This window comes from Drosophila mojavensis, unplaced genomic scaffold (assembly GCF_018153725.1).
Source record: "Drosophila mojavensis isolate 15081-1352.22 unplaced genomic scaffold, ASM1815372v1 contig_74, whole genome shotgun sequence".
NCBI lineage: Eukaryota > Metazoa > Arthropoda > Insecta > Diptera > Drosophilidae > Drosophila > Drosophila mojavensis.
Window position 1 is genome coordinate 23,508,967 of NW_025318899.1, and position 52,725 is coordinate 23,561,691.

At 42.6% G+C, this 52,725-nt stretch overlaps 3 protein-coding genes across 8 annotated transcripts; 1 reads left to right on the forward strand and 2 right to left on the reverse strand.

Moving 5' to 3' along the window:
* Nucleotides 1-6,617: 6,617 nt before the first annotated feature.
* On the reverse strand, nt 6,618-8,398 carry LOC6583420. The gene has a single exon (XM_044009784.1). The coding sequence runs from the start codon at nt 7,085-7,087 to the stop codon at nt 6,758-6,760; it is 330 nt and encodes a 109-aa protein (XP_043865719.1). The 5' UTR covers nt 7,088-8,398; the 3' UTR covers nt 6,618-6,757.
* An 856-nt stretch (nt 8,399-9,254) lies between these two features.
* LOC6583422 (Down syndrome cell adhesion molecule-like protein Dscam2) lies at nt 9,255-40,690 on the reverse strand. 4 transcript variants are annotated; one of them, XM_044009520.1, is made up of 21 exons: nt 40,007-40,689; nt 35,472-35,804; nt 35,168-35,329; nt 31,814-31,960; nt 31,555-31,672; nt 30,008-30,456; nt 29,772-29,916; nt 24,567-24,718; nt 22,872-23,144; nt 21,099-21,383; nt 17,866-17,985; nt 17,474-17,647; nt 17,168-17,318; nt 16,823-17,103; nt 16,250-16,738; nt 14,874-16,190; nt 14,520-14,807; nt 14,337-14,459; nt 14,115-14,275; nt 13,505-13,631; nt 9,255-12,662 (listed from the first exon to the last, which is right to left on the reverse strand). In XM_044009520.1, exons 1-21 carry the CDS (start codon nt 40,053-40,055, stop codon nt 11,836-11,838), a joined length of 6,171 nt encoding a protein of 2,056 aa, XP_043865455.1. In that variant the 5' UTR covers nt 40,056-40,689; the 3' UTR covers nt 9,255-11,835. The 4 variants fall into 4 exon arrangements, with proteins under 4 accessions (XP_043865455.1, XP_043865454.1, XP_043865453.1 ...); XM_044009519.1 differs by having other exon boundaries at nt 14,016-14,275; XM_044009518.1 differs by lacking the exon at nt 21,099-21,383 and adding an exon at nt 21,957-22,244 and having other exon boundaries at nt 14,016-14,275.
* A 4,298-nt stretch (nt 40,691-44,988) lies between these two features.
* On the forward strand, nt 44,989-46,368 carry LOC6583424. 3 transcript variants are annotated; one of them, XM_044009837.1, is made up of 4 exons: nt 44,989-45,080; nt 45,132-45,211; nt 45,276-45,719; nt 45,805-46,368. In XM_044009837.1, exons 1-4 carry the CDS (start codon nt 45,065-45,067, stop codon nt 45,826-45,828), a joined length of 564 nt encoding a protein of 187 aa, XP_043865772.1. In that variant the 5' UTR covers nt 44,989-45,064; the 3' UTR covers nt 45,829-46,368. The 3 variants fall into 3 exon arrangements, with proteins under 3 accessions (XP_043865772.1, XP_043865773.1, XP_043865774.1); XM_044009838.1 differs by having other exon boundaries at nt 45,142-45,211; XM_044009839.1 differs by having other exon boundaries at nt 45,001-45,080; nt 45,204-45,211.
* Nucleotides 46,369-52,725: the final 6,357 nt, after the last annotated feature.

A 52,725-nucleotide genomic window follows, 5' to 3' on the forward strand; every position in this document is an offset into this window, starting at 1 on the left:
AATCGGAATGTAAAGCTGAATTTGAATCTTTGGCTGGTGTTGACTCTGCTTGTGCAGCTGCGGCTGTGGCTGTCGCAGGAGCAGGAGCTGGGGCTGGGACAAGGACTAAGGCAGTGGTCTGGCATTTGCATCAAAGTGAAAAGCAAGGTAAGCACGAAAATCATTCGAGTTGACATTTTTAATGGAGGCGGAACAGAGTGGAGCGGCGGCAGAGTCTGTGCCAGCCAGTTCACAAAAAGTCTGGACGGGGCCTGTCGAGCTGAGCGCATGCATTTTCATGACTTATGCAAGTTTTGACGACAGGTGCATGCCTGTCTGTCTATATATATGTATATATACATATATATAAAGTGCAAGTGTAAGCGTGTGTGTGTGTTCGTGTTAAATCAACTGTCACTTCCTGTCGACAAACTTCGTCCTGCAAGGCAGCAGGAGTCGGGTAGGGTGAGTCGGGTTACACAGGGAACGGCATTCGAGGGCCACTTCGAGTTATGATAGCTGCATGCATTTCAACAATTTACTTAACTGTTAACTGTTCTCAAAATTATGGAAGAATCCGAAAATCGACAACTTTCTAGATAACGAGCTGGAGACCTCCTATAAATACTAATATGAATTCAGCTAGAGCACCCTTTGAAATAGGCCAAAGCCAGGTTGGAGGATACGAAGAGTATTTTTGTTTTTTAAATGCTATTTATAAATGTTTTTGCTATCACAATTTGTTGCACTTTAAGCTGGTGTCTGATAATCTTTGTTGTTTTTTTTTTTTTTTTCAAATTTTTATTTTTTTTATTTTTATTTTTTATTTTTTGTGCAAGCGTCCAACTATAGTTAATTAATTTTTTGATTAACACAAAATTGAGCTGACGACTCTGCTGAGCGTCATTTATGGCATGAAATTAACGCCATTAAAAATCACTGCATACTAATTAACTGCAACTGCAACTGCAAGTGAAACTGAAACTGCAGTGGAAACTGTAATTGCAGCGTTTTTTCTTATTCTGCGTTTGTATCAATGAAAATCTGTATAATTAAGCTATAAAATGGCAAATTATAATCCCGACGACACGTGGAAATACACAAATTACAGGTGAGCATCAACACCAAAGAGCTCGTTATTTAAAAGTAAATTTCAAATTTTTATTTAAAGCCCGAGTATGTAATTACATATATATTATTAATAAAAAATACATGAAAGCTCAATAAAAACATTGATTTGTAAATTATTTAGATGAACTCAGTTGGAGATATAGACATCTATGCTCAAAGGTCTCTCTCCTCTCTCAGAGGGGCGGCTACGTGAATGTGTGAAAAAATCGATCTATCCTGTACACTGATAAATGGGCTAAGCGATCTAGGCTAAACGAATCGTTATTTCGAGCATCGTCGCCTTTTATTTAAAGTTCTTACCCCATAACTTACATATGTCTACAACTTGTAATTAGAGAAGGGAGCATCTCCCAATAATCGATTGTTTCGACGTTGGGAATTGTCGTTAATTCTCTGGGCAACATTTTAATGATAGATAGTCCTCTACATGCTCAAGCTTGAAAATTACATTCGATTATTTCTATTTATTTCATTAGCTATATTATTTTATCATATAATATCCTCACTGGCAGTACTTAAAATGTTTGAGTTTACAGAGAAACAGTAAATCATACTTCGACAAGTTGACTATGAATTTTCGCTGATTATAATTATATAAAATCCAAGTTCTGTAAGTTCCAGAGCAAAAGTTTAGTGTCCATATAAGCGGGGCTTATAATAAATGCATTCCACATGGACTTTGGATGAGAGCTTACGGCTTAAGCACGGCCATCTGTCCACGGAAAGATGCGTATGCTTCGCATCCGCTATGAGCCTCGGTTATGGCGCTGCATCCATTTTTTATGCGATTGCCGCATCCTCGCACGGAGAGAGGAGTAGTTCTTCATTGGTGTTGCTGGGATTTATGTGTATGGAGCGCTGTGCGGGAATCCCCCAGTGGCTGCTCAGTGCATTGCATTCCATGACGTAACTGATGTTGATTACAGAGAACATGGTGACTGCGCCACGCTCCTGTTCACTCCAGATTTGTTGCCTTTCGGTATGATGCACACTCGTAGCTGCCTCCGCACCTTCTTCAAAGTGCAGGACTTTGGTCTTCCCGCAGGCATAAGCGCCAGTTCTATGTAACGTAAACTGAATACTGAACATGTGGTATAATTAAATTTAACTAAATGCGTTGCATTGGATGGTCGATAAGTTGATCCCTAGAAAGAGGCATTTTTATTTAATGTATAAAATAAATATATATGTATATATATTTTTGTATAAGTCTATTCAATCAATGTGCGGAGTACCTGCTATGAGTCCTCAATTCATTTGATGTTGTGGAACGCAGTCAACGTCGAAATCCTAAATGTTGAATGCCAAGGAATATGTTTTTTGGCAATGTATTTATTCCTCTGGTTTTTGACACGCGAATGAAAATTAAACAAAGAAGAAGAAGAAATAAAATCGATTGACATCCGTCGAGCAAGTCAGTACAACAGGGGAGCAGTCTAAGTGTCCAGGGGTGTGGCCGGGGGGCGGCGATAATGTCTGCCGGTGCATTGACAACTGCAACTGTAACTGCAACTGCAACAGCTTCGTGGGTTCTCAGCGCTATTTGAATTAACTGACAGCGGAAACAGGTCGCGTCGAAGGTTCGTGTTGTTCTGTGTGCTCTACGCTGAACTGTGCTGTGCTGTGGTGTGCTGTGCTGTGCTGTGTGAGCCCCGTGCAACTCTCCGTGCCCTGCCTCGCCTCCTGCCGCCAAGCGCTTGTTTACAAAATAAGCGAAAGCTGTGCCAATAAGCCTCAACGTCGCCTGCACTTAATTTATTTGCAACAAAACGTGGAGAAACCAAAACTTTTACGCAAGTGCAACTTTGCTTTACGTGCTTTTCTCATTCCCATCCGCATTCGCGTTCGCCTTCGCATTCGCATTTGCTGCCACATCCGCATCCGCATCCGCATCCGCATTCACATTCGCATCACTTGGCTTGTTTTCAACACATCCAGCGGGAGCGCAGGCCACGCGCTTTTTGGCGACCGCAAACACGAAGGAGACGGCAGCAAGTCTATCGAATTACACGAAAATGGGAAAAGGGAAGCGGCAATGGGAAATGGATGTTCAAGGTGGGGGCGAGTATCGAAGACCGGGGAACGCAAGTAAAATTAAAGTATTTACATATTCCCCAACATCTCGGCAGCGGCACAGAGCAAACGGATCCCGAGCAGCATTGATTCCGAATTGAGCAAACAAATCCGTGCAAAAATATGAGTAGAGAATACTTGTGACATGTGAGGGTACGCCTCCTGCTCGGCGCTGCGGCTGCGACTTGCACCGCGAAAGCTTTCAGACATATTAAAAATAATTTTCAATTAGTATGCCGTAATAAAGTTGATGGAAGGAAAACGATTTGCAATATTCATTTAGCATTTTTAGCAGAAAGTGAAGTAGTTCTTGGCTTTTGTTTGCCTCGACATGTAGCCAAGTAAAATATAAAATATGTCACGCACACGCAAAGGTCGTTCATTTATAAATATTATTTGCTGGCAGGAAGCTGGGCGTAGATTCCTGCTCTAATTTTGCATATAAATTACAAGCAACAAATAATCAAATGCAAATATGTTCTTAAGATTCAATTTTTGTGCAATCAACACACTTAAACGCATCATCACCAAATGCCATCAAGAGCAAACGACAGCAGTTATAGAAAGAGAGAGAGAGAGATAGAGTGAGATAGCGGGAGAGAGAGAGAGTAAGTACGGGTGGGTGGTTGAGATAGATTGCAGACATAGGAATTGCGTTGAGTTGTAGCGGCAAAGCAGACATGGGGCATAGCTGCAAGAGTATGTCTGTATGTGTGCGTGTGAGTGTGTGTCTCTCGCCTGTCTGTGTGCGTGAATGTTTTCCTGTGTGCTCTTCAACTTTACGCGCTGTTTGGCAACGCCTCAGCGCGCCGTCAACGAGACGTTGTCCTTCACACTTGTCACAGGCGCCCCATTTTCCATTTTCTGCTGCACGCAATCAAAATTTAAATCCCGCCAACTGTCTGCCAGAAGCCCGGCCGGCTCGTATTAAAGCCTCGTTAGCCCATTGGAGGACTAATAGCTGTTGTGACTGCTGCGCGAATTCGCCATGGATCGAGTGAGAAATTGTGAGATATGTGAGACTGATTGAGCTGCAGCTTTAGCTTTTGCTTTCAGCTCGTGTCATTGGCATCTCTGTGCTGCCTGGCAAAATTAGCACTCGGAATGGACCCGAGTGAATTGAATAGCTGATTTATGATCGCACTAAATGTGTAAATATGTAAGCAGGAGTCTCCATCTCCATCTCCATCTCCGTCTCTATTGGTGCTATCCGAGCAGCTTGTTTGTTTATGCAGCGCACATTGGACAAAGGAGGCAAGATAGCCAAAGGCCAGAGGGGAAAGGGTCAGAGGAGGAGCTGCCCTCTCTTCTCCTCCGGCTGCTGAACTGAATTGACCAACATTTGCTTAAGCTGGCGTGTGAAAATTGACCATTAGCAATGCAATATATTCTCAATCTCTGTATGATATAGCTTGTTGGTGTGTGTGTGTGTGTGTGTGTGTGTGGTCCCAGTGTCTTTCTGAGTGCCTGTATGTGTGGGGCTCTGATAATTGGTGTAAGGATTGCAGGCATTGGCAAGGGACAAGCGCCGGAAATAGGCTCATTTATTGTATCTCGCTCGCACGCACACAAACACAAAACATACACACACACACACACACACACACACACATTTACGTTTAATATGCAGCTGCATAACTTATGGCAGTGGGAGCCATTAATTTGAGTCTGCACACATGCAAGACACATGCAGCAAAGGGCACAGAGGGCGACAGTAGCAGAGAAGCAGAGAAGCAGAGCAGAGAACAGCCAGCCAGAGAGGAGGCAGGCAACAAGCGTTGCATAGCCACAGGCGCACGTGCGTGACCAGAGAAGGCTGGCTGCTAGGTGCAGAACCTGAGACACACACACACACACACAGACACATACATGTGTATATAGATATGACTGGCACATATTTTATTTTAATTTGGTCGACAATGGCCAAAGCGAAAGCGAATGTTCGTTTGGTTTGTCGCTTGTCGCCGTCGCCGTCGCAGTCGCCGTCGCAGTCGCCGTCGCCGTCGACGCGTCGCTTTGGCATCTTCAGCGTCATTACGAGTGCTTCATTTGCCTTATTGAATCTGGCACACGTTTCACAATAGTTGCCGCTACACAGAGCTGAGGAAATCACAATGGAAGCACAAAACAATATGCAAACAATTTTTACCTCTACATGACTGAAATACACAAAATGCCAAAAGGAAGGCAGCAGCAAAGGCCACGCCAAAAGCAAGGACAAACCAAACGCATTTATGGTCACGTGCGTACTACATATATACATACATACATACATATAAATAAATTTACTCAATGGTTCACAATTGACCAGACACGAAACTGTTTGGGCCAACATAAAAAATGCCCACAACATGACAGACAAACAATTTCACAGCTCTCAGGCTGCCCGCCTCGATTTACAGATATCACAGATAAATCCTTCTGCCCTGCTACGTCATTCATTTCATGTGTTCTCTAACCATCAAATTGTTATTTAACGAAATTATTTTGGCGCTATGTTTAAAGTGTGCTTGAGTAAAAAAAGAGACGAATGAAAAATATGGCAACGCTGTCAGCCACAGACCTCACGCCTGTATTCGCAGCTCGTAGCTGCTTTGCATGTTAATTAGCTGGCCATTTATTTTAAAAGTTTGCATTCTGCTTTGCTTCACTCACCAATTTTTATTGGTCTTAACTTGATCGACGTTTTCCTTATTTTAACGCACACAAACTTGTCTGTCACGGCAGCAGAGTGTGCGTGCGTGTGTGTGTGGCTGGGTGTGTGAGCGAACGTGCGTGTAAATGTGAATGTGTGTGAGCCATGGTGATTGATGATATCCCACGAAAAGGTAGGGTAAAGGAGATAAGGCCAAGCCCGAGTTGACAATTATAATTTAATTTGGATATTTTATCAAGTCACAAACTCGAGAAGGGAATATCCTTGGGAATAGGTAAATTTTATACCTATTAGCTAATGTACAGCGAAATATAACAGTTGGAACAAGGTATGAAAATTTGCTTTGCAGCAGTTCTGTTATCCCGCCATTCGTTGTATTTGAATGCATGAGGAGCAGAATCGTCCAGTGTGGAGCAGTTCAAGTACGTTCGTCAAATAACCTCATGCTTCGTTAAGCTTAGAACATTGTTATAATGCACGATAAGAGTGTGGATTATAACAACGAAATTCTAGTATACTGTAATACAGTGATTTCGTTAAGTTCTTATGTGTATTTGGTTTGAGTCTAAGATAATAACGAATCTTAGACTCAAACCAAATACACTGTACATTGTCAGAGTGCTACCAGACAGTTAAATATGGAAAATAGCCGAGTCAAGCACCTTGTTATACTCGTAACAGTTTCTTAGCTTGGGTAACATTATCAATTTAAAATGTAATAATAAAAGCATTAACAGCACTGTTATTGGTGAAATCCCGTTTCTGAGTAAATCAAATTGAATATATTTATTTCAAATGTTCTGTTATAAAGTAATTGCCCGTTTCTGAGTAAGCCAAACGGAATATAATTATTTCAAATGTTCTGTTATAAAGTAATTCCCAATCAATTATATATTTCATTTTTTTTTTTTTTTTCATTTAGCATGGAACACTACTTGAATTAAAGAAACAAAAGTTGATACTCCTTCGATTAAATCGTCTTAAAGAATTAAATTTTTGTTTGCTTTCCGTGGGATGCCTGTGGCTCGGCTGCAGCTTTGTTAGCTGCTCCATAACATCCGTCAACATTTGCTGAGCAATGTTCGCCTTGCGCCTGAGCCTCTCCAGGCCCAGGTTGCCTATATCCTCCACATCCACGAGGCCAGACCCAGGCTGCAGCCCACTGCACCCCCTACAGGCCTTCGGCGGCTGCCTCGCCCCCGCCCTCGCCTTGACCTGCTCGCCTGGCCCGCTGTTAGCCGGTGACATGGTTGCTCTGGCTCTTGCTCCCGCTGCTGTTTTACACACGACACTGATAACAATTGAACTTACGTAGGCGCTGAGGCTGCGGCGGCTGCTGCTGTTGCCTCACTTGATACACAAATCATTCTGTTGGCAGCTCCAAAGCTTTAATAGCCAACGGGCAAACGTTTAGGCAGCACGTCGACTGCTTTTTGCCTGCTCCTCGCTCTGCCCCCTCGCCCCACATATTATTCCGTGTTGACTCGTTAAACATTGCCGACGTTACGCAGCCGCTGGCTCTGGCTACGTTTGCTAACGAAATAAACGTTGAGACTAAAGAATTCACAGCATATTGGTTAAAAATGGGTCTCGCAACTAGCAGATACCCTGGAAACTGTAATCTGAGTTATGGATCCATTTGCATTATGAATTACTCTGTGCTATGAGTGAAGGCACTTAACATTGCTTGATTGTTATTAACAGTTATAATTTGAAACCCATTGAATCTGGGGACACCAAATTATAATATATAGCATAATATATTTTAATGAATATATTAATGCATAAGATATATTATAATATATATTATTTAATAAATAGTCGCTCACCAAAATACTTATCTAAGTCTTATCTAATCTACGTACTATGCAGCATAAATGCAGTCGACGAATAAATTTTATTTAATATTAGGAAAGAAAAGATTGGCAGATTGCAAGACTACATTTATTGTAGAGCAAATATATAAATTTCCAAGTCTAGATTTTGTTGTTGAATGATTCACCCTGCGAATGAATCACGCTGTGAGTATCTATTTACGTTATACCCTGTGTACTCTGTAAATGGGAAGTCCGGGTGTAATTGTTTTGTCACAATGTATGTGACGGACCGAAAAGGCCACGGTAATAATTTATATGTATTCTGGGCGTGTGCGACGAGCGGTGTAAATTTAGCCATGTTTATCTGTCCGTCCGAAAGATCTTCAGTGTTAGATTCATTTAGTAGTGGAGACGTCTTATCCCGCTGTTTGTCGATGCTGAAACCTTCTTAGGGTCACTTACGAAATTCACTTTCCGACTCCCCTTGAAGCGTCCGTCCGTACGAAAAAATTATTTGAGTAAATCTATATGGTTATAGCGTCTTCCAGATATAACGACGATGCCTTGGGCGTCATTATAACCGGATTCTAATGTAGTCGTTTTAGCTAACGGGCAATCTTACTTACTTTTTCCGTTTTTTCGGACTTATCGCTTAGCTCCGGATATCTCGTACACTAATCGATCAGTCCCGACATTAACATTTTATAAAAAAAATAAAAAAAAATATTTAATTATTTAATTTTTACTCTTTAATGGTTTTCTTTTTGTTTTTACATTAATAGTTTTTATTTTGTAGTTTTTTTTTTTTTTTTTTTTGGTTTTGTTTTATTTTTTGTTTGCTTTTTTGTGCTAATTATATTGTTAAACATAAAAATGGTTGTTTGCTTATTTTACCCATACAGACATAAGTATATCGTTTGGTTGTTTTTGCCTTTTGATTGTATTTTCTGGTTGTTCGAGTAAAATGCGATCTTTTGATTCAATCTGATTCAATCTGATTCAATCTGATTCGATTTGATTCAATCCGATTCAATTTGATTTGATTTGCTTTGATTCGCAGACTTGCTGTGTGATGTGATTTTCATTTTGCAACTTTGTGTTAAATTCGTAAAATTCGATGTTAAATTTAATAAACCATTTATTACACATTATATAAATAAATGCATATAAAAACGGATTAAAAATACTGCAACTCCATTGCTGGATTATACACATACATATATACTATAATATACATATATATATATATATATATATATATATATTGATAAATAATAATTGAAAAAGTGCTGCATACGAATTCTATCAAGTGTCTAGTTTTTTTTTTTAATACTTTTTGTTTGCAAATGAAACTCGAATTCGCAGACTCTTTTGGCTGCCAAGAGTCCGCGGCCCTCTGGCTCTCTTCCGTCCGTCTGTCCGTCTGACAACCTATATATAGTTGTATATATATATATGTATCTCTGAAGTTGCTATATACTTATATAACGTATTTATTTATTTTGTTTTCTGTTTTTTTTTTTTTTTTTTTTTTTTTTTTTTTTTTTATTTCCATGGAGCTAATAAATCCATTCGGCTTTATTTATTGTATATTTTCTTAATACGATTTCTTGTTGACTTTGCTTTCAAACAAATTTTGGCACATGGTTTCCTAAACGGTTCTGAAAGTTCTCTGATCTCTGTCCTGCTAGACGTCATATAAGTTTTGTTGGCTAGTTTAAAATACATCTAATTAATACGTGGATTATTCATATTCTCTAATTGTAATTTGTAGTTGCTTTTCTGCTCTCCTCACTTGGCCTTTCCTCTTTGCCTTCCTTCTCTGCAGCTATTTGTCCGAGAGCTCTTGAATGTTTGTTTCTAATTTGATTACGATTTGCTTTTGATTTCTATACTTTGGTGTTAAAAACATCTATCTACACGCTGGCGAACGACCGATTATTGTATGGGAACACTAATTGCGTAGACGCTGCGACATCGTGTCATGTAACATATGTATATCAAATATCCTCGTCTCGTCTATCGCATATGAATACTGATTCAGCTGGCGACTCCTGCTCCTGCTCGTGCTCCTGCTCGTGCTCCTGCTCGTGCTCGTGCTCGTGCTCGTTCGTGTATACATTTAATATATCAAATACATTTAGTTAACATTCTTCATTCTATATATATATATATATATTTGTTATTATGAAGTTATTTCTGTTTCTGATCTTTTGTTTCAGTCAATTTCTTTTTACTTGTGCCTATTTACAAAATGTAGCGCTAACAACTAGAGATTTCTTGATTCCAGTGTAACTGTGTGTGTGTGTGTGTGTGTATGTACAGACTATTAGATTTTAGTATTTTAGACATAAATATAAATAGATTTGTACACAGCATATGTCTTGAATTAATTGTTAGTTTGAATTGCATGTTTTAAATTCCTCGTTTTACATGTGGAGAATGCGGATTCAATTCGAGAGAACTTACAAAAATATCTCAAGTGCCTAAACGTTACCTATATATGTATGTATAGACGGTATATAACTCAATCAAAAAAAAAAAAAAAAAAAAAAAAAAGAAGAAACAGTTTTTGCATTGATCAAACTACAAAATTCGTACAACCTCTCTACACACATACATTCATAGAAAAACAGTTCGATTATGGGTAGTACGAGTAATACGCGTTAGTATATGCATTAGTATTCGAGTTACACGCCGTTAGTAGTTCGAGTTACACAAGTCGTTAGTACTTAACACTAGATTAGATTAGCTTCGATTCGATTCGATTAGATTGGATCGGGTGTATAACGGATATACGCGTACAGATATACGAGTCTATGTACAACATTTGGAAGTTCGATAACTGACCTGGGTTGTGGGTGCATGCCGTAGTACAACATGCACAAATCGTAATTATTATTACCTATGTAGTTGTTATTAATACTTTGTAATATTTGTAAGTTTATACGGTTATATGAGCGCTATGTGAATACGGGGAAATGGAGAGAGTAACAAATGGGAAGTGTGTGCGTGTGGGTGCGCTGGGCGAGTTGCCCCGCCTCTCGATGGTTGTGCAAATAATTTTGATATTGATTGTCCGAAAGTTCTTGTGTTTTGTCTTTGTGTTGGTTGGGGTTGGGTTGTCAAGCTGGTTGGTTGGTTACTGGGTCAATGCGGGGCGGTGTGGACTTGGGGTAGAGCGGATGTAACGGGAGTTGTTGGCATTACATAAGTGTAGGTACGGCGCAGCTGCTGCTGTTGTTGCTGCATACCTAAAATTCACTCAAGGAGTCTCACGACTCACGAATGCCCAAATTTAGTTTCACTTTCATTCAATTGTTTGCCATCTGGTGGTCCATTGGCCGACCTCATCCTAGCTGCTGATCAGGCTTGGATCAGATCTTACCAATGTCTCACACAGATATCGAATAATCCGATTTCTCGCTAAGCAATTTCTGGCCTGGAGCGGGTGAATGCTGCTGTGGGCGTTGCTGTTGCAGGGGCTGCTGTTGCTGCGGCTGCGGAGACTTTGAATGTGCTCGCTTGTGTGGTGGTTGCTGTTGCTGACGTTGCTGCTGCTGCTGCTGCTGTTGTTGTTGTTGCTGTTGGTGCTGCTGCTGCTGTTGCTGCTGATGATCCGGCTGTAGCTGGGACGTGGTGGAGTTCGGGCGCGACCACAGCGAGGACCGCTGGCCCAGCTTCAACTTCTTAATCGTGTCTACATCGCACTCAACCTCGGCCAGCTCAATGTGATCGCCACCGTCGCGCTCGCCGTGGTGGAAGGCGCCGGCGCTGCACTCGGCCTGCAGCTGGAGCGGGTGCAGCGTGCGCAGGATGCCAGCTCTGCATGGTTTGGTAAGGGGAAGAAGAGTATCCAGAGTTGTTTGATACTATTTGAGTTCTCTAGCAACCACACTCAAGCATTCAGTATAACAGAGACAGAGAGAGAGAGAGACCTAGATGTGTTCAAGTGTTCCAAGTTGTGTACATGGTGGTTGGTGGTGGTGTGGTGTGCTTGCTGCCGAGAGCTGCTGGCTAATGGGCGCCCTCGGGCCCACACACCTCACCGTAGGCCAAGTCTCATGTGTGATCTATGGGATCCATGTAGGTGCACGATATCTCGCCGCCATTATAGCCGAAGCTGCTGCTATCAGCCCCGCCTCCGCCGCCGTACTCACTCCCCCCATTGGCCGTATCCTATTTGGGCAACGGCAGCGTCGGCGCCGTGAAGAACTTCGAGGACAGCAGAGCCGTCGAGGGATTCAGCAGGCCGCCCCCGCCCACGCCCCCGCCCCCTCCTTGGTGTAGCTGCTGATGGTGGTTTTGGTGTGAGTCATGCGCGGGCATTATGGACTTGTGTGGAATGGGGCGAAACTGTGAAGAGGGTGGCATGCAAGTAACGGGCACAACAGATGCTAGGGTACTAACGCCTCCGTCCAAGCCCAACAGCTCCTGGCCACCAGCATGCGTGGCCGTCTGCTCGAGCTGATGGAGCTTGGGCTGGATCAGCAGCGGTTGCTGTTGCTTCAAACTACTGCTACTACTGCACTGGGTCTGACTATGATTGGGGTTTTGGTTTTGGTTTTGGCTCTGGTTCTGGTTCTGGTTCTGGTTCTGGTTCTGGTTAGGGCCGGGCTTACTATTCGACTGTTGTTTGTGGAACTGTTTCTGGTGTTGCTGTTGTGTGCTTATCGATGGCGATTTGACCAACGTGGGTATGTGGCATTGTATGGAGTCTTGTGATTTGAATGTGCTCGATATGGATTTCAGATTGCCGCTGCCGTTGCGCGGTGACAGAATTTTGCTCGAGCTGTTCACTGATGTGGCTGTGTTCGTGTTTGTGGCCGTGTTTGTGATGTTGTTGTTGCTTTTGTTGCTATTGTGATGACGCGGTGTTGTATTGGTGGAAAACTGATATTGCTGATGATGATACCTGGAGCGACCGCGTCGTGGTAATGATTTTTGTTCGGACATTGGTGACAGATCGGAGGATGTGCTTGATTGTGCTCCATGGTAGATGATGCCTGCATCGCATAGAGCATTCACGTTTTGGAAAGAGAGAAAGAAAGAAAGAAAATACGGGCAAATAGAGAATCGGCATGTGGATGGGGTAACATAAACTTAAAGCTACATTAAGGCTAACCAGCGAGAATTACAATATTATGAATTCATAGTTTCTTAGTCTTTTCTTCGTACTGGCCAAGTGTTATAGGTAGGTAAGTTAGTGTAAATCTTAAGTGCATTGTGTGGCAAAAGTGGTGCAAAGCGCGTTGATCTACTATAGATATGTTATCGATATGTTGTGATTTGGAAACTGTTGTATTAGTCTAGAGTCTGAGTCTGCAAAGTAAAGTAACGCAAAAAGAGAGAGAGAGAGAGAAATAGCCAGTAGATTACTCCTTGTTACAGGTCCAGGTCCACTAAGAGCTAAAAACTATTGCGGGAAATTAATTTAAAGCACCTGGAAGCATCACGCTATGACGTCTTAACAACCTTACTTAAGAAGCTAACGTCTGGGAGGCATATTCATATTGATAAGTCTTTAGTCGACATGGCCTGACTAAGGGAGATTCTTTTCATGCTCTCAGCAGAAGTTCCAGCTCGATCAAATATTGAAATATATTAACATTTGCATGTGTATGATTGATCTATCCATTGCGGATAAAGAGGACAAAAGAGGAAAGAATTTGGGATAGTATATACACACTCATACAAACCAACAGACAGTAGAAGACTTATTTGACTTATTCCCTGTATCTGCCTATACTTTCCCTCAAATGTACATACATATATATTTATCTTATCGACCTTCATATGCGACACTTGCCAGGTGCTGTGACTAGGGCCAGAGGGTCAATGGACTTACTGTGCTTGATCTTGCCCTCGTGCTGATTGGAAGACTCGGTGCGGCTGGAAGTAAGCTGATCCTGGTCGGACTCGGACTCCTCGCTCTCTGGCTCCGTTTTGCGTGAGTGGCGCCGTCGATTCTTGGACTGCGCATAGAACAAAGCATAACATTAGCAGGGACTGAGTGAATGATCGCCAGGTTCGGCTAGCTACTACAAAAGCGTTTGGGGATGGTAAACGCTCTCGAACGAAACAAAGGATCAACTAAAACCCAACAAAAAACTGACTGTGAGACGAGGCAGAGCGCGTCGCTCAATGCCCACATGGTAGACGGCATTGCACTTAAGGGAACTTAGATAAACGTAAAACTCGAGCAGAGAAACAACATAAAAAGCACGTAGTATTCTATGGAAAAATACACACTAATTGTAGGTCTAGTGCCCCCCCCACAGACAGGAGAGGGGGCACAGATGAAGAGAGAGAGAGAGAGAAAGAGAGCTAAAATCAAAGAAATGAATAAACAAACGCACGATATTATGAAACGGTGAGGTTTGATAATAATTATGAATTGTCTTTTGTGGACGTTGGTTGTGGTGGTGGTGGTGATGGGTGGTGGTTGGTTTTAGTACCGCAGCTGGTGGTGGCGACGAGCAGCCCTCGGCCAGAGCCCTCTCGTGGTACATGAACGAGTGCAGCAGCGTATTGGCCGGACCGGCATGATGCGGCTGTGACATGTTGCCCGCTTCCGACAATTGGAAGGTGGCGTACGGCGAAATGTCCTCAGAGGTTTCTGTGGAAGAGCCGCGGGCTTAGAGCTTGGCCGTGTCAACTGATTGAGCGCTGACACTTACCCGGAATCTTGTCATTGTTCTGCATGGAAACCTTGTGGATGGTCGCATAGTAGCGCTCACGCTGCGCCGCCTCAGAGTTGGCGCGGTTCTCCAGCGACTCCTTTTGTATGTGGTTGCTTTGTTCTGGGCGAGCAAGGGCAGACACTCAGTGAGGTGCTTGGCGTAAGACGCGCTTCTACTTACTGTGGCGATAGCATATGATAACCAAGGCAATGGTGCAAATCATGCCAGAGACGGCGGCAATGCTCGGAATGAGCAGGTTCACGTTGCCGTAGAACACGCTCGGTCCCCGCTGGCCGCGCTGCACAATCTCCGGCGGGGGCGGGTCGCCGTCCTTGGTGAGCGTGACGAAGCTGAACTCGGCCTGGGACACGCCCGCCACATTGTGCGCCTCCATGCGCAGCTGATAGAGCGTGGATGGCTGCAGATTGGAGATGACGACGCGACGCTGGGGCTTCAGGGCATTGGAAACTAAGGGGAAATGAAATGTGGTCAATCATAGTCTTGTTAACTGCCACTTGAGTTGGCTGTCCCCACCTAAAATCCACTCCTTGTCGGGGTCGTCTGTGACCGGGCGATACTGCAGCACAAAGTACATCAAGGGGCAGCCGTTGTCGGGCCAGGAGTGCAGCCGGATCAGCACCGAGGTGGAGTTAGGAGCCAACAAGCTCGTGGTCGCCGGCATGCCGGGCGCCTGGCCTTGGGTGCGCACGTGCAGCATGACGCTCGCCGGAGAGCTGCCCACCTTGTTGTGGGCATTCAGATGAATCTGGTAGGTGCTGCCGCAGACCAGGCCCTTCAGCTCGTGGCTGGAGGCGTGCCGGGAGAGCTGCATCTCCTCGGTGTTGCCCGTGGCGCGCCGGTAGAAGAGGGTGTAGCCGGTGATGGGGGCGTTGCCTGTGAAGCCGCACTTCCAGTGCATCAGAATGCTGCTCGAGGTGGCGCTGGTCACGTAGAGCACGGGAGCAGAGGGCGGCACCTGGACGAGCAGCATGTGCGTCAGGCGGTCCGTGCCAATGCCGTTGTCCACCTGGCAGCTGTAGTTGCCGCTGTCGGCCAGCTGCAGGCTGGAGATGATCAGGTCGCCGGTGTCCAGCAGCTGCGAGTTGTGCAGGCCGCCCTGGCGTAGCGCCACATCGCCCTTGAACCACTCCCGCTTGGGCTTGCCCACAGCTGTGCAGGGCAGCGTCACTGTGGAGCGCCAGGGACGCACTATGGAGCCACCGAAGGAGATGATCCTGGCCGGCACGCGATTCGTGGTAATCTGGGAGGCAACGCGCGAGCTCTTGCCCTCGCCCACGCGGGTGGAGGCTGTCACCCAGAACTGGTACTCCATGTGGGGATGCAGATTCTTGGCCTCGTAGTAGGCCTGCTGCGAGGGCAGGCTACGCTTCTCGTTGTTCAGCTCCTCGCGGCCGTTGACCACGCGTGTGTAGAGGCTGAACTTGGTGATGACGCCGTTGGGCTCGGTCGGGGACTGCCAGGAGATGAAGAGCGACTGCGGCGAGCTGACCACAACTTTGATGTCAGCCGGCGCCTCGGGCACGTCCTCCTCGGTGTGGCAGAAGAGCGGCTTGGACAGGACGCCGTCGCCCATGCGTGTGTGCGCCAGCACCTGAATGCTGTAGTTGGTGTACTTGCGCAGCCCGGTCAGCACCGTGGTCAGGGCCGTGGTCTTGCGCGACTCGACCTCGTCCTTGTTGGGCATAACGTCGTCGATGATGGGCTCGAAGATGAGCTTGTAGCCCTGCAGCAGGCCGTTCGTGTGGTAAATTGGCGGCGGCTGCCACGAGACTTGGAGCGACTGGGACGTCAGGGCAGCGCAGCGAACATCCTCCGGCGGACGACTGGGCACTACACAGAAACGTAACTATTAATATTCAATACTCATACTCGCAGCAATGAGAGCTTACCATCCTCCATCGTCTGCGCCCCAATCGGCTCCGACAGTGGACCAGGACCCACTTGATTGAAGGCCTGCACCACGATATTGTAGCGCGCGAATTTCGACAGTCCACTGAGCAGGAGCTCTCCATTGCCGCCCTCACCGTCGCCCGCAACGGACGTAAAATTGTAGGCAGAGTTGCCCGAGCTGATCAGCTTGTAGCCCACATTGTAGCCCTGGATATCGCCGTGGCGCAGCTCTGGCAGTGGTGCCGCCCAGCTAACCAGCAGTTCTGTGGACGAGAGAGGACGGGCAGACAGATTCAGGGGTGGCCCAGCGGGTCGTTGGGGCTCTGTGCGCACAATCAGCTCCTGACTGGGCGCACTGCGTCCCGCATTGCCCTCGGCTATCACCCGGAAAGCATACCGAGTCGCCGGCTTCAGATTCTCAATCAATGCATTGAAGCTGGGCGGATCTTTGACCTCCAAATGCTGCCACTGGTCGATGAAGAGAACGGCTAAGATGTGAGAAGGCACATTTGAAAGAGAGAGAGGGAAAGAGAGTTAGTTTGATGGGGAACTATTCACAGTAGAATGCTTACGATCTGCCTCGCGGTACTCCACTATGTACTTGGACACGTCGCCCGTGCTGAGCGCCTTGGGCTGCCATTTGAGGTTCACGGAGCGACTGCTGATCATGGCCGCCTCCAGCACACTGGGCGGCTGCGGGGGCTCCTGCACTTGCAGCTGCACCAGCTGCTGGTCGTTGCCATAGAGATTGCTGGCGCGGCAGAAGTACGGCCCACTGTCCGTGGCGTCCACTGTGCGTATCTGCAGCTCCGCCGAAACACCATCCGGTGTGGCCTCCTGCTTGACCGAGATTCTGCAACGATTGGGATTGCCGAATAAGTAAGAGCATGAGCTATATCCCTCTCATTTACACTCACTTGTAATTGGTTGACGGATTCAACGTATTCTTGCCCGAGCGCATCCACACAATATTTATCGGCTTGTCGCCGCTGACGGCGCACTGCAGCAGAGCCGTGTCGCCCTTTTTAACGGTGACCGAGCGCGACGTGGAGGAGAAGTATGGGGAGGCTGCAAAATTCAAAATGCAACATTTCACATTTCAATTATCTCCACAGCAGCAGCTGCACTTGCAGCCAATACAAATGCACCCGAATCACAATTGCCGTTGCAATTAGGAAAATTGCCGACTTTCGTTTTATCTAGCACATCTCCCTGATACTCACAGTTGACTTTCAGCTGTATGACCTTGCCAATGCCCGTGCCGATGCCATTGTTCGCCTGGCACAAATAGAATCCCTCGCGATCCTCCTTCACATGCTGCAGCAGCATCGAGCCATTGCCCAAGAGCTTGGTGAATGGGCGTTCCCGCACCTCTTCATACTCGCCCGATTTGCTGCCTGTTGATGGGAATTATAAATTTAAAATAGATACGATTTATTCTCCTTTTCTTTTTATACATGTATGTATATGGTATACCGAAGTGAGACTATAAACTATGAATAAGATGAGTACGAGAATTTTGCAAGGGAAGAATGTAGTCATGCATTTATGATGCTCTAATCTAATTTATATATTGAATAAAGAGATGTGGGTCAATCGAATTGACATATCTGACCTGTTGCCTTCTTCCACACGATACTGGGCGTGGGCACGCCCTGCGCCTGGCAGTGCAGCATTATGTGACGATTGCGCTCCACATTCGCGTCGGCTGGCTCGACAATCCAACGGGGCGGCACTACAGAGCGTATACGTAATATTAGAAATGTGTGACTGGCAATTCGATAAAGGTTCAAATCAAAAGTCCTCTAAGACATACAGAATAGGTATTAATTTGAGAGTTATAGAGACAGACAGAGAGAGAGAGAGAGAGATAGAGAGAGACAGAGGAAAAGTGAAGATATCTGGCAAAGTATAAACGGCAAAATAAGGCTCTGTGACTATTCAAATTGGTTGAGAGTAATAGAAAGGTTTGTAGCGTATAGAAAAAGATTCAACTAATGTACAGTTGGGCTGTTCATATCTTACTTATAATTGTAATTGTAACAAAAGGTTTTATGCAACTCAATCAAAATGGAAATAATTTAAGTAGTCGATGCTTTAAGCCGGATGCTTTATTTTACATAAGATCCGTGAGGTAAACTCTTTAATGAGGTTGGTTGTTGTGCAAGGATTTTTTAGTCATATTTTAATTAATTTTTATTATTGCTGTTTCTGTTTTGTATTCTTTTTTCATTGTTTTTTTCTCTTTGTATTTTAAATTTATATTTGTTTGTGGGCCCACGCTCTGCGGCTCGCTGTTTCGCAGTTTATTGTACAAATTACAAAAAACAGAAATTGAAAATAAATAAATAATAATAATAAAATGAAAAACTTCCCCTTGTGGCGGGGTAAATAACTGTCAAAGGCATGCCAGGATCGTATTGGAAAATATTTGCATTAAAATGAAACTGCAACAGAAAGGACATAAATGTTTTATATGCACGATTATATGAGTTTTATTGTTAAGCACGCAGATGGAAATGAAAAACTTGATTGCGCAACACAAAAACCAAAGGGGCCTTCAATAATTAGTTTTTAAAAGCATGTGCCACGCCCACGCACTCGCATGGCCGCGAAGTGCATTTCAATGATTTATAAGGCCAATAATTGCTTCTTTTTTTTTTTTGTTGTTGTTTATCACAAATACATTTACTAGCCAGCCCTTTGCTCGTCAAGCAGTTATTAATACAAAAGAAATAAAGCAATATGTGTTCATAAAGGAAATTAAGAGCATTTTTAAAAAGCAGTTTGTAGTCTGGTCTGGGTTGGCTCTCTTGTGATGTACATAAAGCGGGTTCGGCTGGGTCTACGACAGCGCGTTGGCTAATAGCGACTAGTTGGAAAAAATCTTTGCACACAACAGCAGCCTGGGTAATTGGGCATATAAACTAAATCAAATTAATGTACACACGTGTTCTCGATACAGTTTTCGACTCGTTCTCGCCAAGGAAAATCAGATAAGTAAAGAATTTGGATACATATTTTGCATTAGTTTGAGCTTGGCGCAACACGACTGAAAACAATATCGAGAGCCAACTGCGTATAAGAACAGAGCAGAGAGCAAGCAAATCATAAATAAAAGAAACTAAAACTCATTCTACTAAGTAATATGCACTATGCACTATGCGCATGCAAATGGCAGTGGCAATGGCAATGCCAATGGCAGCTGGCAGCTGGCATTGCAAAAAATAATTGAGATAAATTTTGTACAGTTGCATGCAAAAAACAAAAAACAAAAGCAATTGAAGGAGCGTGCAAAGTATTGTCCTGCTGCCACAACATGCCACATTGCTATGGTACATTCATTGTCAACTACATTAGCAAATACTGCGAAGCTTTAAATTTATATATTGCTTATAATTTGGTTTCACTGTACTTTTTATTCTGCAAAAAAAATATGCCTTTGCATTTAGAGAGCAGAATAAAAAGCGCACACACCCACACATGTATACACGCAGAAGCAGAGATAGAGAAAATGGCCATCACACACTCACACACACACACACTCACACACACACACGCAGAGTGTCAGCAGTTAAACAGAGTCCAAAGCCAAATTGAAGCATAAGCGGGGCATCTTCAGTGGATTTATAGCTGATTCAGCTGTATCAGTTAGTTTATATTCTTGTTAATTAAGCACAGCACATTTATAGCTAAGGCTTGGCCATTCAATAATTCTGTTTTCGTATTAGTTAGCGTTTTTATTTTTATTCGGTTTTTGGTGGGGGAGCGGGCAAACAGCAGCCGTTGTGCGCTAAGTTTTGAAGCTGCAAGTCCAAAAAAATGGCAGTAACAAAAACAAATCAAAAGAAAGGGTACCAAAATTCGTATGCATCGTACTCTATACACAGCGAGAGAGTTGGCAACAAAAAGGATTAAGCGAATAAGCAAATTAATGTTAGGCCAGCTAATGTTTTCATATTGTTGTGTATGAGCATTTGAATAAATTATAATTCGAGTAAAATGTTCCAGACGTGCGCTCTTCCAAGGAAGCAAGGGTGAAAGGATTCACTCTTTAATACAATCGCATACTATATGCTAACAATTACTTAGAGTTCGATAATTACCATCATCTTTCAAAGAGCGCATTTCAACCACGGCAAGCCGTCGTTTCTCTAGTGGTATAAAAAGCGTTGTAAATGAAATATCGCAACTCATCGTCAATTGATGTAAATGTTGTGGTTTATTATAGGTGAGAATACTTAAATATATATATATATGTTTATAACAAATTTTGCGGTTCTGTTTACGAAGCGAATAAGAAGCAGTGCAGTTTATGAGGTTACCTGGTGAGACTGTTGTTAAAAAACCCACAGCGTGCCAAAGCGTCTTAAGGGTATGAGGATTTGTATAAATAATTTTATGGATGTTTTAAGCTGGGCAATCTCTGGCATTTGGATTTATTTGGGATTTTGTTTTGTCTTGTTTATTATTAGATTATATGATCTTTTTGTTCGTTTTGTTGTTATTTTGGTAGAGTGAAACCGTCAAAAACAAAGCACCAAGAGTTTGGCAACGTTCAGTTACGATTGAGCTTGTGGGGCGTAGGACAAGCATCAAAAAGTTGATTTCTTAGAAATTAAACGAATCAAATCAATAACTCAAAACCATTAAGAAGCGCTTTTCTTGAATACATCAGCGAGAAAGCAAAAATGATTATTTAGGGCAGTTGTGAAAGTTTAAGGTGGTTAATTAGATCCTGTTGGGTGTTGAATGCGACAAAGGTGTAGGTGTATAGATGTACTGGTGTGTTGGTGTATTGGAGTAGTGTTGTTGATTGTGTTTTGGGCTTGTAACCTATTACGCTACCTTTGACCTGCAACAGAGCGGTATATTTGATCTCAGCTGCCGGGTTCTTGGCCACGCACGTGTATTCGCCGGAGTGCGAGGCCGACAGCGAGGGAATGCTCAGCAGCGAGCTATACTGATCGAGCATGGTGATATTCGCACCCAGCAGCTCGGGCAGCGGCTCGCCGTCTTTAAGCCAGATCAGCTTCAAGGGCGCATCGCCGCGCGAAACGCCACAGACAGTGCGCGTGCGCATGCCCTCGGCCAGGCCATCCTGAAAGGCGAACGGTTCTATGATCGGCGGTACTGCAAGAAGGAAAGAGCAACCAGAAATGTTAACAAGTCTCACTGCCAGACCCAAGAGTCTGCAACCGTCGAAATCCAATCCTTCAATTGATGTTGATCCCGCGCTGAGCTGCTGTTTGCTGTTGCTGTGGATGTTTCCTAATTTAAATTTCATACATACATTCATGTGTACAGCTAAACCTTCGCAGATTTGTTAAAGGATTGTTAAACTCTACGAAATAGTATATTACTTGGTTGTACAAACATTCCAGAACTTGAAGTGAAAGTGATTTATAAAGATATACGATATGTTTCATAACAATATATGGAATAGCTAATGCCGTTTCTTGAACACAATTTACAATTAGATGAATATATATATATATTATAGACAATATATATATGTTTATGTATAAGGATGTTGCAGGACAAGTGAAATTTCGATTGTCGATCATTAGTGATGTTGTTGATTACATTAAACAAAGTGCATACGAAAAACGCAACTACTATTAACTAAGGATAATATTCGTAAAATACTTGATATATAGTGTTTTTTTTAGAGGAGTGAATGATGTTCACAGCTCAGTTGTTTACCATTCACCAGGAGCGCCTGCGAGTTCTCCACCTCCGCCGCCGAGTTGCGCACCACGCACGAGTAGTTGCCCGTGTGGTCGCTGCCCAGGTGGTCAATGACCAGAATGCTATTATACTGATCCACCTGCTTGACGGACATGTGCTGCGTGGGGTCGATGGGGCGGCCGTCCTTGCGCCAGTTGATGGTCAATGGCAGATCGCCCTTCACCACGGAGCAGGTGAGCGAGGCGCGATCGCCCATGTTCAGCTGCAGTATCGACGTTTGGAACGGACTGAGACGCGGCGGCACTGCAAGTGGTTGGGTCAAGGCAAACATGAGTGAGAGAAGCGGGAGGAGTGCCACACTGAGCCAGCAATCAATGTAATTACGAAAACTTTAACTGTGGCCCGCTGATTGCGGCAGCGACGGACCAAATCTCGGAAAAAGGTTACAAATTATCAACATTTAATTAACGTTGCGCTTCATTAGCCCGCACATTCATTAATTAAAATAAAAATAAAACTGAAAAAGAACAAAATTAGAAAAAGGGTCGTTGGCCACGCCGCCATCAGCAAATGCGCTGACTCGCACTCCTCCGCACTTTGGTTTGCTTCTTCTTCTTCATTTTTTTTAATTTACAAACTTTTAAGCTGGGATTATTGCGCATATTTAATAAGGGTATAAGCAGATGCGGCATACGCGCCAAAATTAAAAGCGAAATCAAAACTTAAAGCTCCGTACAATCTACTTAATTTGCTGTTAATAATTAAAATGTAATTTTCACTCGACGTCATCGGAGCTTTCATTTGTCTGTTCCCTCGTCATCCAATCCGCACTGTGAGCTGAGGCAGTGGCTGTAGCTGTAGCTGTAGCTGTAGCTGTGGAGGAGACTGGCCAACTGGCCGACAGTTGGCAGTTCACAAAGATATACTAACCTATGACCGTCACCTCGCCGCTGCGCCGGGCGCTGTGACCCTGTTTGTTGCGGGCCCAGCACGTGTAGACCCCGGAGTCGGTGTGCTTCTGCACTGGGCTGATGGTCAGCGAGCCGTCCGGCTGCACGCGCTGCCGTATATCGTCGGGCAGCTCGCGTCCGCCGCGCTCCCAGTGTATCTCCTCGATGGGGTAGCCGGCGACGGGGCATTTCAGATTCAATGTCTCGCCCGAGACAGCTGTCACCTTGGGGATGAGGCGTATGTAGGGCAGACCTGCGGGGCGAGCGGTTGACAAACGTGAGTGCTTAACAGATTTGTGTACACGTTGCTCATTTAATAATGCAGCAAACAGCAAATATTACAGCGAGCAAACAAGCAAAGGAAAAGGAAAGGCAGGAAGCAGCGCCAATGTAATATGCATATCCTGACTGCCGTCACTCCGACTCTGAGGCAGACTCTCTAAGCAGAGCCGCCGAAACGCTTTTCGCTTTTCGCTCTGCGCCTGCAGAATGCGGAAGGAAACAATGCAGCAAATGCCGCCAAGCAGCAACAACAGCAACAACAACAACATGTTGTTGGTGCGCTGCTGCGGCTGCTGCTTACGCTGGTGCTTGTGGATTCTGCGGAGTATGCATAATTTTCTAGCATGTCATACGTGAGCAGTTTGGTGTCGCTGTCTGCACCCGCGCCAGAGATTTTTGTAATCACCGCCATTACCAAGTCGCGTAATCAGCGACACAGCGAGAATTCAAGCAGGATGAGGCGCTGCTTTGAGATACTTGCATTATGCGAAGTAAAGCAGAAGCTCTGACTAGAGTCAGCTTGGCATAGGAAAGCCGATGCGAAAGAATGACTTCCGAATAATCTGAATCATAATGTGAGCATATTATAAATATATAAAGTATATTTATGCAAATTTAAAATGAATTAATGAAGATTTAATTGACTAACCTCTCACTCTTTGAATATATTTGCTTTGTATACGGAACATAAATGAATATCGGCACAAGTGAAGAGATTGAGATGATATATTTAATATATACGTGATGCTATATATGCAACAATTTGATGATTATTGAATAGTTGTTGTCATATCATATAGACTCGCAGGTTGTTTTAACATCGACTAGTCGAGAATGCCTTTTGCTTCATGTTTAACTTTAAGCGAAAGCGTTGGGCGCAGTTCTTATATTTATTTTTCCTCTGCTGTCATTTTGCTTGCGCTTCCCTCCGCTTGGCAACGCCATTTTGTTTGCGCGGCGACACAAAAATATTTGATTTCTTGCAAAAACAAGGTAGATGAGGCCCTCAGCGAGACGAGGCCCTCTGCTTGTGTGCACAAGGGGGAATGCGCCTTGAACAACACTTTAGAGCTGCAAAGCAAACTGCAGCCAGATACTGCATACATACGTAGATAGGCGAGAAAGGCGCACAGAGTGAAGTGTTGGAAACAAAGCAAAAGCGATGTAAAAGAGAAAAAAAGAAAATGAAAACGGTGCACAAAAGTAGGCAACATAAAATCACCGAAAAGAGAAGACCAAAAATACAAACAAAAACTGAGAGAACTGAAAAACGTTTAAGTGCATGTGTAAAGTAGCTGTTTACACACACACGCATACATATATAGAGAGAGAGATAGACAGAGAGAGACATATGCAGAGACAGTTGTGTGTGATTTGCGAATGTAGCACATACCATAAATATTCAAGCGAGCTGCATGCTCCACTCGACCCGCACGATTCTCGGCTATGCAGGAGTATTCACCGCCATCCTCGACCATGACATGGCTTATGTTAACATGACTAATTACATCTCCATGCACGGTGATGTATTGTCCGATCATAAATCTGCGAAAAGAAGACAGAGAAATACCATGAGAACAGATGCATTAGTACGAAAAACATTTGAATGGCCCACACGCAGAATGCGCGCAGTGTGCAATGCGATATGCATTTTATATTCGTATACTCGTGTATTCGTTTTTATTTTGCTGCATATTTAAGCGGCAGGCCAGGGGCATTAACGAGCAGCTACATGCATATTAGTGAGCCATGTACGAGCCCTTGTATATGCACACACACACACAGACACACACACACACACACACACACACACATATTTGCACAGGCTCAACGAGCCGCATCTCGTATGCAGGCTGACCCAAATCCTTTGCTTTGGCTCTGGGCTTCATTTGTTTTCGACACAACACGGCGTATACGTAACATTGCATTATTTAGATGTAATGAAGTCTGCCTCCATGTTGCTCTGCCGCTCTGTCGTTCTGTCGCTCTGACAAGCTGTCAGGCTTAGCACAGTTTCTGCTCTGCTTTCAATGTCATGTGCCACGCCCACAAGCCACAGCCAAATAGACATCACAGTCGAGCTCCACTTAATGCGCCCATTACGTTGTCATGGCAAATAATGAAGAACAAAAAAAAAAAAAAAAAGGATTTTTATGAGCGCTCAAGCTGGCTTAAGTCTATTTGTTTGCAAGCCGTCTTATTGGCGAATACATTAATTACAGCAAACAATGTTCCGCATTCGCCATATGGCACTCATACACACACAGACACAAGCGGCTTTGTGGGCTCTCGTTAGGAAGCGAAGCATCGCATCCAGTGGCTCATTAGTTTGCGGGCGACGCGCTATCAACATTTCAATTGGCATTAGAGTTGGAGCAGGCAAAGTAATTACAATTTTAATTAACTTTCGCAGCTGTCCGGGCCAAGCCCTGCGCGGGCTGCACAGCGATCGTAAATGCACTTGGTTCTCGGACGCTGATTTCCCCAGAAAGTGACAAAGTCAACCGAAAAACTTAGCGGCTGGCGGTTGCCACTCTATAAAGTGGCCGTGCCCCACGAGCGTCGCGCGACGCTTGTTAAAAACAACAACTGTAGTTAAATGAAAATGAAGCTGCTCAAAACTCAGACTTACAAACACGCACACACAAGCTCACAGCCACACACAGACCCACTCATATCCCCAAATGTTCAGCCATGGACATGGCTGCTAGCTGCAACAATTGAGCGCATTGAAACAATGCCGGGACAAAATTGCAACAAAGTTGCAAGTTGCACACATCCGCAGATGGCAGAACGAAAGTGGCCCCGCATCCTACAGCCATGGAGTGGCAGCTTAAACGCCATTACGAAACTTTAAGCGGAAGCGAGTGTGTGAGATGTCTGGTTGAGTTTATAAGTCGGCAACGGGTGGGGGAAGGGGCATCAGGCAGGAGCAGGGACGGGATTGGCTGTGGCATAAAGCGCTTTGGTTGCAACAAAATAAACCTAATAGTTGGCGCAGCTTTTGTATGCTGTTTTAGTTGATTGTTGTGTAAATCCGCGTGTGTGGGTGTTTGGCTATGTGTGTGTATGTGAGTGTGTGTGTGTCTCCTGTGCAAGCTTTTAGGTGGCTTAATTTCGACAAAAATAAAAGTAGTTGTTGCAACAACTTAAGATTCAGTGCGAAGTGAAAAAGTTTGTCTGCAAACTTACAAAATTATGAATTTCAATTTGTCTGAACCGAGATTCCACGTGGCGCACTGCAGCTCGTTGACGGTTAAATGGATTATATGAGAGCGCTTATAAGTTTTACAGATACCGAATTTCTTAAGAGGACACTTATTATGCCTCTAATGTAATTCAATACTTGATGAAATTTAAATAAAGTCGATTAGGGCAAATTAAGTTAAAAACTTTTGAGCTCTGACAAAGGGCTAAGCATGTCGGGTTTAAAAAAGAATTTCTTATACATATAAGCCACGAAAAAATATATATTTAAATTATTGGTGAGAATCAAAATTAAATGTATGGTAAGTTATCACTTTAATTTTAATATAATTTTAATTTTAATATAGTTATTAATAAACAGCATTTCATTGTTTTCGGTGTTTACTTAAAATGTGTTTACTTAATAATCCCGTATATTGATACACAGTCTAATGGGCAGTTTTCAATTAACTCCTCTCCTAAAATATTTTAAAATAATCTGATGAATATATACGTAGAGCACGTATTCCAAATGCTAAAAACTTACGTAAATATTTATTCATGTAAAATCTTCCTAACAGAACTGGAAATCCTAGATGAGCTTGCAAAGTGAAAAGAGTATATTGATATTGTCCAATAAAAAATATATAAAAATAATACATATAATCATAAAACAATTATAATTATATAAAAAATAAAAAATAAATAAATCATGAAAAAATGAATATAAATCTAACAAGAATAATAGTATTTACAGCAAGAAAGACAATAAATAAAGAGTAAAATTACTTTAATTATTAAAACCTAACTTTCCATCCTTCTCTCTGCACAAAGGCCAAGTACTTTACCGATATTAAGGCTAATAATTTCTCAATTGAGCATAAAAACCCCAACTTTTGACAACTACTTTACGACGATAATCTATATATGTATATGTATAATATCATTTTACCCTCCGCAAATAGACCTAAAAATGAGGAGTAAATGGTTAGTAAGTGCAACTATAATCACGCTGTGAACGAGTATTAATCAGTCGGTGATCCTCAATGGCGCTTGCCTGCAATGTATTTAAGAACTGAAACTATTTTGGTCTTTAATTGAAATTTCTGCAATGACCCTGGCAATAGGCAAGTGCTTTGTTTATTTGTATAAAGTTATACACAACTTTACATTTGTGGCGCACTTAACGCTGAATTATTCAAGCCAAAATTAAACATACACATACACGCTCCAGACAGCCTGCAGCAGTAGACGAGCGCAGCACAGCATGCGCACACACATGCCGAGCGAGTAAGCGGCGACGCCTTCAATGCTGCCACATGCTACATGCCTCAGACAAACTTCTCCAAATGGCGTAAAATGAGCGTTTGAGTGTTGCGTTACCTCGTGCGCGCAATCATTTAATTTCCGCCCCAAGGCGTCAGCTCCAGCGTCAGCTTCAGCTCGGCTCCTGCTCGCAGAGCCCCCGCATTGCCTGCTGCCTGCCTGGCTGGCTGTCTCTCTGCCTGTCTGTCTGTCTTCTTGCCAAACTCTCTGTCTGTCAGCCTGTTTGCTCGACTGTCTGGCTGGCTGTCTGCGTGTGTATTAAATAAATACAGTTACCGAGTTGATATACCTTTAAACCGAATAATGTAAACCACTTAAAACTCGGCAATTACAGCAAGCGACAAGCGACAAGCGACTGGCAACGGAATGTCTGCAGTTGGAAATTAGGTTGCCCCAGCGCCTTCAATACGGGCATCTGGAGGAGTATAATGCCTAATGGCATTATTTGTCAAAATTGTGTTGCTTAAATAACTTTTAAATTGAAGCCAAGGGCGACGACAGCACCCAGAGTGTCGGCAACTTCTGGACAAACTTTAGCACTGCCCACTCGAAAATGCTTGTAATCAATTTGTGCCCTGTGGTCGGCCAAACTCCTTAAAAAGTGCTGGACATATTCAAATGAAGCTCAGCGAGAAAGAGCTCAGCCCTTGAATAAAACATATTCATGGCAAAGTCGCAAGCTCCTTACATGAATAATGTTTTTGATTATTTTGAAGTTCAGCCAGCGCATGATATGCAGCTGAAGAGTGACAGATGTGGCTGATGAGAGCAATTCCCTCAATAACCGTCAGGTCAGACTGCTGGCAATTCGTTCTTTGTAAAATGAAATAAATAAAAAGAATTTATTTAAGACAATTCCTCAGTGATCACAGATGGGATATAGGAATATTCAATATATGCAGTGTATAATCAAATTAAGAGGAAAACAACACGAGTTTCTGCTTATATATATATATATACATACATATTTATGCAACACTTTTGTAACTTTCAACGTGCTCTTTGGCCAGCAGATGACATTAGTTTTAATTAAAAACAGCAGCTACAACGGAGTGCAGTTGGGAGCTGAAGCGCAGCTATGATTTTTTTATTGGACAGCAAACAGACGAACTAAATGACAGCCAAAGTCAATGTTAATAAAACGAACTGGGGCCATTTTTAATCAACAACAGAAGTCAACAACGGACCAACTTTGACTTGCAAATCATTACAGACGTAACTCAAACAATTAGTGGCAGCTGGCAACAAACTGAAAACGAAGTGCGGCCCGGAGAGTGCAGAGTGGAGAATGCCGTAGTAAAAATAAAAATCAGATGAAATGCCATCAAAGGCAGGCCAAGAGAATGCGAATGGGGATGGGAGTGGTTGTGGGAGTGAGAGTGGGAGCTGCAGTAGAGGCAGCCAATCAATCGATGTGCTGTTGCATTTTATTTGTTTGTGGCAAATAAAGGCAACTACTTGGAGCGCTTGACCGTTGAATGCAAATGTCAATGTCATTAAAGAGCCACTGGGAATTTAATAAGCAGTTGCCATTTGCCAGTTGCCAGTTGGCAATTTCTATTGGATGTTGGCTCTGGGCCAGACTAAAAATGTAATTAAATGCGTCAGGCAAACAACACACTTGCCGAGCCTTAATTAACAAATAGAAAGCCAAAGCCAGAACCTTGGCCAGACACAGGAGTGGGCCGTGCAAAGTCTTTAGACCGTTGCCAGTGGCTGTGCCCCTCCATAGAGTGAATGAACGTTGAAGCCGGCGCCGAGCCGCGCACTCACTAGGCACGACTACTGGCAGTCGGCGTTGACGTCGGCGTCGGCGTCGGCAGCCGACAGAGCTACTTTCTATACGTGCGATGTTTTAAAAGCCAAATGCTAAAAAAAAAAAAATGCAAAAAGAGAAAAATATATACAACGAGCGCAATAAATGCAGCTTCCGCCGCATTTTTCTGTTTCTGTTCATTTTTCCTCTATTTTTTTCAGTTTTTATTTTTTTTTTTTTTTTGCGGTGCCACCCGCAGAGTTGGCAATAGTCGAGCTCCACCCACCGGCAGCGCACTAGGCAGAGCCCGTTTTCAACAAGTTCAATTACCTTCCGTTTGATGGCAGAGGAAATCCGTCCAGTGTCCATGAAATTTGCGGGGATGGATTGCCGGCAGCGGAGCATTTGAGACTAACAGCGGGTCCCGGCTGCAGCGTCTGCTCGATGAAGCTGTAGAGTAGCACGGGCGGCGCATCTGCAAGGCCAGTGTGGTTGCGGATATTCATATAAATATTTTAGCTGCAATTACTCGGCGGCTGTTGCCAATACTTGGCCTCGCTACTTACCGCCCAGCTGCAGCTCGGCAGTGGCCTGAAACGTATCGCCCTCGGGCCGTCGCACTACACACTGGTACATGCCGCGATTCTCACGGCTGACGCGCGGCACCACCAACGTGTCCTCGATGCGGCCGGACGAGGGCAGCTGCCGCCCGTCCTTGTACCACAGGATGTTCTGCATGCCCACGGGGCTGCCGTTGCTGGTCACCAGGCAGCGAAACTCGGCCGTGCCTCCCATATGCACGCTCAATACATTCGGCGAGATTTCCACTTGTATGGGCGTGGCCACCGTCAGCCGCAACTCAGCGCTGGCCTCGCCGCCCACGTTGCTGGCCGTACACTTGTAGACGCCCGAGTCCTCGCCAGTGACCGCCTCGATGGCCAGTATGGGCCCCAGCAGTCGCACCCGCGGCCCGCTCAGCACAGGCAGCGGGCCAGCTCCGTTTTGAGTGTACCAGCTGGAGAAGAGAAAAACAATAGAGTATGAATGTGGTTAGAAATATATAAATTTTATATAATTGAATCCTGACGCTGTCCTTAGGTAGATTCACTTGAGTCATAAGGAATTATTCGGATTACAAGAAATGTGATCGAAAATGTCAACCCCAGCTTAATCCAACTATTTAAATTATTAAAGTAAGCTTCACCCACACACACACACACACGAATGTTGCTCTCTGTGTCTGTGTCTGTGTCTGAATGTTTTATCTACTCTTCCTTTGTTTAATGTTGCATTAATCCCAATGGCTGGCTCATTTGCCAATGTGTCTGTCGCTGTCTACCCGCCTGTCTCCCGACTTTATTAATTATGAAATGGCTAGAGTTTTATTTTTCTGCTGCTTTTTTTTATGCAGTTTTATTTGCTGCTCAGCAATCTATCCATCTATCTGACAGTGGTTTGGCTGCCCTCATAGATTCTTTTGTTTCGCGTTTACAGTCTGGCATTGTATCTCGGAAATTTACAGCCGCTGCCTCAGCTGCCTCCACTGGTGGCTCCCGTTTGCCGGTTGCCGCATGCCGGTTGCCGTTGCGAGTTGCCGGCTGCCGTGCAGCGAAAGTTTTTTATTACTTGCCTGCTTATCAAAGCGTAATTATGTGTGCACATGTGTCCTGCACCTACCTCTAGTAGCTAAACGGCTACACACACACATGTCCTATGTACACATTTCATTCTCTACAATTTCACACACACACGCGCGTTACGCACATCTGCATCAGAGCAGCATCTAGTGCTCGAGTTCATGCCCAACTTTAAGGTAGACGGCGCTCAACTTCATATTTTAATTAGCGTTCCATGGCAAGCTGGCAACTCTCTCGACACATTTAACACAATCACTGGCCATGTTGCAGCGGCCACAGTTTTATTTATATGCTTGGAAGCCCTAAACGCTCGCACACACAACACCCTTCTGTGTGGGTGTGAATGTATATGCGTTCCAATTAACTCACACAAAGGCAACGCTGTCAACGTCAAAAGTTTCACCTGTAATGTGTCTAGCTGGCTGACAGTGCCATCGATTTTACGCCCCACCCGCCACCGCCTGCCTACTACCTACCTGTATTCAGGCGAAGGGCAACCCTGTGCCACGCACAGCAGCACCGCGCCCTCGTCCTGCGAAACCTGCACATGAGATGTGTGCTCCACAACGCTCGGTGAGATGATGCCGCGATGCGCTGTATGAGATGTAGAGATTGACATTGGTTAGTCTTGCTGTTAGCGCTGTGCACCTGTGCACCTGTGCAGAGTGCACCTGTGCACAGTGTGTGCTACTGTCTCTTTGAGTATCAGGCAGTCGCTGTGATTGGGTCACTCACAATTAATGCGCAATCGCGTGGGCGAGCTGACAACAACCTGACGGGTTAGCCGATGCATGCTGCGACAGCGGAAGGATTGCGACTCATCGCTCTCCTGCAGATTGTGAATGAGCAGCTCACCAGTTGGCAGCAAATGGAATTTGCCATCTGTGAAAACAAGAAAATAGACAATTATTCAAAGATGACATGAAAGCTGAGTCGGACGCTGCCGACTACGTAATACTCATTCAAGGTCACAAGCAATTGAATATTTTTGGATGAAGAAGCCAAGAAAAATGGTGCGAAATTCCTCTACCTCTACCTCTGCCCTACTCTACCCTGCTCTACTCTATATCGAACTTTTTTTTTTTTTGGTAAATCAGCAGAGGAGATAATCAGTAGTTTGTTTAGTTAATAGATCTAATTTAAACCCTGTAGATATCTAGTAGGCATATTAATACACAATTCTTTATATCTTAGTACTTAATCAGGCTTGACTGATGACTATTCAAGAATAAAGTTCTTAGCAGATATGAATATCACAAAACAGAAAAGCAAACAAGCTACAATAATGAAGGGAAAATAAGAAAGATATGAAAATGTGGTCATGATTGAACGAATTTATAATTTATAATTAAAATATGTACTTTGGTATGAATGTCATTCATCGAAGTAACGATATCATAAGAGAAGAAGTACTTTGAAGTAAAACCAAATTTAGGTATATCAATTTTAAAGGATTTAGACATAATTTTAAATAAGCAAGCATTGAGTTTTTGTAGAAAATATACATTTATATTTTTACGTTTTACAATTTTACAAATTTTTAAATGTTTGTTTATCGCTTAATCAACGTCTCAAATCTCAGACCACTTCGCCCCACGCCTTGATTACCCACTTGACAACAAATTACGCTAACATCGAAACGGCTGCGCCACTTCGACCCAGCTATTGCAACACAATTGCAGTTACGCTGACGCTTGAAGTGCCGAGTCGACACCGGAAACCAATGCGCAGTTTCAGCGATGGCTATTGGAAACCACTTACGCCCACGCCGCTACTGCCAAGAGTTCAACGACGGCCAGCTAAGAACCGCTGATGCGACATCCGCTCTACCGCTGACGCCGTTGTTGCTCCGCTATGCGGATGCGACAGCAGCCGAAATAGGGCGCTGACGTTGCAGCCGCCGCTGCTCCGCTGCTGCTGCTCTGCCACTGCGACGAGCTCGCCATGACTTCAAGAAGAACTGGGGAGTTAGCCATTGGGCAACTGGAAGATCAGTTCCAGACGACTCGCCGAATCATTCAGACCTAACTAACCCAAAATTAAAACAAGTAAGAAAGCTCTAGTCGAGACTGCTCGACTACGAGATCCCCTGAACCCTTGGAGCAATAGATATTTCAATACTTTTTCGCGACTTTCAGCTTACACAAGAAACACGCACTCACACACACACACACGCACGTACGCACACACAGGTATACATACACACACACGCATACAGACACACATACACACACACACGCATACAGACACAAACGCATACACACACACACATACACACACACATACACATACAAGCAACCACGCATAAACACGCATGGGCTGCAGTGTGCGCTTACTATGAGAACTTAATTGCTTAATAACTTTTTTGTGAACGTACGATCTTCATGAAACTTTCAGATTATGATTATGACATGGATATGCATGTAATTGCCAAAGCACAAGTCTCTAGTATTTGAAATACGCTTTTTACAAAAGTGACGGTGAGGGGATGAATTTAAGGGTGGGGGGTAAATTTTAACAAAAACCGAAATTGTATAAATTGCATATAAGCATACATTAAAAATTTGGAGACTCTAGCAATAAAGGTGTAGAAGATATAATTTTATAACTGGTTTTCGATAAGGTTTTTTATCGATAAAAAAAGATCGGGATGAGTTATCGATTTTTAATGATAAACTTGATATGCGCGCTGTAATTACGAACATTTAAGAAAAAAATTTGAAGTCTCTAGCTCCTATATCTTCTGAAATCGACGCGTTCATACATACGGACAGACGGACAGACGGACGGACGGACAGACGGACGGACGGACAGACGGACAGACAGACGGACAGGGCCAAATCAACTCAGCTCGTCGCCCTGATCAAGAATATATATACTTTGTGGGGTCTGCCACGCCTCCTTCTGCCTGTTACATACATATCAACAAAACCATTATACCCTGATTTCCCATTGAAAATGGGTTCAGGGTATAAAAACATTTGAGTATTAAACGTTATAACGTTTTATTGAAGTCCTTTGAGTTCTTATTTGTTGAATCATGTTCATCCCAACCAGCTTCTACTATTAAGTATGTGTCGCCATGCAATACGGCGATGGCACCTTCAATGAACCCTAGGATGCGACTGTCGATTCTTGGAACGACAGGAGCATTACTTAACTTATATATATATATAATAATTTATTTATTATATTATATATACATATAAATATATAAATTTTTTTTTTTTTTTTTAACTAAAAGTAAACCTTTGAATTAGTTCGAAATTTAAATATTTGTACGTTTAAAAAATGTATAGGAATTTGCTTTTCAAATTTTATATTAATAATAAAAAGAAGAAAAAAAAAACTTAAATAATAAATAATCAAAAAAGAACAGTAATTTGATCTATCGGAGTATCACACTCATACAAATAAACTTGAGTTTTTATATTTTGATGGATTTGTGGGAATTTATATTGAATGAGTTTTTGTGTATAAATAATAGCATTCAAGGAGAAGTTACTAGAAAACTAGAAAATACAAGTGTAATTTAATAATAAATGTACACATAGAATTTGAAATGTTGTCTGAGTACACGGATATGCCTACTTTAAATTGCTGTCGTCTATCTTATGCATTAAAGAAGTCTGCAAGATACTTGTGTCTTAGAAAGCTGCATCGCTAAGCGCTTGCCAAAGGCTTAACTACTTATCACTGCACAAAATTGCACCTTTGTTGGGGCAGGGTTAAGGCAAGTTAAAAGCTCTTCTCAAATTGCCAAAGGACAATGTTAATTATGCATCAAAGCATGGGGCATAGCACACACACGCATACTTAAATACACCCACACGAACACGAGCACAAACACACACACACATGCATACGCGTTATGGTATATAGGCAAAGCGATGGTAGTTAAGCAGGCAAATACTGAAAACAAACAATGCACTTTGTTGGCTTGGTAAGCCGCTACAGGGACAAGGATGCAGGCGAGCACCGAGGCCGAGCCTGCGACTTCAGTTGAAGCCACGTCAGCAGCAGACACGCAGACAGTTAGACAGATAGACAGATAGACGTTGCACAAGTATGAACACCCGCGTTACTTACCGCCTTGCAGCGAGGGATAGATGTAGATAGCGGGTTCATGAACCCACGAGACCACTCGTACCAATTCCTTGACAAACGTGGGCACCACACAACGCAAAATGGCTGTGCAGCCGCGCGACGCGGATAATACCTCCACATCCACTTTGTAGGCCTGGGCCACGACTGCCGCAAAAGTACGAAAAATGTGAAAATACAAAAAATATGCAAGCCTCAAACACACACGCACATACGTACGTATGTATGTGTGAGTCTACATATGTATATGTACATATATATGATGCATTTTGGCTGACTCGAAACTTACCCGCCCGCACTTGCACGTCGCGCGACACAATGCGGCCCACAGAGTTGCTGGCGATGCAGCGATATATCGTATTATGTATATCTTGATGATAGGCAGCCGCAGCAAAGGGCATTAGCACGAGCGTGCCGTTGCGGAGCACACGACGCACGCCATGAATTTCCGTAACCGCCGTGCCATCCGCGTGCACCCAATCGATCGTTGGCTGGGGACTGCCCGAGGCGGAGCAATCCAGCCAGCCGCCGGACGAATTGGAGAACTCAACGCGACCCGGAGGCTCCATGACAAAGCCGGGGCCACGCAAATGTGTTTCAAAGGGCTCGCTAATCGTGGCATCTGTAACAAAACAAAAACACAAATAATATAGTTATATATTACACATATATGTATGTGTATATTTAAATTGAAGTAGATTTTAAATAAAATATGCCCTAAATGTTCCCATTCCAAATTGGGCACTTGGATATTTTAGACTAATTTAAGCAAATATAAAACGCAAATATCTTAAAAGGCAATTAAATGTAGAGCCATTCAAATATTCATAGCGCAATTCGCATTTCTCAAAGTTCCATTAGCCTGCATTCAACTGTACTCCTTTAAGGAGGAGGGGTGCTCGAAATCTTTCTGTATTTCATCAGGCAAGCTTTCCATTGAAGTCCGTTCCAATGTACTTGTCCGCCTGCATGCCGCTTGGCAAACAGATTGCGCCTTATCTTAAATAAGAATAACATTTTTGTCTATGGCTTCGCCATGCTTTGCTCTCTCTTTCATGCATGCACACACACACATGTACATACACACTCACAGTTATATATTTCGTGTTGTATATCTATGTAGCTGTGTGTGTATTTCTCAAATTGACATTTCGCTTCAAATTCCACATGAATACGCCTCGGCTGTCAGTGCCACCCAAGCGGCTCTCCCTGCGGCGCTCTGCAAATCCTTGCAACTCGTTCAAGTCTGGCACTAGGAGCCTCTTACCGCTCTCCCTGCCTCCTGCCCCGCTCGCTTGGCTGTTCCGCACCGCCAAGTCATTGTGTCTGCAATTAGAGTTGTTTTTGTTCTTTTTGCTTTTGTATATTTTTTTGTTGCCGTTGCTGTTGTTGCTGTTGTTGTTGTCGTTGTTGTCGTTGTTGTTGCTGTGCCTGGCCAGTCGCTTTTTGTTTTATGCTTGGCATCATGGATTTTTATGTTACTTCTTTCTGGTTTCATTTTTCTGCTCGTCTCTCCGGCCCATGTTCGTTTCGTTTCATTTCGCTTTTCCCCGCTGATTTCATGGCTCCCGCTGTTCGGGAGCGAGCAGGACGAGGCCTCTGCCAGGCCATAAAATTATTGCAAGTATGTCTTGAGTACGCCTGGCACTCGGTATATTTTTTGTTTCGGCCAGAAAGGGTATATTTTACGAGCATGTGCCGCAAAGCGCACACACATGGGTGTCCGGGTTCGCTGATGTGTATGTGTGTGTGCGAGAGTGTGTGTGTATACATCCACTTGTAGGTTTTTTATTCTTTCCTGTGAAAACAAAGGGTCTACGCCGCGAGCGCTACTGTGCGTCTCTTCTGCCTCTGCTCTTCCTGTCATTGTATGCCGTGTACCAAGCCAAGTATGTCTTCCTCTTCCCCAGCTTCGGCTTCAGCTTCGTCTTATTCCTTTAGCACCTCAACTTGGGCTTATTGCTGCGGCTTAACTGACGAATTCGACATTCACACGAATATTTTCGATTTGGGCTGTGCGGATTTAGTGCCAAAGCCATGAAACAATTTAAGACAGCAGGGATTGAGTGTGACACACAAAGAATGAGATGCGATTCAGTTCCCATAGAACAACAAAACTCGCTCTAAAAATATCGAATGCACATAAATTTTCTACTGTCTTTTATATTATTTCTTTTACTATGCTCATATATCTTGATAAGTTTTGTATATATATAACTATATTCGGATGTCCAAAGTCGCGCTATCCGCAGAGCTATCTCAATTTATTTATAATGCTGTTAAAGCTGCTGCTATTTTACAACTTGTCAAACTGGCTGACAGTTCGTTGCACTCTTAGAGCTGCAACTGCAACTGCAGCCGCGGTTGGCTTTTGCATCCTTCAAAGCTTTTCTTCGAATTTCCGCTCGGCTTTTTCGTCTCGCTTTTCCACTGACTTTCATTTGGAATATGAGTGTATTTCGCATCTACTTGGCGGCTCGAGGGGTTGGTTTTGCCTTTGCGAGGCAACTCAGACTTTGTGTTTCTTCTCTGGATTATGCCCTTTTGGCACTTTTTGAAATTATTTCTTTTTCCTTTGAGGCCTTGCGTGTGTGCAAGCTGTGTAGTTCTGTTGTTTATGATACTGCAGACGTACTGTGTAAGGGGCTAGCCGTAAAACAGCCTGAGGCATTCCCACACAGCCTCGAAACTAACAGTTTCCAATGCGCATTAAAGCTCAGCGGCGAGCACTTTAAAGGACTTTCCCAGCTGCGGAAATACTCAGCCGAAGTGCTGCCAGTTGGTACCGGCACCGGAAATGATGGGCTGTGCCCTCTGCGTAATCAACCCAGAAAACAGGAAATTCAATTTTTATGCGCTAAAACAAGCAAAGGAAACGTCAACACACAGACACACACACACACACAAACACTCATAGCGAAGCGTATTTCCAATTCAATACTGTTTCTGGCCTAAAGTTGAAAGAACTTAAAACGTTTACAGACCAACGCGCATTCAGACGGGCACAATAATAACAACGGCAGCAGTAATAATAATTGTAAATAACTTTTTATGTTGGAGCAACGGGAAACCAAAGAGATGGCCCTAAGCCCCTCCAAAGCCGACTTGCACACGAACCAAAAGCAAAAGCAAAGTAAAGCAAAGAAGAAAATCCGCAACAAAAAGGCAGCTGAATGAGAAATTTTAAATGTTTATAGCGCAAATTGATTTTCGAGAAAAACCAAAGCAAATTCGCAACTCCTAAAAAGGTTGACATCGTTTCTGACGCCGTTAAAAATTGAATAAAATTTCAGCAGCAAATAAAATTAATTTTTAAACAAATAATATTTTGAAACTTGAACAGAAAAAGCGACAGCAGTGCATAGTGGATGAGATGAGTTGAGGCTAGAACCATTTTTCTTTTCCATTTCGAGCCAGCTGCGCTCTGCCTGACCTCTGCCCCGGAGACCATTTGACAGGAAGCCGAAGCGTGCATCATTAATCGCACACGAAATTAAAGCGTTTGTCACAAAGGATTTAAAATACAATCAATCTGGGGGAGCAACAGCCCGTGTGGAGCCAATATAAATATTCCATAATTTTGTTGTAACAGTTTTGCGGGAAAACCACTTTGAGGGTTAAGTTCGCTTGGTTTAGGCCCTATAGACTTTTCAGCATAATCGAATTCCTGTTGTTTTCCGTGCTGAATTTGTGTAGCGCATTAGATTTTATGTTTATTTTTATCCGCATGAAAATGAAATAACAACGAAAACCAAAAGAAGTATGCCCTTCAGATATTGAGCAACAATTTCATTTGCATATTTTTCATTTGCCCGCAGCTCGGCTAGAGTGCGAAATCATACTATGTATATGTATTCATGGTATATCTATAGGTATGTCAGTTGCTATTGCCGAAGCCATCATAAATATGAAAACAGTCAGGCAATGAAAATTGGAAAATATCAAATTTCCAAAAGCTTCTTTATGTGTGTGTGCGAGACTCTCTGTGTGTGTGTGTGTGTGTGTGTGTGAACGATTTGATGGGTCTACTGTGGTTCGATCGAGTGCTCTGCTTCTGACACATTTCATTAGTCCACTCACACACACACACACTGGCACACTGCCACACACACACACACACACAAGCACACACACTCAAGTTGCTTGGCATAAATTGACGCCTGGGTTTTTATCATAAGGCAATTTCATATTATGTATACGCAGTTTGCGCGCTGGCTGGTTTAGTTTTTGTTGTTATGACCGTCATTTTATGGGCTTGACGTAACATAAACGGACCAAATCATTTGCACTTAGTTCGTAGAGTAAATGCTGGCTCATAAATTATGCTAACACCTCTCTCCCTCTCGCTCTGACTGAGAACGTTTGTATTCATGCGAGCTCTTATGATTTATGTAGCTGCGAGGCTCAAGCCTCAGCACACAAATTTGGGAAAGTCTTGAAACTGCACTATATATGTTTAACCGAATAAAATATGGCTGGAATATGAGGTTTAATTAAGCATTACTTGAATTTGATATATTTTGAAGGCATATTAGATTTCGCAAGAGCTTAAAAGTCTGCACGCTTTTGCCGTTTGCTCAAAACCCGTTAAATCCCTGAAAAGCCTTATGAGCCTGAGCGCCTTTTAGAATAATAAGTTTTAGAGCGCGTAAAAGGAAAATATTTGCCGACAGCTGTTGATAGGTATTCGAAGCACACACTCAAGCACAAATCTAAGCATACTTTGCGGCGCATTCCGAGCGGTGCGGCAAAGTAATCCTGGTGGCATGGGCTAAGAGGTAGGGAAAGAGGGGGAAGGGAAAAAGCAAGACGAGTTGCACCTACCAAACCTGAGCAGCAAACAAATCACAAAAAGGCGGCTACTAATCCACATGCTTTCCTCTTCGGTTTCCTGTTTTGATTTTAGTTTCACTATTCGTTTCTTTTTGTTTTCCTTTGTTTTTGTTTTGTTTTGGTTTGGTTTGGTTTGCTTTGGTTTTCGTATTGTTGAATTGGCAAAGATTGATTTTCGGCTCACGCAATTTTGATTCGAATTGAGTTGCACTGTCGCACGGATTTACATTTTAGACACTTTCTCCCTGTCGTTTGGCACCAATGTTGTGTAGTGATAGCTAAAACTTAATGCTGATGATTTGTTGATTTTATGATGCTGGCGATTCACTTTAATAGCCGGCACACTCCGAGCACAAGCGCGCACTCACAACCTCACTCAACAATCCTGTCCAGGCAACTGCACGCGTGCAAAGATTCGCATTGACTGCGATGCCTTTTCCACCAGACAGCGAGTCAAGCTCTTCGTTGCGTTTCTCGGATTCTCGGATTCTGTACTCTCTTTGGCGCGCTCTTCGACTATGCGAATTCACCACACATGCGAGCCGACTGCCACTTGAACTCGTACTCGCACTCGCACTCGCACTCGCACTCGCACTCGTACTCGAACCGCTCGCACTCAAAGCCCAGCACAGCACTCACTTACAGCACTCAGTTTCCGCATTTTATGAACCGCCAGAGCCGTTCGTATCCTACGAGCCTCGAAAAGCAACTGACTTGACTGCTCCGGCCTCTGCCATGGTGCTTCCGCTTTGCAGTGCAGTTGGCAGCACTGCAAACTCGGCGGCTCGGCGGCTCGGCGCATGCGCCCCTCCACCTTGTTGTCTGTGGTTAGGCACGAATGTGACTCGGACAGAAGGCAACCATGAGTGGGGGCCTGAAAACAGCTGTGTTTACACTGGGTGGTCAACCAAGCTGCTAGAAGTATGGGTCAAACACCGAACCCATTGCCAGTGCAATGGAAATTCTGTAATTACTGTATGAAACCTCTCATGTTTGATCTCACATAATCATTGGCGTGTATGGAATACCACTTGGTGCAACACTCCTATTAATTAAGTAAAATAAAAGAATATACAGTAAATATAAATAAATATAAAATAAAATAAAATTAAATTAAATAACATACAGTAAAATGTAATTAAATTAATTTAAAAAAAAAAATTATAGTAAAATAAAAATAAATAAATAAAATAAAATAGCATACAATACAATAAAATAAATTTAAAATAAACAAATTTTAAAGTTTAAATAAAATATAACACAATAGCATTTGATGAAATCAGAGTAACGCCCAAATCGGAGCCTGGGCGGGCATTTTTATATTCCTTTAATTTGTTTGTACAACTTACTTGGCATTACGAGCAAACAATTTAACACTTAAAGCGCCACGGCCTGCGCATAAATATGGCCTGATTTAGCACAGGATGCGGCTAATGAGCATCGAGGGAAATGCCGTGTTGCGAGGAACAGCAGAAAAAACCATAGCAAATGTCTGCCAAGTGTTGCTGGCTGCCAAAAAATGATAATTACTTAGCCTAAAAGCATGTAAGCAAGGCACATAATTTGTTTGTGTATTCAACACATTCTGCTGGCCAATTTGGGCGCGTGAATGCGTAAAAAGCTTCACAATAAGAGTCCGCATCACAATCAGAAATAAGAACAAAAACAGAGCAGAAACCAAAAAAAAAAAACGAAAGCCGCAACACAACAGCATCGCCTGCCGTTGACACACATTAGGTACGCCAAGGACAGCAACAAAACATCAGCCGCAACGACAACAACAGCATCAGCAACAGCAACAGCAACACGAACACCAATAAAACATAAGCCGAAACGTGTTTGTTTGCCAAATTTATTGTCGGACCCGCTCGCATTTCCCACAGCGCCCAACCCAGAACATACAGCAGCCCTAGCCAACAACTGAGCGTGTATAGGTAGCTGAACATGTGTCCGTAGACGTGTATGTGTGTGTGTGTGTGCTCGTGTGTACCTGTCAGAGAGTGCGTGTCGGTGTTGTTACTAATGACAACGAAGCCGCGACGCGCATCAGCGAGCGACACCAGAAAGTCATTGACTCATTGAGTTTTCCCTGTGGGCGATAACAACCGCCAATGCCACACCCCACACCACAGCGCCCCCACGCTCTGACGCTACGACGCCTCCACACTTAGCAGTGCAGCACCGAGCTTCCCTTGGAATGTTAGATTGTTTGTTAGCCAGGAGGTTGGTTGCCAGGTTGGTCGGTTGACTGCCTGACTGCATGGCTGCGTGTCTCCATCTAGCCAACGGCACCACCAACAGCACCCACAACAACAGCAGCCACAAAGTGGGCACTGCGTCTGCTGCCGTTGCGTTATGGCAATGATTATGTAGTGGCTGCTGCACTTACTCCATCATCATTAGACATTGTCAGGTGGCACTACATTGCCTTGGCACTTTGGCCACTTGCCGCTGCCAAAAACAGAGCGACCTATCGACGGGACAAAGTCAAACTCAAAGAGTTCACTTTAACAAATTTTGGCAAAGGCAAGGGGTCCAAAAATAAATTAAACCCATCGATTTGAAACTTTTCGAGTTGCATCGGAATAACACTTTAACCCTTAGTTGCGCAATTTATTCGAATAACACTTTCAGTTCTAGTTCCCGATTATTATCTTATTTTAGCAGCACACTTTTTAGTCTATAAAAAGACTAATCACATTCATTTATTAATAATAGCTTTTTCATTTGAAGCTTTACAATTATATAATTTTATTCGGGGTTATTTTCGACAGTCTGTAGGCATACAAATATTTGTTACTCACACAACCAAATGAAATGACATTCACTTTGGACGGTAGCTAATGGTCCATAACGACATTTATCTCTTTATGACTCTATAAACAGTTTAGTTATTTACAAGTTCGTTCATGCCAGCAATTGAGGCCTGGCAAATATTTGGGTAAATAGTTTTAATTATCACGGCAAGTTCTGCAGTTAGCACTTTGCTTACGATGTGTCCGATTCTAGTGTTTTTTCTATCGATAGGCGTGACCCTTGCTGTAGATATCAAAAACGTGGTAAACTTTCCAAAGAAGCGCCAGTATTTTCTTTCGTAATGAATTTCATTTATCTTCAGGTGCCAGTGGCAGTCCATCGAAAATTTGTCATACAATCAGTGCAAACCAATTGTGATCACGACTTTGTGGAATATTTTAGAAAAGTGCCCAATGAAAGATTCCTGTACACCTTCCGTGTAGTCAAACCGGCAACGTCCTTCACAATCAGTATTACGCTGAGTACCGTAAAGTCCAACGGATAATGTACAAAATTGACAAATTGAACGGCTGTCAATTCTTGAAAAATCAGATGATGAGCAAGTTTCTGTCACAGATCTATCGAGCCTTAGTTGTGAACAACACATTATTTGAGTGCCCGATCCGTGCGAACGTTTACTTCCTGAGGAATTTGATCAACCCCAAGATTATGCCCCACTTTCACCCGCTCGGCTACTATCAACTCAGCATACGCATTGAAATGCCGGAGAATCGCAAGCCGTTGATTATGGAGATTCTCTCAAAGTAATTTGTGCTAGCCATAAAATGAATATTGAGAATAATAATCAACCAATAAAAGATGGTTCTCATTGTCAGCTTCTGACTCGGAGATGCCATTAACCCAACACACATTAACAACTTTAGTTTCCTTCAATACAAACATACAAAGCTAGTACGCACTCAGAACTATGAAAGCATTTAAATCAAGGGAAAACTTCTATAATCGAAAATACACATATATCCCATATTTTTCAGATATAATTATCGAAAATTAAGTAATTAAGACACCAATATCAAGTCCATTGTGCATATCACGGTTCCATTCCAAGTTAATGATCCATAACATTAGCTTTTTATGGCTTTATTAATATGTTAGACAGTCATCTAAAGCAATAAATGATGTTCGGAAAAAATGTGGGCTTACAAAAAATGATCAGTCACCTAATAAACGCCCATTTGAAGTTTACAATGTCTCCACATCGAGTCAATTTTTTGTGGATCTTTTTAGTGCTTTCAGTCGAGCAAGTAAGATTGAAATTATGCCTTTCGGCATTCGATTCTCTATATACATATCTTAACAATACAATATTTTTACATAGATATATATGAAACGACTGGTTGTTGTGCAATCAGTAGAGACAACTTGCGATCACGCCTTTGTGGAATATTTCAAGAAAGTACCTAACCAAAATGGGCTCTATGCTTTTCGCCTAGTAAAGCCGGCTACGTCGTTCACCATCAGCATTGTGATGCGCGCTGTGAAATCGCAACGCATATTGTACCAGCTGAAAAAAATAGATGGCTGCCAGTTTTCGAAAAATCAGTTTATGAAGAAGATGTTGACCGAAAGCTACGCAACCTTAATTGTGAACAACTCATTTTTTAAGTGCCCGATAGCCCCCAAGGTTTACTACCTCAAGAACATAAGCAATGCCTTGGTCTCGCCGACTTTTCATCCAACCGGATATTATCAACTTAGCACACGGATGCAAATGCCAGAAACTTCAGCGCCATTCGTAATGGAAATCATTTGGAAGTACAATGTATACTACAAATAGGGATTTAATATGTTTTGTAACTAAGTACAAGTTACTTAATTAAATCCATATATAGCCAATGTCTGTTTATTTGATTTTCCAAAAATATCATTAATGCATTAATTTTCGTAGTCAAAGTCAGTGGAGCATTGCAAGCATCAGCGAACAAAGTACAAAATGCCAAGATTTCATTGTTTTATTTAATTTTATATGGCCTCCTAAAAAATAGTCCAAATTTATATTTCAAATGACATCAAACAAAAAATAAATATTAAAAAATGGTTGTCATTTCTTTTCTAATTTTTGCCACACTCTGGTGACAGAGGCTCTACTGTGACTGATGGACATGACACAAGCTTAATATGCTTCACTTCATGAACGAATATAAATGTTAATTTGACAATGATTAACCCAAGCTGGTACACAAATTCCCAGTCCCGTTTATACAATTTAATGATCCATAACATTTTATCTTGATGGCCCGATGGATATGTAAGTCAATCATCTAGTGAAGATCGGTATAAAAATTGTTCAGTCCCTTAGCGTTTGCCAGTTTGAAGTTTACAATGACTCTGCACCGGATGTATTTTTTGTGGATATTTGTTCTGCTTTCAGTTGAGCAAGTAAGCCTATCTTCGCAACAAAATATTCGATGTATCCCGGATGTATTTATGTATTTTCGCATAGGTACATATGAACGGGATACCTGTTATAGAATCAGTGGAGATAAATTGCGATCACGATTATGTGGAATATTTCAAAAAAGTGCCCAATCAAGATGAGCTCTATACGTTTCGTGTGGCAAAGAAGGCTGCATCGTTCAGCATGAACATTGAGCTGCGCTCTGTGAAATCTCAACGGGTATTGTACGAGCTAAAAAGAGTAGATGGCTGCCAGTTTTTAGAAAATCAGTTTTATAAGAAGATGTTTGTCGAGAGCTACAATACCTTAGTGGTGAACAACTCCTTCTTTAAGTGCCCGATTGCCCCAAAGGTATACTACCTCAAGAATTTAACCAACGCCCTCATCTCACCGACTTTCCATCCAACTGGACATTATCAGGCATTCGTTCAAATTAAAATGGCTGAGAGTCCGTCTCCATTCATTATGGAAATTCTCTGCAAGTACAAAGTGCGTGCGACATAAGTAATTAATATCTTTATACATTTATCTGTTTGATTCTCCATTAATGCGATCAATGCATTAATTATTGTAGTCACTGTCAGTGGACAAAAAATGAGAGAATGGAAAATGCATGCGTCATACCGAATTTATAATAAAGTTAATCCAAGTTATTATAAATATTAAAAATTAGTTTGGACCAAATATGTTTTCGTCTGACAGAAGCTGGAATGCAGATAATTTATTCATTTGTGTTAAACGTAATATTCGTAATGATGAAGTTAAAAATATATAAAATAAGAAGAAGAAAAATTGGAAAAGAGCATAAATCATTTGTAATAGAAGACTTTAAACCATTTCAGACCGTCGAATCAATAATCCCTTCAGCTTAGATGATTGAATATAAGAAATTTTATGAATATGTTTTGTCTATTTGTGTGCTGATAACATTATCCACCTATCCAGTGAGGAGAATTTTGTGAAGAAACGAAAATACCATTGAAATATTTGTTATTTTGTATTAATATATGTATGTATATATTATATAATATTGTCGTTAGCAAGTGCATATCTATGTGTAGCTATTATGGATGAATTGATTGAAAATCTGAATGAAAGGCGACTTTAAAATATATCGAAAACGTTTATTCAGCATTAATACTTGGCATTTTGGAGTGATTCGTTTTAAGTGCACATCTGCTGCTGGCCACTGGACGCCAGAGCTGTTGTCTGCTGCCTGCAGCATGTCCATTCCAAATTGATAAATCTACATAACAATTACGATGCTGGTTAGTATTAAAAACAATAACGGGGCGAGCTTGCACAACGGCAATGGCCATAGGGATGGCTATGGCAGTGTCCGTCATATTTCTAACAATGCGTTCGCATCTGCACAAAAAGGACTTATCTGCACGCAGAGCTCTTGTTGCTGTTGTTGCTGTTGTTGTTGTTGATTTTGTTGTTGTTTGGCGTAGCATTTATGCGCCTGTTTGCATGGCGTTTTGTATGTAGGTCAACATTTGCACGCTGTATGACTGACGTCAACATGGATGGGCCAGCACAGTCCGTTTCCGCTTCCCGTGTTTATGCAATGTTGCTGTTGCTGTTGTTGTTACGCCTACACCTCGTCTACCAGGGATGCTATTGTTGTTGCTGTAGGCTTGTCGCTCTGATTATTGCTGCCGTTATGACAAATGCCCATACTACACGGCGAGCAGCAGCTGACCAGGCAGCCTATATGCCTAGCTATATAGCTGTATATGTATATGTACAGTGCTGCATAGATATATGTGCATATATAGTGCATGTGTAATATGCATATAGTAGCTGTGTGTGTGCGTGTGCGTGTGTGTGCGTCGCAGCATCATCGATTTTTATTTTTGCGTGTTTTTCAAGCGCTTTGTTGCACTATTTGCGCTGTCATTGACAGCAGTTGCCACACATATATTTTTGTAGCATACTTTTTTGGGGCGTTGTCCGTTGCATTTAATTGGTATACACACTTCCTCGCACGTCAACGCAATGACCATGTGTGTGTGTGTGTGTGTCGCTGTGGATGTTTGCGTGTGTCGCAGACTCTTTAAAATTGTAAGCGAATGCCACAGCCACCCTGCGCAGTGCCCCTTCGTACGGCTGTGCTGTGCACTTCAAAAATGCAATCGTCAACGCGTTTCACATGTATTTATATATTTTTTCTGGCCTAGCCAGAACTCCTTTGACAACTTTGAGAACCGCACATACACATAATTGCAGCCTTGAGGCTTGAGGCTAGCTCTTAGCCTCTCAGCCCACCGTTTTACCTTTTTTATACATTGTTGATTGTTTATTGATTTTTGCATGCCACTGTGAATATATTTTGCATGTTTTTAATGACTTTTTGCCTGGCTGTTACTTCATTAAAATGAATGCCATAAAAATGTTGCATTTCCCATTTTGCTTTTTTTTTCGAATTGCGCTCAAGTGGGTCGGCCCTTGAGCCGAGTTGTCGCTTGGCTAAAGGGATTTCAATAAACTGATAGGCAGGAACATCTTTTGTGTAGTCTGGCATAAAAGAAATCATATACATCATTACAATATTTATTTGCGCTCACTCTTAACCTCCGCCAACAACATGTGGGGCTGTGTTTTCAAAGACAAAGAAACGCAGCAGCAGGAGCAGTATCAACAGCAGCAGGAGCAGCAGCAGCAGCAGCAACAGCAACGTCAAGTTGTGAGTTGTAAGTCTTCTGTTCTGGGCAGGAAGCACATTTGCATGTAACACGTGAGTTCACAAAGGCAAGTGACATTGTTTGGGGGCTCGTGGGTCGCTGCCTGGCACACAAATTAAAGTGAGAGTGCAAGTGCGTGGTAGGGCTGGCTTTTGGCTCAGCATACAGACAGGCGCAACCCCTCAACCCTCCAACTCCTCTACGTGTCAACCCGAGTGCAAGGGGCAGCAAGGAGACATGCGCCGCACACATGACAGCATACAAATAGCCCGGGCGAAGCACCAGAGCTACATGCGGATGAGGCGCTGTTGATGCCGCTGCACGCCTCAGCGCACACAGCAAATTATGCGAAAAGCATTTGCAACTTGCTAAAATTTCCGTAATTCCACATTAAATGATTGCACAATTTTAAATACTCAATACGTTCATCCATAATCCATGTCATTTACATATTAGAAAATTTGCAATGGCACAGAATACCAGCTGATCTAACAGAGAACACTCCTTAAAGAGATATTTTCTCTATACTGTCATCTATCTATCTAAATAGCTGCTTTATTTACTCTCTTATAATTAATAGCTACTGTTTTGTTAACTTCACTTAACAGAGATCTGCATAAATGATTCAATGCTTTTTCCTTTCAATTCAACATATTTATTATTATAATAATTTTATCTATAACCCTTGTACAGAGTTTCTATTGGTTGCTAAGCATGTGGAGTCCAAAGTTTGGGAGAATAAACTTTTCTATAGTTGATTGATTTCATTTGAAATCGGACTCTAGGCAAATAAATAATTGCAATAGTGATGCTTTTCATTATCATTTTGAGATATGTACATTTAGTCTAAACAATATACGTACTACATACCACACAGACCACCTTTCTGAGACGTATCAGCGGTATGACACACTATACTTGCATTCCACTGCAAACAACACTGCCACTCTATGCTATGGCTCAAGAGATTTAACTTGATATACCCATCACTCTTGCCAGTTGGCACTATTTAATTTAGAGATAAATAGCTGAGCTTTCATGCCTTCGAATAATTTCCTACACCAGCAAACAAGTCTATGCTTACACCTTTTAGCCCAATACTTGTTGCCAATACTATAATCAAAGTCTCTACTTAGCAGCAGCAAACCAGAAAATAATTTATGATAAATAATAATTTATGAGAAAATATTTTGATATTGTCATATTCAATATTTGACTTTAATATAAGTTGGCTGAAGTTTTCTGCTTTTTAAAAATCACTGTGAGATTTGAAATCTGTAATCTGTTGACGGCCATCTCTGCGTACAAACATTTGGCCGACATTCTGATCAGCACAAAAGCCGCTTAACACGCACTTTCCATTCACACATACGTAAACACGATATACACAATATACACAATACACACAGCACACATACGCACACAATAAAGTGAGGTTGCGTAATAAAGAATGGAGTGTTGCTTTTCGCCCTATCATGCTATTTGCAGGCTTCAGGGAATATCATAATCACGCATTAAGTAACGTTTTCAATTACAGTCCTGCTGCTGCATCTTGTGGCGTCCTGCACGACGTTGTCCTGTCCTGACCTGCCCCGCCCTGCCTCGCCCCGCCCTGTCGTTCTGACTGCCACTCAAAATGTCTCTCAGCTCTAACCACATAAAAAACTAATCAACTTATTTATGAACATTTGCGGTGCACAAAAGGAGCGTGCAGAATTGCGTATTCGGGCCAGCCAGAGAGTAAATAATGTTAAGGACGCAGAAGCACAGTCCGTGCCAGTAAATATACTTAAGGAAGCAGCCGCGAAAAAGGAGCGTCGCATTACCAGCAACAAAGTGGAGAGTGGAGAAATGTCGTGGAGCAGTTTATAATTTTTCAGCTAACTGAAATTACATTTTATGCGAGCCACAGACGTGAACAGTCGTAGTTTGCACACGCCCATAAAATATCGAAAGATTGCTCCAACTGCGGCGCATTGATCAGCCTCATGCAAACACTCGCCTCACACTCCCAGAAAGTTTTGGGTTGGCCCTGCCTCTTGACCACAATTTAGGCCACTTACATTACGTATTGCGTCCCAGTGACCATGTGCGACCATAAATGCCCGATGCTGTTCAGTTTATCAGCTACGACGCGTGTGGGGCATATCAAAATGGCATTGGGACTGCGAGTGACGACATTTTTACGGCTGGACAAAAGCCTTTTATGTTAGCCGGGGGCAAGTTTTATGATTTCTTTCCTTTTTTAAGGCAACTCAAAAGGCGCAGATCCTCGCATCGATGGGCAGCCGCCGACTCTGGTGGGGGGTGGCCGTGGGGCTATGGGCAAAGTAGGCCGTGCTATTCGGCACGTTAATTAGTCATAATTACCCGTACAGCTTTTGAGCTTTGTCAGCTGCCTTTTGTGCGCCGTCACGCCTCTGATTTATGGCCAGCAGCGTGCTTAAAGCCTCACAGCTTTAACTCAAGCGAAATTGCCACATACTTACAAGCACACTCACACATACCAGCACACCCTAGTCCACTGACAGTTCTAATGCGTGTGCTTAATGATTTGGAATTGATTAGAAGTAGCCCGCAAGCATAACAGAACGCAAAAGCCATACAATAATATATCAAGCCGATTGCTGAATGCCCTTGCCAACATGTACTATAAAAGGAGTTGTAAACCGCTTATATATACATAACTCATATATCAATATAATTCGTATATTTATATATTAGATAATAAGAAAGCAGACTACAGCGCGCAGTCGACTTTCAGCTCTAAGTAACCTAACTACATACCATATGTACAGATTATACCTATAGCTCTGGAGTCTACAATTAAGAGTATCAGCCTAACACATGTTGCTATGCTTATCGCATATTCTAATATATAATTCAAATGATGATAACACGTCAATAGTATTAATATCTCTAATATTCATATCTAAGCTATTATGAATTGAATCATTCAAATATTAACAATAGTAGCTAAAATATTTGCCCAACCGTTTCACATTTGATGATGGAATTATAGCGGCCTTTAAAAGAGTATCAAATCGCACAACTGTGGGAAAATAAAAATAAATAAATTATCAAAGCAAGTTGAGATGAAATTTTCATGCCAAGACGACGGCAAACTTCATTGAAAGTTGTGGGCAGCCGCAGGAGGCGTGTCTGGTTATGGAAAAGGCTTCTCCAGTGGCTGCTTCTGATGGGGTTTCATGGTCCGCCTGGCTGCTGAAGATAATAAGCTTCACCAACAGCAGATAAACAAGAGCAGCCAAGCCCGAGCGACGGCTGATGGCGCTAAAATGTTGGCACATCTTGGCGGGCTTCACATCTACTCTTTATCCGGCTGCCAAATAAAGTTCCAAATGTTTGCACTTCATCGCCTCGTTTCAATTGTGCTGAGCTGCTGACAGTTACAGATACGTAGAATATATATGACACGATACGAAAATTAGCACAGGCAATTGCCGGTTTATTTATGTTAGGTTCAAGAGGGTAAGTTAAGAGCAGTTTATAGTTTTGCCTGTTCAAAGAAATCGAACTGCTTCTGTCAAAAGCTGTAAATAAGATGATTCTGAGGGGAATTTTCATATTTTATGGCAATGGAAAAGTACTGTGTGTCGAGAATGAGAATCCTTTCCTGGAAAAAAGGGGATAAAAAAAAATAAATATAAGTATCGCTTTTCCGAAAAGCAAATACGCATGTAGTTATTAACTGTTTTATTGGAAAACTTGTAACTTTTCAATGAAATCAGTATATGGTCTGCGTATTCCATAAAATATGCTTCAATGTAGTACAAATGCAAACCTTTTCCATATTTCTAAATTGAAATATATATAGTTTTATAGGCATTTATTATTATTATTAATATGTTTTTTTGTTAAAAATATTTTTTAAAAATAAAATTTAAAAAAATAAAAAGAAGTTGTTTTTAAATGAATATTGTATGAAATACACCAGCAGTTAAATTAAAATTTTGTTACATTAAATCCAAGCATATATAAGATATTATTAAATAATTAAATATTCATAAATTACATTTGCATTACAGTTCTTTAGCTCATATACGGGTGGGTGGACATAAGACAGACTGACAGATGAACAGGACTATATAGACTTCATTATCAGCTTTTATATATTTGATAGTGTCTTTCTATATATTATATATGTTATCATTTCCCATTTTCAAGGGATCAAATAAATATTAATTTATCTACGCTAAGTTCTACATTGTATCAGTCCATTTCTCCGTCCGTCCGTTTGTATGTGTATTTGTATGTATGTATGTATGTGCATCTCTGCTCCTTGGGCGAAATAGATTTTTTACGAAAGTCGTTTTTTACAGAATTTGTTGCTTACGCTCGCTTATTGGAGCCCGTTTCGACAATTCTCCCTTGTTATTTGTTTACAACAACATAACACTTGTCGCCCCATTGCGAGACCCTCCGCCAATCTCTATTAGTTTTATTGCCAGCATTTTCGGGCGGCATTCGCAGCCATTTTGTTAACATGATGTTTTCATTGATATGATATTGTTGTTGCTGCTGATGAGTTTGTTTGCTGTTATTGCTGATGAAAATATATTCAATTTATTATATTCCTCATAGAGACACTTATTCTGCACGGCCATAATGCCACGCATAAAGCTGGGGCATCCCTTCAATTTCGTGGGAAAAACGCTTGGCCATATATTTTGCTATCCATGGTGACAGGCGACGCGTCGCCCGAGGAGCATATGTGTCTGAGTGTCGACGCGTGGGGAGCTGCTAATATTATATCTGTGTGGGTAATGAATCTATTATTAAATTGT

What these genes read in the sequence shown, in the direction of transcription:
- LOC6583420 (XM_044009784.1), bottom strand. Translation starts at nt 7,087, where the DNA reads ATGTCACCGGCTAACAGCGGGCCAGGCGAGCAGGTCAAGGCGAGGGCG.
- LOC6583424 (XM_044009837.1), top strand. An exon ending in TTCTGCTTTCAGTTGAGCAA is followed by an intron (nt 45,212 to 45,275) that starts GTAAGCCTATCT and finishes ATTTTCGCATAG; the next exon opens with GTACATATGAACGGGATACC. An exon ending in AAATTCTCTGCAAGTACAAA is followed by an intron (nt 45,720 to 45,804) that starts GTGCGTGCGACA and finishes TAATTATTGTAG; the next exon opens with TCACTGTCAGTGGACAAAAA.
- LOC6583422 (XM_044009518.1), bottom strand. Translation starts at nt 40,055, where the DNA reads ATGTGGATTAGTAGCCGCCTTTTTGTGATTTGTTTGCTGCTCAGGTTT. An exon ending in GGCGCAGACGATGGAGGATG is followed by an intron (nt 16,191 to 16,249) that starts GTAAGCTCTCAT and finishes GTTTCTGTGTAG; the next exon opens with TGCCCAGTCGTCCGCCGGAG. An exon ending in CGACAAGGAGTGGATTTTAG is followed by an intron (nt 14,808 to 14,873) that starts GTGGGGACAGCC and finishes ATTTCCCCTTAG; the next exon opens with TTTCCAATGCCCTGAAGCCC.